We start from the raw sequence: 71404 nt of genomic DNA, 5'->3' as shown, positions 1-71404 counted from the left end.
TGGCGATAAATGAAGCAGCAAGACAGAGAGAGACTAGAGGATTTTCACAAATACAAAGGATTTTTATTTCGAAAATATTGCTAAGGCTTGGGATCTACGGCTCGTCCTAGGGTCAAGGGGGCTCTGATACCAACTTGTCACGACCGGAAATAACCCAACGGGCATTCCTTACGTGCGTGCATTAATCCTTGTCCCAGGAGGCAAGGTACACCAAAAGTTGATACAATTCAGAGTTTAACAAGCGGAAGCGTAAATAGATAACTTATTACATGGGCAACGAAGGCCCAGCACACACAGAGACAAACGAGAAACAGCGGAAGACTAGGGCGACGACCACAGGCGCTTGACGGCAGGCACGAGCTAGACACCGAAGCCTTCATCCTCCTGGAACTCCTCTTCTGGGGTTGGGAAAAATTGAGCAAGACTGAGTACAACCACCGTACTCAACAAGACACACCCACAAGTGCAGAATAAATGCAAGGGAGTACAAAGGAGTTATACCATAAAGGGTTTAGGGTTGCAGTAAACAGCATTTAAAGATATTTAGTTGCTCAGGGCTATTTTGTAAACACGATTCTAGAACTAAACAATATTATTTATCAAGGCCGTGAACCCACACGAACCTGCCTTAACCCAAGGCCTACGATGATTCAGACCGAACTGGCAACCCGACCCTGGGTCCCAGCTCGTCCCAAGCCAACCCAGGCCAACCATTCCACATTTTAGTTGTTAAGCAGGTTTTAAGAATTAAAACACTAACTTGGGTACATTGCTCGGCTTGCCCATAACCGAGGGCGCGGCTATTCGAATAGATTTTACTCTGATCAGAGGTGTACATCTTTACCCACAAGACACATCTTCCTCACGTGTAACCACGTGCCACATACCACCACGGTATACAGACGGAAGACGTGACATAGTTTCCAACCCATCCTAGCCATAGACAAGAGTACCGACCCAATCCCACCTACGGCCGGAACCCCCGGGACAGGCAGGCAGGACTGAGCCCCTAGCAGCAGGACACCGGCCCTGTGCCATGACATCTCGACTACCGGGCCGCAGCTCGTGTAGCCTTCATTTGCCCTGGAGAATGTCCATCGACCCCCGACTTCATCCACCTCCATCCGTGTACTTTTGTTTATAACTAGACTGAGCCACAAACTAAGCCTTACCCACTAGACATGTGGAAGTACGGTAGTGCTTTGCAACAGAGGCCCGAAGACCGGTCCTTATATGGCCGAGGTGCTACTATCAAAACCATGCACCCCGAGCCCAGCCTAAAACCATTTTTGGGGATTTTGAATAGAGGGGGCGGTGTGAATCCAATTCCACAATACTCCAACAATTCCACAGTGTCCAGGTGATATGAACATTCCCAAAGTCTAGAGTTGTAAAACCGCCTAATGTTACCTAATTAAAAGCGAAGCATCTACCTATAATCATACTAGTGGTACCATGAGTAGAGTGTCCACTAGTTCGGGTTTTGTTTAATCTAGGGTGAACAAAGAAATAATAACAATAACAATAATAAGGTCATAACAAAGGTAAATAGGTATGGCTAAATAAAACAGTGATAACGCGGGAATTTAAATAAAGCGATAATGCAATAATTTAAATCAACATAATTTTACAAACTGGGATTCAATATGTTCAAAGATGATGTGACTTGCCTTGCTCGCTTTCCCAAACGCCGGCTTCAACTTCCACGAAGAGCGGATCTTCCGAAGCTGCAGCGTCTACACGACCAACGGAAAAGAAAAGGCTTTTAATCTACTAAACTCCATATAACAAGCAGAAACAAAGCACAAAAATGGGTTCTTGACTTCTTAAGGAAAAATTAGAGACTTGAACGGTCCAATTCCGAGTTCAAATGGCCAAGATATGGCCATTTGAAGTTTATATGCTCTTTAAATGTATATTTGCGAATTTCTTCATTTAAATTTTAATTTTAAATCGGATTTATTGCGTCAGCCGAGGGGAGGGGCGCGCGGACCGGGTCCACGGGAGTGGGGCCCACGCGGCAGCCTCACGGTCCACGGTGGACCGGGTGCACGCGGCTTGCGCCGGCCGGCGCCGTGGGTCCCACACGTCAGCCGCACTCGAGGGCGCGGGCGGCTGACGGCCGGGCCCCACATGGCAGCCGCGGGGCGCGCCCGAAGGCGGCCTCGCCGGCACGGCCGACGGGAGGCGGCGCGCCCGCGCCCCGATGGTCGCCGGCGGCGACCTCCGGCGCGACGGAGCGGCGCCCGAGAGAGGGGAGGGAAGGGGGAAGCGAGATGGCGGTCCTCGGCTCACCCCGGGTCGACGGCGACGACGGGAACGGCGACCGAAGCGGAGAGAGGCGGCGGCGCGGCTCGGGTCGACGAGGACGGCGGCGTTCCGGCGGTCGGCGGGCGAAACGAAGGGGTGGACGAGGTCGACGAGGACGCGGCGAAGCCGAAGGAGGCGATGCCGAAGTGGGAGGAGGTCCGGGGCGACGACGGCGGCGAACCGAAGCTCGGCGGCGACGGCGGAGAGAGAGGACGACGGCGCGAGCTCGATTCCGACGGGTAGAGAAAGCGGCAAGGGTCGGAAACGGAGGAGGGAGGCACGGGGAGTGCTTAAATAGTGTTGGGAGTGAGAGAGGGCGGCCGGAGGGGAAGGAAACCGGCGCGGCGATCTCGGCTCCATCAATGACGCCGGCGAAGTTTGCGGGAGGATTTCCAAACGAATCCGAGAGAGAGAGAGAGGGAAAAGTGGGGGGAAAGAGGGAGGGAATCACGGGGAGTGATTTTCCCCTCTTTATTGTGCGCGGGGGCGGCGGGATGCGGCGGAATCCGCGGCGGCGGCGGCGCTAGGGCACGGGCGAGGCGGCGGGTGCGGCGCGAGGTAGGGGATGACGGGTGGGCCCCACCCATCAGCGAGGGTGGCGGGCGGGCCCGCCCGTCAGCGACGCGCGCGCGGGGGAAGGCCGATGGGCCGCAGGGGAGAGGAGAGAGAGGGAGGGAGCTGGGCCGAGCCGGCCCAAGAGAGGAAGCGGGGGGGAAAAGGACTTTTAGGGATTTTTCTTTTTATAAAACCACTTTAACTTTGTTTATTTCTTCTTAATTATTATTTGTGCTCTGAAAATTCCACTAAAATTTATTTACGCATTTTAGGCTTTTAGGAAATATACAAAAATCCTCCAAGCCTTATTTGACTTTTAGCTTTGCACATTTTAATTGTTGGAGGCTTTCACATGGATTTTACTTATTCTTTGCATAATTTCGAGGATGTATTTTAGAGTCGATTTGGGACGCGACAAGCGAGAGCCCTTTGCATAAGTTGACTAACATCAAGAAATTGTTGGCCATCTAGTTTTTCTCTAAAAGGAGCAATTAAACTATTAAAAGCAAGACCAGCCAAATCTCTGTCAGTTATATTCAAGCTATGTCACGTCCCAAAGCGACCCTAAAATATATCCTTTAAAATTATGCCTAGAATAATTAAAATCCTCGTGAAAGCCTCAAAAAAAATTAAAATGTGCAAAGTAAAAGTCAAATAAGGCTTAGAGTATTTTTGTATAATTCCTAAAAGCCTAAAATGTGTAAATAAATTTTAGTGGAATTTTCAGAGCACAAATAATAATTAAGAAGAAATAAACAAAGTTAAAAAGGCTTTATAAAAAGAAAAACCCTAAAGAGTCCCCTCCCCGTCTCTCTCCTCTCCCCGCGGCCCACTCGGCCTCTCCCCCCGCGCGCGCCGCTGACGGGCGGGCCCGCCCGCCACCCTCGTTGACGAGTGGGGCCCACCCATCATCCCCGTCCTCCCGCCGCCCCGCCCGCGCTAAGCGCCGCCGCCGCCGCCGAATCCGCCGCATCCCGCCGTCCCCGCGTGCAATTAAGTGGGGGGAATCATTCCCCGGGATCCCCTCCCCCTTTCCCCCCATTTTCCCTCTCTCTCTCTCGCATTCAAACGGCCGGATTTGCCCACGCAAATTTCGCCGGCGCCATTGATGGCAGCCGGACCTCCCGGCCGGTTTCCTTCCTCTCCCGGCCGCCCTCTCCCCCTTCCAACCCTATTTAAACCCTCCCCGCACCTCCTTCGCCCGTTTCCACCCTTTGCCGCGCCTTCTCCTCGCCGGAATCGAGCTCGCGTCGTTGCCCTCTCTCTCCTCCGTCGCCGACGACCTCCGGCCGGCCTTCTCCGCTCGCCAGGACCGTCTCCCGCCCCGGCGTCGCCTCCTCCGGCTTAGCCGCACCGCCGTCGACCCCGTCCACCCCCACGCCGAGCTCGCTGACCGCCGGAACGCCGCCGACCCCGTCGACCCGAGCCGCGCCGCCGCCTTCCTCCGCTCTGGCCGCCTTTTTCGTCGTCGCCGTCGACCTAGGGTGAGCCGTGGACCACCGCCTCTTTTCCCCCTTCCCTTCCCCTCTCTCGACCGCTGCTCCGCCGTGCCTATGGCCGCTGCCGGCGACCATAGGGGCGCGGGTGCCGCCTGCCGCCGACCGCGCCGTCGTGGCCGCCTTCGGGCGCGCCGAGTGGCCGCCGCGTGGGGCCCGGCCGTCAGCCGCCCGTGCCCTCGAGTGAGGCTGACGCGTGGGGCCCACGGCTCCGGCCGGTGTGAGCCCGGGTGCACCCAGTCCACCGTGGACCGTGAGGCTGCCGCGTGGGCCCCACCCCCGTGGACCCGGTCCGCGCGCGCTCTCCCCTCGGCTGACGCAATAAATCCTTTTTAAATTAAAATTTAAATGAAGAAATTCGCAAATATTCACTTAAAGAGCATATAAACTTCAAATGGCCATAACTTGGCCATTTGAACTCGGAATTGGACCGTTCAAGTCTCTAATTTTTCCTCAAGAAGTCAAGAACCCATTTTTGTACTTTGTTCCTGCTTGTTATATGGAGTTTATTAGAGTAAAATACTTTTTCCTTTTCTTTGGTCGTGTAGACGCTGTAGCTTCGGAAGATCCGCTCTACGTGGAGGTTGAAGCCGACGTTTGGAAAAGCGAGCAAGGCAAGTCACATCATCCTTGAGCATATTGAATCCCAGTTTATAAAATTATTTTGATTTAAATTAATGCATTATCGCTTTATTTAAATTCCCGCGTTATCACTGTTTTATTTAGCCATGCCTATTTACCTTTGTTATGACCTTATTATTACCTTGTTCACCCTAGGAAAATAAAACCCCAACTAGTGGGTACTCTATTTATGGTTCCACTAGTATGAACTTAGGTAGATGCTTCGCTGGTTAATTAGGCAACATTAGGTGGTTTTATAACTTTAGACTTTGGGAATTCTCATATCACTTAGACACTATGGAATGGTTGGATTATGGTGGAATTGGACACATACCTCCCCCTCTATTCAAAACCCCCAAAATGGTTTTAGGCTGGGCTCGAGGTGCGTGGTTGGGTTTTGTTTGTCGTACCTTGGGTACTATAAGGATTAAGCTCGTGCCTCTGTTGCAAAGCACTACCGTACTTCCACATGTCTAGTGGGTAAGGCTTAGTTTGTGGCTCAGTCTGGTTATAAACAAAAGTATACGGATGGAGATGGACGAAGTCGGGGGTCGATGGACATCTCTAGGGCAAATGAAGGCTACACGAGCTGCGGCCCGGTAGTCGAGATGTCATGGCACAGGGCTGGTGTCCTACTGCTATGGGCTCAGTCCTGCCTACCTGTCCTGGAGGTTCCGGCCGTAGGTGGGGTTGGGTCGGTACTCTTGTCTATGGCTAGGATGGGTTGGAAACTATGTCACGTCTTCCGTCCGTATACCGTGGTGGTATGTGGCACATGGTTACACGTGAAGAAGATGTGTCTTGTGGGTAAAGATGTACACCTCTGATCAGAGTATAACCTATTCGAATAGCCGCGCCCTCGGTTATGGGCATGCCTAGCAATGTACCCAAGTTAGTGTTTTAATTCTTAAAACCCGCTTAACAACTAAAATGTGAAATGGTTGGCCTGGGTTGGCTTGGGACGAGCTAGGACCCAGGGTCAGGTTGCCAGTTCGGTCCAAATCATCGTAGGCCTTGGGTTAAGGCAGGTTCGTGTGGGTTCATGGCCTTGATTAATAATATTGTATAGCTCTAGGATCGTAATTACGAAATAGCTTTGAGCAACTAAGTGTCTTTTAATGCTGTTCACTGCAAACCCTAACCACCCCTATATTATAACTCCCTTGTACTCCTTTGCATTTATTTTGCACTCGTGGGTGTGTCTTGTTGAGTACGGTGGTTGTACTCAGTCTTGCTCAATTTTTCCCAATCCCAGAAGAGGAGTTCCTGGATGATGAAGGCTTTGGTGTCTAGCTCGTGCCTGCCGTCAAGCGCCTGTGGTCGTCGCCCTAGTCTTCCATTGTTTTTCGTTTATCTTCATGTGTGCTGGGCCCTCGCCGCCCATGTAATAAATTAACTATTTACGCTTCCGCTTGTTAAACTCTGTATTGTATCAACTTTTGGTGTACCTTGCCTCCTGGGACAAGGAATAATACACGCATGTAAGGAACGCCCGTTGGGTTATTTCCGGTCGTGACAAGCTATAACATCGGTTTCTAACATCCCTAAATCTCTTAATATAATCAATGACAGGTTCATTATATTTTTACTTAACCGATGTTAAATCACATAACCTAAGCTCAGTTTCTCTAGTATAGAAATAATCATGAAATTTTTCTTCTAATTGAGCCCAAGTATGAATAGAATTTGCCGGTAAAGAAGTAAACAATGTAAAAGCATTACCGGACAAAGATAAAGAAAACAAACGCAATATAAAAGTTGCATCTAACTTATCTTTAAAAGCAATCATAGATGAATCTATTGTAGATGCTACTTGTTGTTGGATAGATTGTGTTACCTCATCATTGCTTACCAAATCGGGGGCGAGCTTAGGACGTGGCCCGGGCTTGATGATCACACCTTGACGAGTCCTGGTGCTTGCCCTCATCAACGTCTCCCGTGTGAGTTCATTGATGTACTCCTCCATAGCTTTGCGGTCTTCTCCTACGAAATCATCCAATGTGACCGGTATCATATTGGATGGCTCCACCTCCGTCTTGGATGGCGGCTTCATCATGGCGAAATCGAAGTTGAGTTGACGATGAACGGATCTCTTCCCCAGCGGAGTCGCCAAAAATCATGTTGGCAACTTTTTTGACAAGTTAACAAGCACGATCGCAGCACCTTAAGTCTTGCGGTGATCCTAGAGTCGCCAACCACCTCGATCTAGCAAAGAGCTAAATCTAGATGGGTTTTAATAACTAAACCGGCTAGCGGAGCCGATTTCTAGATAACTACCCGTCTCGTGGGCAAAACGGAAGGTTTTCAGGACAAACCTACAAAGAGATGTCGCACTCTGGCAGCGGCGGCGGACGGTTTACGACGCAAACCGACAAAGATGGATAAACTAAGAGAAAACTAAAAGCAATATGAAAAACGATTCGATTGATTTATTGTAGATTGGTTTTTTACAATGAATCGGCCATGTCCCTTATATAGGGGTTGGTCTTGTCCTCTACAGGCCCTCCTCCACGTCCAACTCGGGGTAGAAACTAAAGGAAACCCAAAACATGCCTTCCTGAGCAAGGAAACCTCGAAACCTGACGAAACACAGTCGGACTCGGACCTGCCGGTCAGACTGGCCACACTCCGCCGGTCTGACTGGCCCTCAACCGGCGGTCTGACCGCCCAACACACGGCAGTCAGACCGGCCCACTCGGAGGAAACCGGTAGACTTCTAAATTTTGGCAATCTTTCCTATTTTAATCATAGGTGTCAAATTTGGGTATAAACATGTGCATGGTTGGATCTGCCGGCGCTCCGCTCGCGTATAAACCCCGAACGCTTCAGGCCCCTGGATAGCTACATGCTCAAGGTGCAGCCTCCTCTTGCTGGTGGTGTCAGCCGCTTGAGAAGAGGGTTCGACGGCTCGCCGCCGCTGACGGGGCAGACGCACCCAACCTGTAAATACCGAATGGCTGGGTAAATTGGTCACCACCAGATTTATGCGAGATGTTGGTTGTAGCTTCCGATCGATTTGCATGGATTTAAGAATTTTGGGAATTATTTTTCCAGAAAAGAAAATCAAAACGGGAGTACCTACCCCCAGAACGATGCTATTGATGTACGGTGGACGATGCTGTTGTCGATGCTGTAAGCAGTGCTGTGATGTCTCCAGCGCCGCTTTTTGCCTTTACCATATGATTTCAGCGAGCCAATGGATTGGTCGTCACCTTCGGCTTTGCCGATCGGCTGAGCGCCTGCGCCGTGGACACCGATCGAGTCGCTGCAACGTGGCTGTGGACATAGATCTAATCGCCGCGCGCCATCGATGCCGATCAAGTTGCCGATGGATCACGACGCCGCTGGTGACCTGCATGCTGGCTTACTGGATTTTTCACATTTTTGTCCTTTTGAAAAACTTATTTCGCAAGTAGATCTCTAGAAAAACTTATCCCAAAAATGGTCCTTTTTGAGGCGCCAGAGTGGCTGGCGCCGTCGTTCAATAGGACGGCGCCAGCCTCTTTGGCGCCGTCCCACCGCCGACGTGGCGGGGCGATGCTGAGGTGGCTAGGGGGAGTGCGCCAGAGTGGCTGGCGCCCTCCCCCCCCCCCCCGAAATTTTTTATTTTTGTTTTATTTGTTTGATATTTTTTTCACGCTTAGGGACACACAAAAAACAGAATCACTATATACTGTTTAACTTATATATGTCATTTCATGTGATTATATTTTGAATTAGATTAAGTAATTTCATATAGTGGTAGAGTGCATTATGTTTAACATGCTGATCAAAGGGTTTTACTAAAGGAGTTATGGTCTAATTTTAGTGAAGGTGCAAAGTAGACTAAGTGGTATGCTAGATATTTTCAGACTTAGCTAAGTGGTAGTTCGAGTTTAAATTTTTTTTGTGGTTGGTTGTATCGTGATCCTGAGTGTGAAAAAACATCCGAAAGAATAAAATAAAAATAACACCGTTGCAACTCCATACAGAGAAACAGGAATGGAGGCGACGGCGCCAGCCATGCTGGCGCCCTCCTCCCTGGGGCGGCGCCAGCATGGCTGGCGCCCTCCTCCTGCCACGTCGGTTCGCGTACGCCACGGTGGCAGGAGGACGGCGCCAGAGAGGCTGGCGCCGTCCCGTTGGATGACGGCGCCAGCCACTCTGGTGCCCAAAAAGGACCATTTCTGGGATAAGTTTTTTCAAGGGTCTATTTGCGAAATAAGTTTTTCAAAAGAATCAAAATGTGAAAAATCCAGACAAATATACCTAATTCCGATGCAATTGAAGCATATGGAACTTGGAAACTTCCGCTAAAATTTGAAAGCATGATTGGATATTTTGCGAATTGAGTGTGGTGAAACCTGTCTGACTGAGTCTATTCGACTTAATATTAGTGCTTCACATTTAAAATTATTTTTCAGTAATCAGTGATAAGTGATTAACACAAATGTTTAAAACTAGCTGGTTTCTTATTCTAGAAAAATCTGTGATCATATAGATGCGATCAAGGTATCCGACACAAGCTTTTTATATACTCTAGAATTATTGTATTCAAATTAGTTTTAAAGTTAATACACTGTCTAAGAACATCAGTTCAAAAAACTAATCCTGTCTCGATCGATCGAACACATAATGTGAATAACAGCCTACTAGCTCCTAGCGCGTGCATCCAACTGGTGCTTCTTCTACCCACGACCAGACCATTTTCTCCCGATCATCCTGTGGCAACATATATACATACGTGTACAGTTATTGGATCACTAGGAGGATGAACCAACAACTTATTAGTAGGATCCATTCCCGTCTTAAGGTCTTGACAAACAAAGAAAAATTGTTATAGTACTCAACCTGCGAAACAGTTGAACCGAAACCCCGCCAAAATATAAGAATAGATTAAAATAAATTACACACGAAACCACGCCACCGGCGGTGACGGCAGCGACGAACCTCCTCACCGGAAACCGGCAGTGGCGACGACGACTATTAGATATGTGGTATCCATAACCCTGACAATATGTTATATATATATGTATATATGTATATATGTATATATGTATATATGTATATATATATATATATATATATATGTATATATGTACATGTATGTATATATATATATATATATGTATATGTACATGTATGTATATGTATGTATATATATATGTGTACACACATATATACATATATGTGTGTGTGTGTGTATATATATATATATATATATATATATATATATATATATATATATATATATATATATATATATATATATATATATATATATATATATATATATATATATATATATATATATATATATATATATATATATATATATATATATATATGGCTTGAATCCATGTCAAGCCAGCCGGCGGCGTGATTCCATCGACATAAGCGGCTTTTGCACCGTTGGGATATTCCCAGGTGAGTGATTCTGGTATGTCCATCCCGTTTTCTCTCGTTTTGTATTTCTTGCAGATTGATCAAGGATTCTCTCTTTCTGTTTATCGAAAAATTAGACCATAACTCCTTTAGTAGGGAGGAGGAGGGCGCCAGCCATGCTGGCGCCGCCCCAGGGAGGAGGGCGCCAGCCATGCTGGCGCCGCCGCCTCTATTCCTGTTTCTCTGTATGGAGTTGCAACGGTGTTATTTTTATTTTATTCTTTCGGATGTTTTTTCACACTCAGGATCACGATACAACCAACCACAAAAAAAATTTAAACTCGAACTACCACTTAGCTAAGTCTGAAAATATCTAGCATACCACTTAGTCTACTTTGCACCTTCACTAAAATTAGACCATAACTCCTTTAGTAAAACCCTTTGATCAGCATGTTAAACATAATGCACTCTACCACTATATGAAATTACTTAATCTAATTCAAAATATAACCACATGAAATGACATATATAAGTTAAATAGTACATAGAGATGCAATTTTTTTATTTTTATTTCATTTTTTGATATTTTTTTCACACTTAGGAGAACATAGGAACCAACCGTATAAAAAATAAACTCAAACGGACAAAATATGTGACATGTAGAATTTTCCAAAACTCTACCGAAACGGACAAAATATGCCATCTATTAAAATAGGCGTAACTTTCTCATACGGACTCGGAATCAGACAAATAATATATGCACGGACATCTACAGAAAATGTTACATCCGATTCTCCCCGCTTTGCCGGGTTCGGCGATATTAAAACCTCCAAATTCCGCTTGCAAGATTGTGTTTTCGAGGAGAGAAGTTTTTCGGTGGAGCTTTGGAAAATTCCACATGCCACATATTTCGTCCGTTTGAGTTTATTTTTTACGTGGTTGGTTCCTGTGAATTCCTAAGTGTGTAAAAAATATCAACAAAATAAAATAAAAATAAAAAAGTTGCACATCTCTCTCCTCTGCACTAGTTCGGAGAGAGGAGAGGAGAGGAAAAATTCTACATGTCACATATTACGTCCATTTGAGTTCAATTTTTCTATAGTTGGTTCTTGTGTGTCCCTAAGCATGAAAAAAATATCAAACAAATAAAACAAAAATAAAAAATTTCGGGGGGGGGGGGCGCCAGCCACTCTGGCGCACTCCCCCTAGCCACCTCAGCATCGCCCCGCCACGTCGGCGGTGGGACGGCGCCAAAGAGGCTGGCGCCGTCCTATTGAACGACGGCGCCAGCCACTCTGGCGCCTCAAAAAGGACCATTTTTGGGATAAGTTTTTCTAGAGATCTACTTGCGAAATAAGTTTTTCAAAAGGACCAAAATATGAAAAATCCAGTATATTTGTCGCATACTTAATTAGCCACGGTTATATATATAACGAAAGGATTTTTCAAACTATGTTATACTGATAAGTGAAGCGCTAGTTTTGCATGTGTGGGAGATGCTATATATACAGATACATGTCAATACATTAACTAAAGTAGATATAGAATACATAATCTGTAGTACTTAAACATAAGTTCTACGGCTCTATTGTATACTTTAATTTAGACGTGGTCAAAATTAAATTTACCTAAGCTATATGTTATCTGAAAAATCAATTTTTATCACGCGCATTTAGACAGGTGTGTACCCAACTAGAAATGGGTATTTTTCCAAAATATGCATTTCAGTGGGTATATGCACGTACTCAAATCTTGATTTCCTGGAACCATGAGGTCCCAATTCATCTTCCTTGCCTAATTTATTAGTTTGTACTCTACAATATATTATACCTAGTTTAATAGTATATATATATATATGTGTCTATATATATATATAGTGAATCTATTCTACACCCCCCTCCCATGGGCCAATCCCACCTCCCCACCCTTCCTAGGGCCCAAATCCCCTCTCCCATATCAGTCAAAGGCTGGTCAAAACCCCCTCCCGCCGGTCAGACCTCGGTCAAACCCGCCCATTGACTCCCTCCCCCGCCCACCACTTCGTTGTTCACGTCTCGCAGGAATTCCGCAGTAACATAACGGTCATTGTGCAGTAACATGACAACTTTCTTGCAGTAACAACATCGAAAAATAGTCATGATGGATACATTTTTTTATGAACATCATGGTGCAGACCGATTAGAAAAATTCTATATAACGTGGGAGATATTGCTCTCTAAAGATTGAGATTTACTTTTTTTAAGTTCTCGTCTCTTTAGAACGGCGTAGTAACGCGATGATCAATGTGCAGTAACACAACTACTTTCCGTAGTAACAACGTTATAAAAGCATTATTGTCTCGATCATCGTGTAGTAACAGGATTATTGTCTCGTTGTAACATTGTTTTAAAGAATTATGGTGAAAACAGTTCTAAAAAATAATATGTGATGTGAGAGATATTATTGTTTAAAGATTAGAATTCTAAAAGTTTACTTGTACTAAGCTTGCTACTATGTATCTTTGTATGGACAAAGAGAAGTATTTTTTAGCACTTGTGTTTTGCACAAGATTGAGATTTAAAAATTTAGCTATGCACAAGCAGTGGTACTGTAGTAGTACCTTTACTATCATATGTTCTCTATTACTGTAATTTCATCATGATGTTACTGCAAAACGTGCAGTAACGACCTATAAATTTCATAGTAACGACTTATACATTTCGCAGTAACGTACCATGTTAAGCACTTCTGCGATAATGCTAGTTCCAAATTAAAGTAAGAAGCTTCGATTTCTATAGTAAATATAACTGATTCGAACAAACATATAAAGCAAACAAACGATAACCTGTAATCACTTAGTGTCATAAGGTGAATTGGTTAGGGGAGTTTTCCGTGAACCATGAGATCATGGTTTCAAGTTTTAAATTCTCTTAATTTATTTTTCTTTTTTTTAGAAAAAAGAAACCGGATGGAGAGATTAGGAGGAGGAGCCGGGAAGAGGAGGGAGAGAAAAAAAAGAAAAAAAATGAGGAGGGAGATTGGGAGGAGTAGCCGGAAGAGAAGGGAGAAAAAAAAGAGTAGCACCGAGAGAGAGAAAAAAGGGGGAGGGAGGCGTGCGCGGGGTCACCAGGAGGGAGGGAGGCGCGCGCGGGGAGGAGGCAGGGAGGCCCGTGGGGAGGGAAGGAGGTGTGGGCTAGGCTGGACTGGTAGGGAGGGGGTGTAGAATAGTTATTCTAAGGGAGGGGTATATAATAGAGCTACTATATATATAGGCAACATATCCTATGTACACAGGCCCTCACGTGTACACACGTACACACCAACTAAAAAATGTCACCAAAAAATCTAGAAAAAATCATACACATACTTTCAATTGTATTACACCTAGGGTTAAAATCTTAACGTCAAATTCATTATATTTTAGCCGTAACAAAAAAAAACAAAAAATCTGACAGTTTTAAGGTTGCAATTTTGTCAGAATTTTATCTTTTTTGTTATTCTCTATGTAGAATGAATTTGAAGATGCGACTTTGCACGTAGATGTAATACTATTGAAAGTACATGTATGAATTTTCCTAGAATTGTTTGTGATAATTTTTAGTTGGTGTACACGGTGTATATACGCGAGGGCCTGTGTGCATAGGATACGCTCCCATATATATATATATATATGTCGACGGGGGATACCCTAGACCAGATATAGAGGGTATTGGGGTCCGTTGGAACGAGGATCTACGTAGTACGACATCAAGCAAACAGAAAGCAAGGATTATACTGGTTCAGGCCCCTTGATAGGTAATAGCCCTAATCCAGTTGGTATGGGATTATATAATGGAAATCACAAATTATAAAGGGAATAACAAAACTTGATGGTACCGACGAGACCGTAGTCAAATTGGTTCGACTAGATCTCCCGGCGACTTGGCTCCTGTGCGCTCCGACTTCGTAGGCTGTGGTGAATGTGTTCGCGGTGAGATTCGATGCCCTAGGTCCTGCCCAGGGGGTCCATTTTATACTAGGGGTCAGTTGATCTCCAAGTAGGACTCGGAGATATCGGACCTCTCACGATATGGTAAAGACCCGGTCTTGCCCGAGTAGGACTCCTTACATCCGTGGATTCTATTTCTATTACATGATAGATTTCCTAAACGTATACCAGAACTATCCGTATACGCATGGGTATACCATATCAGTACTCATCGTACGTCCAAGGATAGAGGGTATACCTTATCCGTAACCTTGACAGTAGCCCCTGACTTCTGCTTAAATGAACTCATGTAATCGATCGGAACTTCTGATGTCGGAATCGTTGTCATTCTCATCTGGTCGATCCCGGCATGAGAACCGTAGAGGCAAAGAGTCATCGACAACGTCGCATGAAGTTCAACAGTTATGAGTGAATTTAAATTGAAGTATGAAAACTACCGCGCGCAATGGACCCAGAATTTTCCGGCGGCAATCTCTCTCCTTTCCTCGGAATACGCACCGTCGGTAGTGCACTTATTTAAAGGGATTTTGGAAACCCATTTGAAGTCCGTTCACCAAAAAACTCTTCAGCCTTCTAGCGCCCTTCGTCTTCTCCGCTCTCCGCAAAGAAAACCCTAGCTTGCTTCTTCCCTCTTGTTCTCCGGCGATCCTCCGGCGGCGATGGATCTTGACAAGTCCACCTCAACCACCGCGTCCATGAAGAAGTTGCAGGACGACGGTGCCCTCCCTGGTCGCGGGACCATGTAGAGGGAGACAGGAGGTATTAAACCCGAACCCGTCTTGGGCCGCATGGTTGTGGTCGAAGATTACATTTCTTGCGGTTTTCTTCCTCTGCCTTCCGAGTTTCTTCTTATTGTCTTGAACTTCTATGGTCTTTCTTTGCTTCACTTGAACCCGAATTCCATCGCATTTCTTAGCATCTTTGCTCATCTTTGTGAGGCCTACATTGGGGTAGAGCCCTTCCTTGATCTCTTCCGCTTTTACTACAAGTTGCGTTGGATGGAACCCAACAGGGTATCCGGATGCGTTGGATTCCGACTTCGGGATCGCCTGAAGTCACGTTACATACCCTTCCAATGCCCCTCTTCTCGTAGCAAGTGGCAGGCGAGATGGTTTTATCTTCAGATAGAAAATTCAGACCCCGTCCTTGTTGTTCCTGAAGAACAGCCAGACAAAATCCCAGAGTGGACCGCCAAACCCGCCCTAACTCCCTCCCTCCAGTCTTTCATCGACATCATCGATGACCTCTGAAAACGGGGGTTGTCGGGGTACGAAGTCGCTGCCGACTTTGTAGGTAGGCGGATCCAACCGCTGCAGGCTCGCGCCCATCCGGCCTTTGATTACTCTGGGCCAGAAGACATGACCCGGGTTTCTCCTCGGGGTATTTTTTCTTGTATTTCAAACTTTACTCCGAGTGCGTCTGTTTCTCCTGACTTATCGAGTTCTTGTTCTCGATTTATAGGTCTGGACAGTGACACCGTGGGACGCCGCGTCGGCCAGGTGATGATTAGTGCCCCCTCAGAGGCGAGCGACATCCCGATCCCCCTTTGCGAGAGGGGCCCGGCCGAACGCACTGCTGCGATCAATGTGAGTGTACTCAATGACTCCTTTACATCTTTCTCCTCGAGATCGCGTCGTGATTTCACGTTATGTAGGCTCTCCCTCTGACGGACGTCATCGGACCGCTCGTGGATCATCAGGCGGCGGCGTCATTGAAGGAGGGCGTCGCCAAGGAGGCGTCCGATGTTGCTGCTGCTGCCGCTGCTACCACGAGTGGCAGCAACATTCCGAAGAAGGGGAGTAAATTCTCCTCTGTACTCGGGACCCATCGGAAAGCGCCAAACCCGGCGGTAAGCCTCTCTCTTGTTTTTTAACGCGTAGTCGGAATAACTTGACCTGACACCATCTCATCTTACTTAGGACTCAGACGCGTCTCCTCTGGCTCATCGAAGGCAAAGGCTTGTGACGATCGGCGAGAAGTAAGTAGACGTTTTTGAAGTCTTTTCATTCACGGAGTCTTGATCGCTTAGCTTTATGAAAGAGAGGAAAATCTTCGTAGGACGGCGCGGGCGAAGGCGACGCAAGGTGGGACCGATGCTGCCTCCAGCGCGTCCCCTGCGGCGACCTCGACAGATGTCGTGGTCGCTACTAAGGACCGGGAGGCGGCACCGAGTAACCCCATCATCAGCCTCATGCCTACTCGGGGCCCATCCACCGATGACCTCACCTGGGGGGAGCTCCAAGTGGAGATGGAGCATATCCTCCAGGCCGGCGCTCGCGGCGTAGGTCGTGAGATTGAGGAGGCCAGGGTGGTGGCGTCGTCGGCAAACCAGCGTGCCGACCAACTGGCTCGCGACCTGGCGGAGGCCCGCGAGAACCTCCTAAAGATGAGGGAGCTGGTGGTCGGCAACGAGAGGCAGCGGCAAGGACTTGAGCACCGGATGTCGGAGCTCGAGAACAACCTGTCAAGGATCCGAGGCTCGCTGCGGATATCGCACACCGGCCTGCACCAACTCGCCGGCGAGTGTGGTGTCACGACTACCATCCCGGCGAACCCTGACGAGTTCTCGCTGACGTCCTCACTCGCGGAACTGGCTACGGCGATGGAGGAGATCACCTCCAAGCATGCGGCCAGGATTGGGGAGGAGACGTCCAATAGGATCTACACCGGGGCGTGCCATGTCCTCGCATGCGTGAGGCTGGCACACCCTGATCTAGACCTTAAGAAGGCTTTGGATCAGGGGGCCGCCGATGACGCGCGCAAGGGTGTGGTGGAGGAAGTCGATGACTTGGGGGAGTCCGTCCTCCCCCTTTTTGAAGAGTAAGATATTTGTTTTCCCCTATACCCTTAATCCTCATGCTGTAAAACCTTTGTTGGATGCAAACTGCTCTTATCTGAACAGTCGTTTCCCTCGTTTTCTTAGCATGTGATTCCGAGTACTTTGTTGTCGTTGTAGAGATATCGATATTGAGGATGTCCAGCAGCGCGGGCAGCCTAATATGCCGGTGGTCGTTCCGGCGCTTGCACTCGAGCCGTTTGTGCCGCGGGAAGAGGTCAGTCAAAGCCCGTCCGCGGAGGCGAATATGGCGATGACGTCCCTAGGTTTGCGTCTTAGTCTCTTTCACTCCTTGTATTCGGATTGACTTAATTAGCTGTGTCCTCGAAAGAGAAGAGTAGCTTGACTTAGTCTTTTTCGTCCCAGGCAGATTTTGAGAACACGATGGCTGACCGAGTTTGTCGAATCCAATATTGGAGGACGAAGCTCGAGATGGCCAAACTCGAAAACACCATGATCGAGGTGAAGAAGGATCAGGCTGTGGAAACTCTTCGAGGTCGCGAGGTATGGTTCAACTCGTACCTCAAGAGCTGCTGTACGGCGATGGCGAGGGTCTGCAAGGAGCTCCGAGTTCCTCGCAGAGATCTCGAGGAGTCGGCAGCCGGATATATCTCATGGTTGAATGGGGCTTGTGCACAGCTCGAAGGGATCGGCAAACGTATCGACGAGGCCCTAAAGCAGGAGTGTCGTCGATCGAGCCAGTACACCAGAGGACATGTGCTGGCCTGCATCCGAGATCACCGCCCGCAGCAGCACCTCGAGTTCCTTCACGAAGGGTTCTCACGTTCTCGGAGGACTCCCACGGAGATTGATGGTCTTGAGCAGTCGATGGCGCCGCTTACCGAGAAGGTATTTCGGTCCGTGGATTGGCGTTGGCCGTCCTGGTAGTTTTTGTATCCTGTAAAAAATATCTCAAAGAAACATGTAATATATTTTGGAGTATCTATGACTTGCAAGAAACACTTGTGAAATAGAAAAGGAATCTATCTAACTAAGTTTTCTTACTCTGGGTATGTTGTGTATGAGCGTTTTCTCACTTTGCGACTTCGATCAGTCACTTGAGCCATACACTCTTCCTAGCCCCTAGCCTTGTCGTCGGAGAATTATTCTCAGAGGATAAGGCTCTTGGACTCTTGACTTGCCTTGGTTGAAAAAGCGCTGACCCTAGCCCCCAGCCGTGAAGTTGGAAAACTCAATTTCCGATTACACGGCTTGGTTAATACGCACGGCGAGAACTCTTACATGACCAGAACTTACATGGTCGTTTGTCTCTACATGATCCGACAAGGCCTTATCCGCTCTAGGCGTCCCCAGCCGAAGTTCCCTTAGGTTCCTCAGAGGCCTTGTCAGGATGGCGTAAAGGGACATGAGGATAGGTTTCAACTCTAGGTGTCGTCGTGGTAAGGGATCGCCGGGAAGGAACACTTAGACTGTAGTCTTTACCTGAAATCAATCTTTATTGAAATCGTAAGATGTCTTACAAGTATGGATACTATTGATTTATACATAAAATTTTCGTAATTGATCAATGTTCCATGAATTTGCTAACTCGCGACCATCGTTGTCTGCAATCTTGAATGCACCTGGCCGCAAGAATTGCGTGATCGTGTATGGTCCTTCCCACTTGGGTGAGAGCTTGTTACGCCCTGCTTGGCTTTGAACCCGTCGGAGGACGTAATCGTCGATCAAAAGTGTGCGTGCTCTGATGCGCTTCTCATGGTATCGGCGAAGGGCCTGCTGGTAGCTGGCTGCTCTGACAACAACTCTTTCTCGATGTTCCTCGAGTAGATTCACATCGTCACTTCGCTGCTTCTCCTGTTCCTCGTCAGAGTACTTCTGTACTCGTGTGCTCTGATGCCGTAGCTCCGTGGGGAGCATAGCCTATGAGCCATACACGAGGAAGAAGGGTGTCTCCTTATTGAACGTTGTCGGTGTGGTGCGCACGGCCCATAGATCAGAGGGGAGTTCTTCGACCCACTTCTTGTCGTGTGACATGAATCTGTCGTAGACTCGGGTCTTGATCCCTTGTAGTACTATGCTGTTTGCCCTTTTGACCTGTCCATTGCTCTGAGGGTGAGAAACCGAGGCAAAACAAATCTTGACTCCCAATCCAATGCAGTAATCCTGGAAGTCGGCATTGATGAACTGGGAGCCATTGTCTATTATGATGCGGTGAGGCAATCTGTATCTGCAGAATATCCTTTGATAAACTTGATGGCGTCGTCAGCCTTGATTTCCCCCGTGGGCATCGCTTCAATCCACTTGGTGAACTTGTCGATCGCCACGAAAAGGAACTTGTAGCCGCCCTGTCCTCGTGGGAATGGTCCGAGTATGTCGAGCCCCCAACACAAGAACGGCCATGTAAGAGGGATAGTCTGGAGCGCTTGTGCCGGTAGTCTTGTGTGTTTGCTATGAAATTGAAAGGCTTCACACCGCTGAACCATGTCGCAAGCGTCTTTACGCGCGGTTGGCCAGAAAAAACCTTGTCGGAAAGCTTTTCCTACCAACGTCCGACCGGCGGCGTGTGACCCGCACATCCCTTTATGTATGTTGAGGAGGAGATGTTTGCCGTCATCGAACGAGATGCATTTGAGAAGTACCCCTTTTGGCACCTTTTTGTACAGATCGTTGCCGATCATACAATAGATCTTGGCTTGTCGGGTTATTTTCTCGGCCTCTGCATCGTCCTCGGGCAACTCGTCGGTACTCAGGAACTTGATGAGCGGGGTCCGCCAGTCCTCTGTGGTCTCGATGTCGGCAATGACGTGTTCTGCCCCTATAGCCCCCGAGCTAATGTCGGGGACAACTGTGCTATCTTCGTCATTTGCTTTTTCACTGATGGCTTTGTCAAGACGTCCAGAAAAGTACCAGGTTCGAGTGGCTCTCGTCTAGACGCACGCCGTGCTAGGTCGTTTGGTTCAATGTTGTCCTTGCGATATACGTGCCGGACCTCGATCCCATCAAACCTTTTCTCTAGCTTCCTGACTTCTGCGAGGTACTTGGATAACTCGGGGCTAGAGCACTTGTAGTCTTTGTGCACCTGGTTCGCGACTAGTTCTGAATCCCCTTTCACGATTAATCGCTTGACTCCTAGTGCGGCTGCTGCTCTTATCCCGATGAGTAGTCCTTCGTACTCGGCTGTGTTGTTGGTCGCCCTGAAGTTGAGGTGAATTGCATGCTTGAACTGATCTCCCGAAGGTGATGTCAAGATGAACCCTGTCCCTGCTCCTTGGCTATTGAATGCGCCATCGAACGCCATTGTCCATGTCTCGCTGTCGGTCTGACTGTCTGACCTGTTGTCGAGCATAGTCCAGTCAGCTACGAAATCGGCGAGGACCTGGGACTTAATAGTTGTTCGTGGCACAAAGTGAACGTCAAATTGGCTTAGCTCGACTACCCATTTTGCAATGCAGCCGACGACGTCTCTGTTTCTCACGACTTCTCCGAGGGGGAAGGAGGAAACAACTGTGACTCTGTGGGCTTGGAAGTAGTGGCGTAGCTTTCTTGATGTCATGATTACTGCATAAAGCAGCTTTTGAATCTGTGAGTATCTTGTCTTTGCGTCGTGGAGAGCTTCGCTGACATAGTAAACTGGTCTTTGCACCTTCTCTCTCTTGACAACAATGACGGTACTCACAGAATATGGTGTGGCGACAATATAGAGGAATAATTCTTCATTAGGTTGGGGAGCAACAAGTACAGGGGGATTTGACAGGTAGCATTTGAGCGCGATGAACACGTCTTCGGCTTCCTGTGTCCACACAAATTTGTCTTGTTTCTTCAGCAGAGCGAAGAAAGGTTGTCCTCGCTCTCCCATCCTAGCGACGAATCTGCTCAGTGCCGCCATGCATCCAGTTAGCTTCTGGACTTCCTTGAGTCTTGTGGGCGACTTTATGTTCTCGATTGCCTTGATCTTCTCGGGATTTGCTTCGATCCCTCTTCCGGAGACGAGGAATCCGAGGAGCTTGCCCGATGGTCCTCCGAACATGCACTTCTCCGGGTTGAGCATGAGGCGATATTGTCAGAGGTTGTCGAACGTTTCCTGGAGGTCATCAATCAATGAGTCGCTTGTCTTTGTCTTCACAACAATGTCGTCAACGTAGGCCTCGACATTGTGTCCAAGTTGGTCATTAAGTGCCCCTTGGACCGTGCGCTGGAAGGTATTTCCCGCGGTTATCAGCCCAAACGGCATTTTGATGTAGCAGAATACACCGAATGGCATGATGAATGTTGTCTTCTCCTCGTCCTCTTTTACCATGCTGATCTGGTGGTAGCCGGAGTAAGCGTCAAGAAAGCTTAACAACTCACATCCGGCTATTGAGTCCACCAATTGGTGTATTCGAGGAAGAGGAAAATGATCCTTAGGACACTCCTTGTTAAGATCGGTGAAATCGACACACATCCTCCACTTCTCGTTGGCCTTACGCACCATGATTGGATTGGCTAGCCACTCTGGGTGGAGGACTTCTCGGATGAAACCAGCTTTGAGAAGCTTGTCGAGCTCTTCTCATATGGCTCATTTCCGATCTGATGCGAATCTCCGCAGTTTTTCCTTTACTAGCTTGGCATCGGGGTCGCACCATGAGTTTGTGCTCAATCACCTCCCTGGGGACCCCCGGCATGTCGGACAGCTGCCAAGCAAACACGTCTGCATTGTCGCGGAGGAAGGTGATGAGCGCGAGTTCCTATTTCTCATCCAGTGACGCCCCGATCTTAACAGTCTTATCGGGGTTGGCACTGGAGAGCAGAACGATCTTGATTGCGCTGTCTGGCTTCGACGTCTTGTTGGTTTTGTTCACTTTCTTGGGTGGCTCAGCTATGGCGGGCGGGTTGGGAGCATGCTCGACCATGTCGAGGCTCCATTTGTCGCACTGCACCGCCAGCTTCGCGTTTTCCTGAATAGTGATTGTTCTCTTCGGCCCAGGCATCTTGAGCACTTGATACGCATAGTGAGATGCGGCCATGAACTTCGCGAGTGCAGTCCTCCCGATGATGGCATTATATGTTGTGTCAAACTCAGCGACATCAAAGGTGATCTGCTCCGTTCGGAAGTTGTTTGCTTGGCCAAAAGTCACAGGTAGCGTAATCTTGCCCAGTGGCTTGGACGATGAGTGAGGAGTAATTCCGTGGAAGGGTTGATCAGTGGGCGTCAACTCACTTCGTGGGGTCCCCATCGCGTCCAAGGTGCTGGTGAAGAGTAGGTTAATGGAGTTGCCTCCGTCGATGAGAACCCGTGCGGAATAAATGTGCTTAGGGACGTCCTAGGGTTGCCCTAGGGCGCACACCCCTTGGGCTAAGCCCACGACACAATTACAAGGCCCAAAACTCAAAATCAGATTCGGACTAGATGAGATATGTGTCTTGTTTTGCTGATTGTCGGCAGCTCGGTAGGAATTTTGACATGGGACCAAAACCATATGAAAGTAGACTTCATAATCTTTCCAACAAGTGCTCATGGGCCTCTAAATTCCTTCTAGATCAGCGGCTAGATCCGTTTGAAGTTGATGCTATCAGGAGGCCCGAATCCGAATCCAAAACGTGTACAACTTGATCTCTTGTCTTCTATGGGCTAAAAGTGACATGGTGAGATGAAAGAAGACTTGGAGAAGGTCTTGGTTTGGTCCCCAATCAATTTCTTCAATCATCCATGCATTCCTTACGCTCAGTCTCTTTTCTTTCACCCAAGCAAGTACCTCTGCAAACGAAAACACACAAAACTCATTGTGTTGCAACATTTGTTCAAACATATAACAAGTAAATCTAATATAGAACATATGCACCTTTGGTTGATTAATACATAAAGTAGCCATGGTTATATCCAAGCTAGTTGTGTCCTCATCATCCTCTCCTTCTTGATTGGAAACCATCCTCGGTTTCACCTTGTCATGGAGCGTATTACACTTATCTTTGTCTATCACAACATCCTGCGCGGAACATTTCTTGATGGCCATATGATTGGATCCTAGAATCTTTGTAGTCGAAAAACCACAACACTCCCCTTCTTGCAAACCAACCTGTAACTCATTTAAACAACTAGAGGAACTAGATAGAGAATTACTTATATGCATGCGGTCCTCTAGATAATACATTTCATCATGAAAAGGAGGTATAGTCAAATTCGAACAAATATATACTCGATGCACATTATATTCTCCTTTACTATCATAATTGCCAATAATATGAAAAATCACATCAGAAGGACATGGCAATTCAAATCTAGCAAATAATTTCTTCTTTAGACAGTTGAGTGGACAAATATCATCAAATTGAATATAACCCCAAGTATTTAAAGAAGATAGCAATTTAAGCTCTTCATTCTCACTAGCAATGTGAATAACATGTTTAAACTGAACACATGGTGGCTCTACTATAGAACTAACATGTTCATTCACTAGTTGTGGCATGGATATAAGTGAAGCATCGCACAACACTTCTTTATCACAAGAAACATCAAGGAAATTGTTTTGTGACAAAGGTATTTCAACAATTGTTTCCACCGTGGGTTGCTCTAATGTAGCATAAGTAGTGGACATAGTTGGCACCTCATAAATATGCATACCTTAAGTAGCTGTAGCACCATTATCATTACCTTTTTTCTCATCTTCAGAAATTATAGGTGCTTGGTTAATTAAACATTCTTCAAGCATGCATGGAGCTAAAGATAGGTCTTTTTCCTCTTCGTCTTTCTTCTCTTTCCCATTACCTTGTTTATTCTCAGATGCCTGCAAAATATTAGTATCCAAAACAATAGGCACAACATTACGTTCATTTTGTAATAACTTAGACTTAGTTGAAGGCATCATAATAGTATCTTTCCTGGTATCTCTGAAAATCTCATCGATTCTATTTTTCGTCCTTTCAATACTATCTTTGAAAATTTCCTCGATTCCATTCTTCATCCTTTCAAGATTATCTTCGAAAATTTCAGTAAAACTCATAGGTACCAATTTCATTTTCCGACCATTATGTTTAAATGTGTATGTATTAGCAACAAAATTATGCGATCCATTATTATCATATACCCATGGTTGACCTAACAACAAAGAACATGCTTGCATAGGGACAAGATCAAAATTGGCAGTATCATGGTAATTTCCAATCGAAAAGTTTATTCTCACAATTCTATTTACCTTGAACTTACCACAAGAGTTGAACCATTTGATGTAATATGGATGAGGATGCGGTTGTGTAGGCAACTCAAGTTTCTCAACCAAATCTGAACTCACCAAGTTATTGCAACTCTCACTATCGATTATAGTACGACATGCTCTATCCTTAACCACAAACTTTGTTTCAAATAATTCATGGTACTGCCATTGCTCCGCTTTCTCCATTTGAGAACTTAGCAAGGTAAATCTAATATAGAACATATGCACTTTTGGTTGATTAATACATAAAGTAGCCATGGTTATATCCGAGTTAGTTGTGTCCTCATCACTTCTCCAACGCCAGTTGCTTCGTGAGTGCCTTTTTGAAGACGAAACAAGTCTCGAGAGAGTGCTTGTCCGACTCGTGTATCGGGCACCATATTTGCTTCGTGTCGTCACCTTGTGGGTCTAGGTGCTTGGGTGGGTCAGCATATTCTGCTGTGAGGACCTCTGTTTGAGCTTTCCTTTTCCTACTCCTGCGACTCTTCCTCTTGCTTGCCTCAGGTGCATCCTTGGCTGGTTTCTTCTCTCCCCCTGTCTTCGGCTTGTCGTTCTTGCGTCTCAGGGCGTCGTCCGCGTGAGTGCATTGATCGACAATCTCGAATAACTTACGAGCAGTCGTGATCCATCTTGTCGCCAACTCCTGGGTAGTGTAGCGATCTCGAACATCAGACTTGAAAGCGCGGATTACGGAAGCATCGGTGATCTCGGGGATCGTATTTCTGCACTCATTAAAGCGCCGAATATAGTCCCTCAATGATTCGCCCGGATTCTGCTTCAACGCGTGTAGGTCGTCTTCGATCGCGTGGCGCTTGTATGTTCCTTGGAAGTTAGCAACGAACTGCTGCCACAGATCTGTCCATGAAGAAATCAAGTAGGGTGGGAGGTGAACCAGCCATGAACGTGTAGATCCCTTCAACGCCGCCGGCAAATAATTTGCCAATGCGTTGTCGTCTACTCCGGCAGCATAGAGTACTGTGGAATAGACCTGAAGAAACTCCTCAGGGTCGGTGCTTCTGTCGTATTTCTCTATTGTTCCTAGTCGAAATTTCTCAGGCCATCTAACCTCTCGCAGAAAACGAGTGAAAGCTCTGCACCCGCCGCTAGGGGCGGTGGGTTGTCGGTGATCATGTGCTCGTCGTGGATGCCTGTTCGATGATGAAGATGATGAAGATGACGAGGATGATGACGAGTCACTCGGCTTCGGAGTGCGATTACGAGGATGACGCTCAGGTTCTTGAGAACCTTGTCATCGCCCACCGTTGTTGTCCCGGCGCTGATCTCCATCGTCGTCGTCATTACGGCGTCGTCCTCGACTGGTATCGCCCGGCATCTGTTGCTCGCGATTAGTGCGTTCGCGACGGTTGTGGCGATCATCACGGTCTCGGTTCTCGCTCGGATGCCTTCCTTGCTCTTCGTTCTCGCGATGTCGCGAAGAGACGCGATGTCGGGAACGATTTTCGTTATCTTGAGTACGTCGCGCTTCTCGGCGGCCATTCAGATGGTCGCGGAGATCACTAGTGCCGCGAGGCAGAGGGGTGGCTTGACGAGGTGGCGTCCGCTGTTCAGGCTGTTCCCCATTAGCGCCGCCTGTCGGCGGTTGTTCTGGTGGTGCCCTGGCAGCGGCTTCCTCGAACGCGTTACTGAGGTTGGCCACTGATTCCCGTAGTCGTTTCATCCACTGATCAAGATCAGCGTTCAAGACGGGATCATAAGGGGTTTCCCTCAGTATTGCATTGATGGTTCTGATATGTTGGGCCTGCGTAGCCAATTGATCCTCCGCTTCCGTGTTGCCGCCTGTAGATGTGCTGGTCCCATCAATAGCGTACACGTTGCGTGCTGTACTTGTTGATGATGAGGCCTGGTCTTCGAGCAGATGTAGGAAGACGGCTCGTGGGGGTCGATATCGATTACCCCGACGAATCGATCTGAAATAGTCGCCACTCCTCGCTCCTTGTCCGCATCTCTAGGGGAGATTTGTGACTGCTAGACCTTAGGAGGCGACGTCCTCATGGCACTGAGAAGGACCTTGTAGCTCGAGAGGTCGTGAGTCTTTGCCTTGTGAATGGGACAATAGACATCACGAGTGGGGGAAGTACGTTGAATTCCACGTTATTTGCAGGCACGGATTTCAGCTTGTACGTCGGGAAAAACCGAGCAAGCTTGCAAGGTGTGCCTTTTGGTCTTGTGGATAGGACACCAGGTCCTTGTCGCCTCGGAAGTTATCCTTGTCGGCTCGTGCTTCTCGTCGGGGAGACAAGATTTGGCCGTGTTAGGATCCTTCTCGGGCTCAAATGTTGTCGATGTTCCGTTCTCCGCTTCTGCAGGAGGATCTTTCGACGTGGAGTCGACCGGGGTCGTAACCACGCCATTCTCGCTCCTGGTAATTGCTGGGCCATTCGAGATCGGCATCGTGGTGTAGACCGGGAAGACGATTTCGCCGACTTGAGTCCACACCAGCATCGTTGAAGTTGAGGCTCCTTGGTTGATGCCGGGGTCGACGCTGTCGTCGAAGAGGCTTGAAGTCATAGTAGTAGAACCTTGAGCACCAAGTCGCCCTACCTGGCGCGCCACTGTCAACGGAGGATACCCGTAGACCTGGGGTCCGTTGGAACGAGGATCTACGTAGTACGGCATCAAGCAAACAGAAAGCAATGATTATACTGGTTCAGGCCCCTTGATAGGTAATAGCCCTAATCCAGTTGGTATGGGATTATATGATGGAAATCACATAATACAAAGGGAATAACAGAACTCGATGGTACCGACGAGAGAGTAGTCGAGTTGGTTCGACTAGATCTCCCGGCGACTTGGCTCCTATGCGCTCCGGCTTCGTAGCTGTGGTGGATGTGTTTGCGGTGAGATTCGATGCCCTAGGTCCTGCCCAGGGGGTCCCTTTTATACCGCGGGTTAGTTGATCTCCAAGTAGAACTCGGAGATATCGGACCTCTCACGATATGGTAAAGACCCGGTCTTGCCCGAGTAGGACTCCTTACATCCGTGGATTCTGTTTCTATCACGTGATAGATTTCCTTAACATATACTGGAACTATCCGTATACGCGTGGGTATACCGTATCAATACTCATCGTACGTCTAAGGATAGAGGGTATACCTTATCCGTAACCCTGACAATATATATATATATATATATGTATATATATATGTATATATATATGTATATATATATATATATACATATATATATATATATATGTATATATATATATATATATATATATATATATATATATATACATGTATGTATATATATATATATATATATATATATATATATATAGACACACACACCCCTAATAAAAAATACGTAAGGTTTCCGGATTTTTTTTCCGTCCGTCATCCTGTTCAAACGTTGCTAAAATCATTTTTAATCGGCTCAATAGTCGAGTCGGACCATTTTCAATCTACTTCAAAATCACGATTGATATAGAATATGTATTAATTGATTGAATTATTGAACACAACTAGCAGCTTGCCAACTTGGTTAGCGGAGTGAAACTTTGCTTTGGCCAGCTGGGTTCGATTCCCACCACCCTAACTTTTTACATTTATAGGTGGTTTCACTTACGTGGCATCCTAGTCAGGAAAAAATATATATATACGTGAGGTATATATGGGTGGTTTCACTGACGTGGCATATAGTCAGGAAAAAAAATATATACGTGAAGCCGATATGTCAGCTGCACATTTCTTCCCCTTCTCCTCTTTTCTCTTCTCTCTTCTCTTCTTCTTTCTTCTTCTTCAGTGAGGGATCTAAGCCGGCCGAATTTATAGGTGGTTTCACTTACGTGGCATCCTAGTCAGGAAAAAATATATATATACGTGAGGTATATATGGGTGGTTTCACTGACGTGGCATATAGTCAGGAAAAAAAATATATACGTGAAGCCGATATGTCAGCTGCACATTTCTTCCCCTTCTCCTCTTTTCTCTTCTCTCTTCTCTTCTTCTTTCTTCTTCTTCAGTGAGGGATCTAAGCCGGCGGCCGGTGGGCGGAGCGGCTGCGGGCCCACGGCAGACGAGCGCACCGGGGCGGCGAGGAGAACGGCGGAGAAGGCGGGTGAGGCGGGCGGCGACCTTGCTCCCGTTCGCGTACGTGGAGTTCTTCCGACCTTGCTCCCGTCCAGCGGTGCGTCCAGGGCGCGCCCGGCGCCGTGGAGTTCCTCCTGTCCGTCGTCAAGGAGCAGCACGCCACCACCGTGGACAAGACGACGTCCACACCGCTGGTTCGTTCTTTCCAGGAAGAGACGACGTGTGGCGTGCAGGATTTGGCAAAGGTGAGCTCGCCGGAGGAGGCGGCTCTGAGCATCCTGCATGCTTAAGCTCTCCTCCTTCGCCTGCTTCCGCATCCTCCTTCGCCTGCTTCTGCGCCGACCCCGCTGCCGATGACCTCATCACGCCATTCCCATACGCGTCCCACCCGCCGCCCTCGTCTCCTCCGCCATTGCCACTGCTGGAGCTTGAGCTGGTCGTAGTAGAGCGCGCTCAGCGCCTCAGCACCACCTAACCACAAAACTGTTAGTGGTGTGCATGCATAGCTTAGTTAGCTGATTAGTTAGAGCTAGTCAATACATGAATGTGTTGCATGAGTTGTGTGGCAGTTAGCTTCGTGCATGCGGCCAGCTAGTGGCTGCCAAATTAAGTTGATCGCGTGCTGCGTGCCCGTACGATGTGACCGAAGTTTGTTTTCTTAGCTATAAAAGTCATGTAATCTCGGCTTCCGGCTTCCGACTCCGGCCGTTCATGCCGCCCGAAGATGATGTGGCGCACGTTGTCGACGTTCTGGACGCGCTCACCGGCGCCGTCGAGCGCGATGGTCAGCAGGTCACCCGCGGTGGCCTGCTCGAGCACCGCCGCCACGCGCGCGGGGCTCCAGGTCGCGGCACGTATTGGGAGCCAGCAAGAGATGACGCCGGCGAAACCACCCGCCACTCCACCTGCCACCGCCAACCGCTGCCGCTCGCTGCCCGCCGCCGGCCTCCCTCACCCAAGAAGTCAAGAGAGAAGAGAGAAGAGAGAAAAGAGAACAGAAGAGGAAGAACAGAGAAGAAAAAAAATAGGCAAAATTTGCTAACAGTACATTCAAAAAACGTGTAATTAGCTAGAAGACATCGCAATAACGCGTTTTTGCTGTAGGGACTGCAAAAAATTGGTAATTAGCTGCTGGACACCCGCGGAATTATTTTATTATATCTAAAAAAATTAGAGAGAGAAACAGCTGTGTAAGTACGGTTCTACTCCCTTTGTCCTATAATATAAGGGATTTTGAGTTTTTGCTTGCATTGTTTGACCACTCGTCTTATTAAAAAAAATTAAAATTATTATTTTTTTGACTTACTTTATTATCCAAAATACTTTAAGTACAACTTTTCGTTTTTTATATTTGCACAAATTTTTTAAATAAGACAAGTGGTCAGACAATATAAATACAAACTCAAAATCTCTTATATTATGAGACGAGGGAGTACCTTTTGATTTTTTTTCTTTTTCTTTTTTGTTTCTTCCTTATCCTTTTCTCCCTCTCTCATTCTTTCTCTCTCTCTCTCTCTGTTCTCAACCGCTGCCTTCAACCTTGCTCGCCGCCGCTTCGCCTATCGTCGTGGCGCTCGCTCACCTGCCGTCACCGGTGCTACTACTCCATGGCTTCATGTCCTGCAAGCGAAGGAGGAGGAGCAACCACTGGTGTTATTGTTTCACGACGACCACCGGCGTGAAAGCGGCGCCGAACGAGCAGTCTGTGGCAGCCTACGAGTGCAGCGTGCTCATGACCGTCGCGCCCTCGAGGAGGTCTTGGACCGCCTTGGTGTAGTACGCGCGCAGCCGCCGCAGCGAGCGGCGGTACAGCGCCACTAGCCACCGCACCCGCAGCCGCCGGAACGCACTGAACAGCCGCCTCCGCCCGCCGGCGCCGACGCCACGCCTCGCACGGTCACATGGCGGCGCAGCGGCAACTTGCGGAGGGAGGGAGCGGTGGTGGCGGCGGCACAGCTGCTGCACGCGGAGAAAGGAAACGACAGCGGCGGCGGTTGCTTCTTCCGGAAAATGGGAGCTGCGACGATGGTTCCTATGCGCGGAGAAAGGGAGCGGCGACGACGGCGCAGAGGGTGCACGTGGTCCGGTGCGCGGTAACGACAGCGCAAAGGGAGCGGCGATGGCTGCGCTCGAGAAAGCGGCGATGGCAGCGGCGACTGCTGCTGCCCTCGGAGGAAACGACACGACTCTGCTGCTGCGCTCGAGAGAGCCTCCTCTCTCTTGCTCTTTGCTTGGCGATGAGAATATGTGATTAGTGAAGACTAACTAATTTGAGGCAAGGGTAAACTGGTATTTAATGCTTGTTTCTCTCTCATATTCCTCCAAATATAATAAAATAATCTTGTTGGTGCCCATCAGCTAATTACCAGTTTTTTACAATGCCCTACAACAAATAAACATTCTTGCGGTATCTTCTAACTAATTACACGTTTTTTAGATGTCCTGTAGCAAATTTTGCCAAAAAAAATATGCAGGGCTGACATGTGGGCCCCACGTATTTTTTTAATTATTTTTGCTGACTAGGATGCCACGTCAGCGAAACCACCCATATATACTGCCTAGGGAGCTTGAGTGAACGGTTTTGTATAGTTTAGGGGTGGAGATTTCTGGTTTTGTGGTTAAGGGACCTCAGAAAATCTCGCTGTTAAGTTGAGGGACCTCCGGTAAACTTATTCCTATGCCTAACCTTTTTCACTGAGTATGGGCTGGCCTCTCATATGCTGCACTACCGTTGCACTGAGTATGGGCCGGCCTCTCATATGCCTAACCTTTTGCACTGAGTACGGGCCGGCCTCTCATATGCTGCACTACCGTTTAAAAAAATTGAACACTAATTATTACTCAGAATAAGTCTATTTTGCCTCTCACATCTCAAATTCTATTTAATCCCAATTTTTTTCTCTCTGCCACTAGCACGGACCATGCACTGAAAAATCAAACGTTTAACACCGCTTTCTTCAACAGATATTTTATGATTCAGAAATCTTATAATGAATCAATTTTAATTTGAAAATTAAACATCTTTTTTTTTCGTCATCAACAAAACACGACATATTAGAGTCCGCAGTACCTAATTAAAAAAATAAGTAAAGCTTCCGGTTAATCATTCGTCCGTCGTTAAGCATGGGCCCACACAATATTTTGTCGCTAATCCACAATCCGTAAGCGTGATGGAGATCTCTTACACCCACAAATAAAAGAGAAAAGAAAAAACAGAAAGCTAGCAAGCAGCCCAACCAAAGCAGTATAAGGCCGGCCCAGCAGTCTCAACCCAACAGCCAGCCCACATAACAGAGGAGCACCAGCCAGCACAGTACTGCACGGTACTGTAGCAACCGAGACTGTAGCATCGTGGTACTGTAACACGAATAACTTCCCCACAGCTTGAGAAGCACTCAAGCACCTGCTTAAATATGAGGCTTGCACGTCGTTATAAACACTGAATTATAAAGTTTGGACTCACGTGTACCAGAGATCAGATAAAAATAGATGCTATTTTACTATTTAAAAATAAAATAAAAAACAACGTAATCACCAACAAAATGATTTACTTTTTAAAATATAAAAAACAATCGCATGCTTTTTTTTTCAAGAAAAACACGTAATCACCAACAAAATTAATTGTGTTTGCATCAAGATTGTTTTCCGCGTCAATTTCTCATTCGCCGTAGGACACCTAACCACGTCACTTTTTTTTTCTATTTATCGTACGATTTCCTTCTGTTTTTTTTTAGTGAAAACGATTCTGCTACTGGAGTGCAGTGAGCTTGATCTGATAGCTAGCTAAAAATATTTCTTCTACTATGGGTACTCTTTATGATATAAAAAAGTGTTTATCAATATCAATGACAAAAAAATAACCGTACATTGCAACTGACTCATGATAAAAATAAATACTTTTTATGGTTTCAAATTTTAGTATTCACTATAAAAATCCCCGTGCATTGCAATGGATGAGAGTTATTTTAATCTTATTATTGTTATACTGTTTAATTAATGTGAAATTCACTATTTAAATTTGCTTAGATATATATATTTTTAGAAAGTCATAAGCTGCAATTAGGAGTCCGATCATCTCAAGCTAGCATGCGAGTTTTTTTAAAGAGATTTCTTATACGACTCCTTCTATGTTTCCAAAAACGAACAAACTTAAAAACTAACTCAAATACGAAAATGTATTTCCAAAAGTAAACGAAGTTAAAAACCGACTCATACACGGATGACGTACTAAAGTACCGGCAAAAAAATTTATTTTTTTATATTATAGAGATTTTATAGTGGTATTAATTGATTTCTTATAATAATCCATGTAAGTGGATTTAGAGCATTCTTGCACCGGGAATATTCGATTTGACTATGAGGAGCTCAATTAACCTTGGTGGCTTTACACTCCTCCCACACACCCATTACTACTTTTTCTTTTTTTTGCTTCACCCAATGCAACGCATGGGCATTTTGCTTGTGTGTGTGTGTATAATGCAGATTCGCACTCGGGTTCATATGTACCTACAATCTACACTGTTGATGTGTTCCAAGATTCCTGCTGCAAAATGTAGCTAACCTTAACGAAATGAATGCTTACTATAGGGAGAAAAGATAATTAGGATTAGGTTGGTTCACTATATGTATAACATGTATGTTGCATTTTTTACCAAATAAATTTTTCAATAATAATCATATATAACATTTATATATCTAGTGCATTGTATTTTTCTAACCCTTATTTTGTTTATAACATGATATTTAGTCAAAATGAGAAAACAATATATCTACTATATCACCAAATTGTCATCTTGCAAAAATGATATTTCCAAAATGATATATATCCTACCATCAAAAACTACATAAACAAGATAATTTATATAAACAAGGTAAACTACATAAACAAGTTTTGCATAAGAAATACAAAAATTATATAAACAAGGTATTTTACACTTGTAAAAAATATAGTATAACATGTATGTTACATTTTGTTAGCACCTAATATACTAGCCTTGTGGGTACATGTGAACTTGCGTGCAAAAAATCCAACTCTTATATATATATATATGATAAAAGTAACTTAGTATATAATTAAAGTGATTTACAAGCATAAATATTTTTTTCATCATAATATAATCATGTAAGATCTTGATGTACAGATATAATTGCAACGAAACGATGTAATCGGGTCGTAGATCAGATAAGTAATTTAAGAGAAAAAATTATTTGAAATTTAGATGGGTAATGAGGATGCAAGTGGCAGGTGCTACTACTTTTAGTAAGAAGGGTAACAAGTTGATTACACACTGCACTATTTTTGGTAAAAAGCATGGTCGCTGGTTAGCACAACCGAGTGCATGCGCTCCCTGTAGTCGCATCCATAAGAAAAATAATCAAAAAAAAAAAGGAAAAGTACTAGAACGTGAGGATTTTATCAGCCAGGCCTCCGACATTGTTGCTACCCACCAAAAATGGCCACCATCGCCCCGCTTCTAGTGTGGCCCTTCCCTCTCCCGCGTTCATCTCACTACCGCTAGTTCCATCCCCTTCTCCACTTCTCCGAGGCGATTCCCCTTCTCCAATCCATTCATTCCACCCTCTTCCGATCCCCAACCGCCGCTGGTCCGTATCCATTCCACTCTCCTCCGACCCCTACCGCTGCCGGAGTGCTAGGTGCGTCAGGATCTAATCCCTCTTTGTGTGCTTCGTTTCCTACGGCAATTTTGAATTGTTTATACAAAATTTTGGGGCGCATGATTTGACAGTGAGACCGTGATGGATCGATCTTGAGGCGCTGAACGTACTGCTTGCCAAAATTTCTCGGTTTTGCGTCGTGGTGCGGGTGTGTGAGGAGCGTTTTGCATTTTAATTTTAGGGTATGAATATTGACTTGTCAGTGCATAATTATATGAAATCATGGAATAGCATTTTGTAGAAAAAAAGAAAATGTGAGTCCTAGGCACTGTTGGCATGATTGATAGAAAACTGTGTACATTTTTTATGATGCAAGGTCAGGATCATGTGATGAGTATTAAAATCAGGTTATGGATTTTCTTTTCACATTATATTATCTGTGCATTCTTATGTAATAGCTTTCTTGTTTATTTGACATTTATAGTTATCCGGTTTGATTTCCCTATCTATCTATTGTGATAAAAAGGATACATGGCAGGGTACCTTCCCTGGCCCTTTTCGTCATACTTGTTTGGCTTCTTGTCTCATATGCTCTTTTTGTCTTGCTATATGCGATATGATATGATCATCGGACCATGGCTATCTAACAGTTCTAGATGCTGAAGGATGTTGGTTCCATGGCCCACAAATCCCAATTAGTTTTTTAAGGATGTTAGTTTAATGTGCATGTGTTTGTATTCTATGATTACAATAGGCTTATCCTTACTAGGAAAATCCTGACACTTGTACTGTTATTGGTTATTTTAAGAGCACGATAACATTATTCAGGTATTCATCTGTTACTATTGTTCCAGTATATTATGGGCATCACATGTCTTGACTGGTTATATCTGTGGCCCATATTTATCATTCTGATGATTTAACATTTACTCATGTATTCCTCTATCAGGGCATCACACGATGAGTGTTGCAACTGAAGCATGCCCTTCACCAAAGCTACACACAAGACTAAGGCTGTGGGAGTTTGCAGACCGTTACGTATTTGAACCAGTTGACGGTCTTGCTGATTTGTTCCTGTCAGTTGATCGGACAAATGGATCAATGAGTCTAGTGGAAGAGTTGCCACCTCGTGGTCCCTCTACAAATCCTAAAGTTAGAATAGTTTTTGGTGTGATTGGAGTGCTCAAACTTGCAGTTCGGTCGTACTTTCTTGTGATCACTGGCCGTGATTGTGTTGGATCCTACTTGGGGCATGCAATTTTCAAATTGACGGGACTAAAAGTTCTGCCATGCAATAACTCGTTAAATACTTCTTCTGCTGAGCAGGTTTGGAAGTGATTATTTGGGCCTTATTTACAATTTCTTTCCATCCATATTCCATTAGTCATTCCATAAAGCTCTTGCAGAAGAAAATGGAATCAGAATTTTCGGAACTTCTGGATGCAGCAGAGAGGACTATAGGCCTGTACTTCTCCTATGATGTCAACTTAACACTAACGTGGGTACCTCAATGAATATTATGCCTTTTTTTTTCTTGCAAACATTTGCCTGAAGTGTATAGAGGGGGTTCCATCTTTCTTTTTTTTTTGTTATCTTCCTCTTCTTTCGTTTTAAGTTGGTTAAGCATTTATCTCTGCCCCTTATATGTTGTAGTTCACAGAGGCTGCATGATCTAGGAGATCAGTTTAAGTCACTTCCACTTTGGAGACAGGTTTGTTGCCTAGCTCCTTACATAATTCCGTGGTTTGCTTGTGCATGAAATTCCTGATCTTTTTTATCCTTTCTTATATAATCTGCAAGCTTCTATAGCTTGTCCTCAACATCTTCACATGATTTATACCGCTTTCCTTATTATGGAACCTAATTGTATATTTGGTTATTACTTATTAGATCAGTGGATTACACTTGTGATGTAGAAAGATGGAATTGAAGTTAAAATTTTCTAAATGCAATGTGTTTCATTTGGCCGATATTTGTTTTTTAGATAATGGAAGCTTTATTAAGACTCAGTTAAATACACCAAGATGATACATTCCAACTGAGTCCACCCCCGGCCTCTGCATAGAATGCACACAACCAAAAAACTGGACCTAAGAACACTTCCCCATCACAAAACATAGAAACTAGTGGCTATCAATCCGTAGACTAGATCGCCACCCATGCTCCTGGGTAAAAAACTCCTGTGCCACCTAATCCAAACGTTGCGATACCACCGCAATAGTATCCCGAAGTCCCTGTTTGTGGAGGATGGCCCAGGAGCGTAGCCACCGGGTGACTAAAGTAGTAACCTGCAAAGGAGAAGACACCACCTTGTTATCAAAAATTACCTCGTTTCTGCTTAGCCATATGGACCAACAAAGAGATGCTGCACCCATCAAAAGCAGATTTCTCATGTCTTTAGGAACACAAGTAAGCCAACGCCCAAACAAGTGAGTAATATTTTGAGGAGGTTGTATGTTCGAAGCCATATGAACAACAGACCATACCAAGCGAGAAACACGACATTGAAAAAACAAATGTTGAATGGTCTCTTCCTTGTGACAAAAGCCATGTTGAATGGCCGATATTTGTAGTTGCAGCTAAAAATTTTTGATGCTCAATTTGTGGTTAATATTTTTTCATGAGAAGTCACGTGTGACAAAATTGTAACGATGTGATTTTCCATTTAAGAAACTCAATTTATAATACCACACACTCCTAGTTAGCATATTCCTTCCTGAGAAAATAGCTATCATACAAATCCAAGCGAAATGAACCAAATGCATGAAAGCTATATCGGAACATGTCACACAATAGATTCTTACTTAATTTGTAAATTATAGTTTCTAGTTTTAAATAGACTGTCAAATGGAAGATTCTCAGTTCAATGAACAGGTCCAAGAAGCAAGCAGAAGTCCATAGCGTACCTAGAATAAAATATTCATGTGCTTCAGTTTAAAAATATTTTCTAGATGTACAATATAGTATGTTTGCTTTTATTTCCTTGTCCTGATTTCTTAAGAAGGATGTGGTGGGAGAAATTAGCAAAAGCTGATGTTACATTTTGATTTTTCCGTGATGACATTTGCACCGTATTTTAGAATATTGCTAACACTGTGCCCATTGGTAATGATTCTACTAGCATCCTGCAAAATCTTCAAGCTTATCCTTTGGATTCTTTTAAGGTTCATTGACCTTTTTTTTCTTGAATATGCAAGAGAAATACGTATCATTTCATTAAGACAGGAAAAAAAAACGAGGAGGGAAGAAAAACCCTCCCTCACCCTACAAACAAACAGGACCTGAGGTTACATATGAAAAGGAACAAAAACAACCTTACCCAAACGGGGTTAGCGACCTACTAGGGAAATATGTGAGCTTAGAAGCTCCGGCCATACACCATAGGTCATACTCATTTGCCACCGTTTGGATGACAGACATTACATTAGGATTGACGCCGTTAAACAAACAGTCGTTCCTATGCTTCCAGATTTCCCAAGCCACCAAAATGATAACTGTATTGAGCCCTTTTTTTTTGGAGTTTTGATCAATGCCTCTTACACTGCCTTAGGCCACCAACAGCATAAGCAAGTAGAATTTTGACTTGGAGAAATGGAAATCAGCCCCAACCTTTGGAGAATTAGTGACCACACTTGTTGGGAAAAGACACAAGTAACTAGGATGTGATTAATGGATTCCTCAGCCTGGTCAGAAAGCATACAAGTAGCAGGATGTGGCAGTCCACGCTTGGCAAGGCGATTAGCCGTCCAGCAATGGTTATTAATTGGAAGACATAGAAAAACTTGCACCACAAGGGCGCCTAGCTCTCCCAAAGTCTTCTGCATAGTGAGAATCTGATTGTGCCAACAAAGGACTCATATGCTGGTTTGCACGTGTACGATTCCGACTTTGTGAACTTCCAACGTTACCATCCTGCAAGACCGCATTGGCCACTCAGTACCAAACTTGCAAGTATTCTATAATGACCTGGACAGTGAAATGTTCATTGACTTATTTTACGCTTTCTTATTAAATGTTATAACTCTGTGAGGGACAGTGAGAAAGGTGGTGCAAAAAAAGGAAAGAACACACAGATGGAGCCCATGTCATGATTAAGACATCTTGTTTTTCATAAAGACAATCGGAAATAGAAATGAACGCTAGCTACGACATACAAATGAAAGACAAACATGTCATAGCATGGTTAGCAATCACAGTGAATATCTTTTAAAACTTTGTTTGATGGTATTCACTGAAAAAACTGTTCCGTAAACAAAATGAAAAATTGAGTTGTAACAACATATGCAAATAATTTTTCAATCCACCGCTTATTTTTATTACCTTTTTACAATTAAGTCATTGACCACACTTTTAGTAATACTAAGGACTGTTTTGGTTTGATACCAAGACCCCTTCCAATATTTTGGCCACTTGAATAGTAGTTGTGATGCATTTGGGTTGGAGCCATATTTTTGGCAATGCCCATGTCCAAATTGGCAGCAGTCGAAAGCTGTCTTAACCTACAAAGAATTGGCTCATAATTGGCATCAAACCAAACCAAATCAATACAATCCTATGGACCCTACCAAATAATTGGTAGTACTGAAACTTGCCTAGGTTTCAGCACTACCAAAACAGTGTAGGGTAGTAATCCAAAACAACTTTAATCAACTAATAGAGTTTGATGGTAGTGGTAAAAGTGATAGGAGCATGATTTTTTTTCTACTACTTTGAAGACACAGTTGCCTCCTCCACCCTATGCATGTAGTGCGAGAAAATCCCATAAACCCCTCAACACCTTATTTGCCACTATATACTTCCCATTTCTTGAACGTCATTTGAGTGCAAATTTTATTTCTCTTGTGCCATTTTCATACATAACCAGTTAAGTGAGTGCAAAAGCAGGAGCATAATAAGGAATTGAAGGAACGCTCAGTGGCATAGGAGGAATTTTCTGCAGAAAATGAAATGGTTTAATAAACTACATGAGTACACTTTGGACATGTTAATAAGTCTTTTGATGCTTTACTGGTTACTTTTGCACCAGATTAATTAATTATACCTTTTGCAGGCAGAACCAAGATTTCTTTGGAACGGTTACTTGTTGGAGCCTCTAATTGAGAACAAAGTAAGATTAGTGTTGTTATTAACTGTGGATCGTGTGACCAATATTTACAATTAATTTTGATTTCCCTTTTGTCCCTCAACAGCTGCACCAATACTTACTACCAGTCATTCAAGGAAGTATCCTTCACCTCATCGTAACATCTCAACTTATTACCTGAGATGTTAGATGACTTATGATAGTTTATATTTAGGTTACCTTTCTGTTAAGGTCATATGTCAATTTGAACTTCTGCAACTTAACTAAATATCAGGTTTTCAGAGTATCCATGCAGAAGTTGGGTCAGAGAAGGTAAATGTGACCCTGATTGCACGTCGGTGTACACGTAGGATAGGTAAGAGTTACGAACCATCAAAAGCTTATTCGCCATTTTCTTTTCATTAAATGTTACCGTAGTTAGAACCTAAGGTAAATTTGTATTCATTTGCTATTTTACTATTTTTGGAAACTGAATGTCAATGATCGTTTAGGAATTTACGAGCTGTTCTTTGTTGAAGGTACCCGGATGTGGAGGCGAGGAGCTGATCCAGAGGGTTATGCTGCAAATTTTGTTGAATCAGAGCAGATAATGCAATCGAAAGAATTTACAGCATCATATGTGCAAGTAAGTTTCTTCACTCAATTGAATGACACATAGGGGAGCTAGTGTCCCCGTTTGAGGAATTGACATGATGCAATGTCCCATTTCTTTTTTTGAAAAAATAATGATTTGCATACACATAAAGTTATGTTAACCTTCATATTTTGTTTCCAATTTATCTTTGGAATCAACAATCGAAAAGGAAAAAAGAGTCAATCATGCACAGCTCATGTACGCTAAAAGATTTCTTGTCTTCCTATTTGTATCTTGATACTAGCGGTGAATATGACACTAAAAGTTTGCAGGTTTTCCCAACTTTTTTCTAGCACCTTTCATATTTATTTTGGCTTACAGTTTATTTTTATATTCTGTGATAACTTTGTTACATTGATGTGTATTGCAGGTTCGAGGTTCTATGCCTTTTTTGTGGGAACAAATTGTTGATTTGACATATAAACCTAGTTTTGATGTTGTCAGAGTAGAGGAGGCGGTGAGTGCTCTCATCATACGATTTTTTTTCCTTTTTATCGTTGTTGCTCTACTAATTTCTCGTTGTTGCTCCACTAATTTCTACCCCTTCAGTTCATGTACATATTATGAAGATCTAACTTAAGTATTTGCAATGTAGCCATTGCTTATACTTTTCTTGTCATAAATTTTCTTGGATTTGATTTCTGCAGCCTCGTGTACTTGAACGGCATTTTCATGATTTACAAAAGAAATATGGAGCTGTCGTGGCTGTTGATCTTGTCAATACAGTAAGTATTGAATTCTTGGACCCAAACCAGTCTCTTCATTCTGTTTGTCATGTATAACAGTCATGTTGGGATTCCCTACCATTGGTGTGCAAGTTGACTGGCCTCAAGGCAGCTTGTCAGACTTTACACAGTCTTCAGAAGTCTAATTGTTGGCATATTTAGATAAAACTGGTCTTAATTATGCATATCTCTGGATAAGTCATTTTGTTGTTTCATTAGATGTTAGTGGTTTTAGATAACTTCATCTATGAAAGTCCTGCCGCATGATTGAAGAAAGAAATACCAGTTTCACCTATCCCTTGCCATCTGGAACCACATCATAGATCCTTAGCCATTCCACAGGGTCCAGGGCCTCATCTTGATACTTCACACAGTTGCAACATCAAACCCACCCCCCTACAAATCATCTAGGCTGTGTCATATGGTTGTCTTGATTGCAGGACCAGAATGAGAGTTCTTCATTTTTTTCCTCGAAAAAGCAAGAGAAATGTGTTTCATTTCATTAAGGGGAAGAAAAATAAAGAACAAAAATACAAAGTAGGAGAACCAGAGTACTCTCACCGAAAAAACACACCCACACACCCCAGCCAATACTGGCAAGCGCTAGCTGCCTAGGTTTGCTGCTCCATTAAGAAACTTTTGGAGGGCAAATGCCCCTGCTAAACACCAAAGGTTACCCTCATTCTCTACCACCTGCAAGACCGCCGCAATTCTAGGATTGGCGCCATTGAAAACACAGTCATTTGTAGCTTGGCTCCACTACCTCAAAAAACAAATAGTTGAAGGTTGAGGCACTGCATCAGATATCCCTTGCTTCAAGAATAGTGCCGTCCACACTTGGCAAGAAAAGACACAAGAAATCAAAATGTGTTTGACGGATTCTTCACTTTAATCACAAAGGGGACATGCCGCGGGGTACTGCAATCCGCGCTTAGCAAGTTGGTTGGCTGTCTAACATCTATTATTGACGGCCAACCAGATGAAGAACTTACAGCGAAGAGGAGCCCAACTCTTCCAAATGTGATTCCAAGGAGCAAACTTGATCGATCCCAGGAAATAAGCTTCATAGGTAGATTTGCAAGAATACATCCCATCAGCCGTTAGCTTCCAAACATGTTGATCTTGTACACCTTGTAGCAGAACCACCTCTTATACCAAAACCCAAATGGTCATGTACTCGTAAAGAACCTGAATAGATAGCTCCCCATGTATGTCAGCCACCGATCTGTTGTTCTCCAAAGCCTGCGCCGCAGTACGTTGCTTCCTTGCCTCTTAGAGATCAAGGCAAAGAGATTAGGGGCCAGTTTTGCTATTGTTTTCCCTTGCAGCTACCTATCGCTCCAAAATTTGGTATTTTCTTCATTCGCAATTATAGTTTTGACAGCCACATTGAAAAGAGAATGGACGTTCTGAGGCACATGAAAAGATAAACTAGCCCAAGGTCTAGCAAAATCAGTTTTTTGAAGCCATAACCACCTCATGCATAATGCTCATCCCATCTTTTCTAGGTTAAGGATACCAAGGCCTCCATAGGACAAAGGCCGACACACACGATCCAAAGAGATCAAACAATTTTCTCCATTAGTGTTTTCTCTTCCCTTCCATAAGAAGCCGCGATGCCTTTTATCTATAGCCTTGACCACCCACTTAGAGATCCAACGCCATCATTGCATAAAAGCCGAGAGGACCACCATTACTGTTATAAGCCAGCACGCCCTATTCATTAAAGAGGCTTTCCAACATGGTAAATTATCTGCCACTTTGTCCACAAGGGGCAACAATTCTGTCTTGGTTGGTTTACATATTCTAAGAGGAAGTCCGAGATAAGAGCAAGGGAAGCTCATCACTTTACAAGACAACTCATTAGAAATCACTTCCAGATCATCTTCCAAGCAGTGAATAGGAATGCAAGAGCTCTTCATCATATTGGTTCTTAGTCCAGAAATCTGACCAAAAACTCCAAAATCTGCTTGATAAGAGATAGGTCCCCACTTGTAGGACACAAGAACATGACCACATCAGCCGCATACAGAGAAACCCGGTGTGTTGTTTGCGTGACAGCAAGAGGCTCCAGGAGATATCCATGATCCGCAGACTGCCACAACTGAGTTCAGTATGTCCATAACCAAGATAAAAAAAAGAAAAAGAAAAAAGAGTTCTTCACTTTGACGAATAGTGTCCCATGTTCATTCCATAAATTGCATTTTTATCTCCGATTTTGTATATTCTGTTCCTTGAAATAGAATTAACTAGTTCATTTCAGCTTATATTACATAACGATAATTGTTTGCTCTAGAATTAGTTAAATGTTTAGGAGTTTTGCCTCTTCTTATTTTTAACATGCTAGTAATATGCGGTGGTGGTACTAGTTTGTTCTACTCCTGTGTGATATTTTTCACCTATCATATACCTTGTTAATATATTCAGCATGGTGGCGAAGGTCGCCTGTATGAAAGATATGCAAAATCAATTGAGCCTATCTTGAGTGAAGATATAAGGTAAGTTTTGCTCCACTCTAGAGTTATTCTATTGTGGTTTACTGTTTATAATTGCATTAAACCTAATTATTGCAGATTTGTGCATTTTGACTTCCATCAAATCTGTGGTCATATTCACTTTGAACGCCTTTCTCAACTGTATGATCAAATTGAGGATTATCTTAAGAAGCATAGGTATGTTGCTAGAAGATACAAAGTACTACATGTTTTATCATTTATAATTTTTGTATAATACCTCTTCACATGACATTGGTACATTGACAGTCTCTAAAGCACATGTTTGATCATCGCCTTCTCAAATTATATATTTATCAAAATAATTAGAAATATAATTGCATGAAAATGAAATATATTAATAACATTTTACATATCAAATCTTAATATCTTTGCATTTATTATAAGATTGTGGGGTTGATTTTACACATTCAAAAAATGCCATTTGATTTGGTAGAGTATATGTTAGCATGAGTTTTCTTCTACAGAATTTTTCTCTGTTTAACATTTCTGCAAGTGTGAGTATCTGCATTTTCTATTTGAAAAATCAGTGCATTTCATGTAGAGAATAATGTAGCTGATTTACTATTCAGTTCCTTCTTTTGCCAAACTACTATAGCATATATGCAGTAATGTGCTTTCGTTTAATAACCCTTGTTTCGTTTAATATTTCTTTCATTATAACTTATAATTATTGGTAGTAGGGACTAGCATACATGCATTGAAAAGCGTACACATATTTTGCTATATGCTTCCTAGTTTTGGCCCTGTTCCTGTCAAAGGGAAAGCAAATTTATCGTACATTAGTCAAACTATTTTGCTTCTTTTTCTATGTTCTTATGTTGCCATCTCTACATGGCGAGAAAAAAAAAACATTTCACATCTACCTTTCCCACACAACAAGAAAACAAATGGCAAAATGGTAGCTGCATCTGACACTTTTGGTCACATATGTTATATAAAACCTCCTAGCTGAAATTTGGTGAGGAATTTGGATTAAAACCCAAGGAATGTCCCAAAAGAATCCCTTTCATCCAAACTCATATTATTTCTTTGTTCTCATAGTCTTTTTAATTGTATGGCATAGGTACTTCCTTTTAAATAGTAAAGGTGAGAAAATGGAAGAGCAGACCGGAACCGTTAGAACAAATTGTGTCGATTGTCTGGATCGTACTAATGTAACTCAGGTACATACTTCCAAGGACAGCTTTTTCATGATATTTTGAAATGTAATTCTAGATACTAACAAAATAATTGCTGATGTGGTAACTATCGCTTTAATTTTTTTTTGAAAGAATGGGATGTACTTTAGTACAGTATTGTAATCTAAGTGCAGTTTTCAAAAGATACAGAACATCACATAATCGCTCCTAGGTTCTTCTAGATAGTGTTTAGTTTGGACGAGGCCCTCACCCTGAATTTGGTTGGTAGGACGAAGTGGAATGAGCCGGGACGAGTTCATCCAACATGATAGAATATTCGACCAAGATGCAAAACGGTGTTGTACCAGAAATTTTGCTAGATGAGCTCTTCCCACCTCGCACGTGATAGCTTTTGCTATGTCTGGTCGCTGCGTGGATATCAGCCGGTGAGAGAAAAGCGATGGTGCATGCATGACTCTGGTCTATGAGGAGACGTTGAAGCTAGTGAAGAGGATGCCGCACGCTGCGCCAGATGGGGAGAGGCCGTAGTGCCCTGTCCTAGAGTTGGACAAGGAGGCCGACGTCATTGCGTGTGCCAGAGGTGGAGGCAGCTAGAACAATGGAGCAGTCTGGGGAGGCGAAATCATCCAACTGCCTTAAAGGTGATATGATAGACTTCTGACCGCGTGGGGGAAGGGCGCAAGGCATCATTCATCCAACCAACACAGAAAATAGAGAGGAGGCGATCCTAGAAGAAGCACTCTGCCATGGATGAGATTTTTCGATGTGGCTGCCTTGAATGAGATTGATGTGTTTGCCATGTAGAGAAGTAGAGGAAAAATGCGGGGAGAATGGAAAGTTGAAAATAGAACATAATTCTCACCTCCTAAAGAGAAGGTTTTCTTAACCAATCCTGTTCCAATTTAATTTCTTCAATCAAACAATGGGATTGATGGGGTTATATGCATTGGCTCATGGAGGTCATAAAACTTGGTTATGTACCTAGGGGTGGTTCTAGACATTAGTTATGCACTGCCATGGTGTCAAACCTTCACGGGGTGAATTTAATACTAGGCCCAATAATAGTGGCTCTTGTAGCCCGGACTGTGGTTTTGGTGCGATTAGTCCCACATATAGAGTTTAGGTAGGTACAAACTGAGGGATTTCTGACCATAGTATCTTCGTTTAACACTTCTACACAACGTGAGGAGTTTAGTCGATATGGACTTTGGTTGGTAGTAGAGCATAAACCTTCGTTACACAAGAATGTGCGAGCAGATCACCACATTCTAGATTGATCTTGTCATTGGACATTCAAAAAATAAATGATATGTTGTTTCATCCTTGTCATTGGATAACTTCAGTTTGGATCCATTTGAGAGAAGGGTTGTTGGCAGTACTAGGTCACCCACATTCCTTGTAAATGTATAGCCATGCACCATGTCCAGACAATAGGTTAAATAGTCCACATTGAAGTCTAAACATAGAGTAACTAGACATGCATAATATAAACATAAAGTGTGAATAGACGAGGTACCAACAGATAACAAATAGTAAACTAGAAAGAAATAATAAGATCACATCAGAATTTTACCGGATTGAAGGGATAGGAGTTTTATTCCATCGGGGAGAAAAAATCATCGAAGTGGTACAAATTTGGAGTGTTAGCATTCCGGCCTATAGTATTTTTCTGGTCTCTGAGATTTCTTTCCTTGTCAACTATCTTTTCCTAGCTGTTTCCACCCTCTCGAGAAGAGGGGCGAGTGAAGTGAGAGTGGAGCCCCCTATTTATATTAGAAGTGCCTTGGGCATATGGGTTTCATCTCCACCAGGCATGGAGGAATGAAGTGGCATGAGGCATTTCTCCCACACTGCATGGAGCATACAAGGAGGTGGAGTAGCAGCTAAGGCATCTTGTGGGGCTAGCCAACTTATGTCGGTGTGGGATCGACTGGGCTACGGAGTGGACCGGCTGGGCTGTAAGCTTGGGCTGGCCAGGCTGCATGCTTGGTTTGGGACCGGCCGGACTGCATCCCTTGGTTGGCTAGGCTGGTTGGGCCGTTGCATACGTTGCCTGGCATTGTTCTTGCATTTTTTTTGAACTTCCTGATTTTGCTTGAATATGTTGATGCACTTATTACCGGCTTACCGCCAAAAACTTGTTGACACACCAAAACTCGTGGATACATTAAGGTTAGTGCCAAAATAAATACAGCATTTATCAATACCTCATTTATTCATAAGTATTTAAGGAGTACAAAATATCACTTTTAGCATTTTACGGGCGTCAACAATGCTCCATGTGGAACTAATCTCACCAAACCACACCATGGGTTACATCACTAGCAAGTAGCAACTACTGGGCTAGAATATTACATTCAAAGTATTTGTAGTTGTGTGGGGATCCTTATGTCTTTCTCGAGCAATTACTTTGTTTCTTTGGCCTTCTCCATTTTTTTAATGTGTATGTAACTACAATAGTCTCCTTAATACACAAAACAGAGCATGATCGGGAGAAAAATATTGGAAAGCCAACTGCAAAAAATCAGTGTTCTTGGTGACAACAATACAATCAGCGATTATCCGGCATTTGATGCAGATTACAAAGTTTGTAAGTGTTGCATATGATATTCACTAAACATGTTTGTTAGTATGTCCCCCACATTTGTCTCACAATGTTGCTGGTCCTAAACAATTGCTGACTTCTTTTTCAGTGTGGGCCAACCATGGCGATGCAATAAGCACTCAGTACTCTGGAACTCCTGCCTTGAAGGGAGACTTTGTGCGGTAATTTGTGTTTTCAAGTTTTTGTGAATTCTCTTATTTAGCCCCTTTTCCTTTGCACAATTTGGACCTACTAATTTCAGAAAAAGAAGTAATGATTTGATTGCAACCATAAGCACGTTTAAGCTGAGTTGCTAATGTTTCCTTATGAAGCAAAGGTTTTGTAACTTGTAAGATCCTTTAACACCTAGCCTGCTAAACATTTTCTCTAGTTTCATGTTGTGAATCTCCTCAATAGTTAAACCTTTATAATGGCAACTTTTAAACTGATTTATTTCTTGCTCGCTGTGAAAAGTTATCTTCTCGTCACCATCAGAAAAATTACTTGTTGGATTATGTTTAGTTGCTTACTTCCCAGTATCAGGACTGAGCTGACACCTAAGATGTTGACACAGTTCTAATGCATGAGAGTGCAGTATTATAATTAAATTACTGACAAACTACATGATCACATAAGGTGCAAAATAATACTATCGTTCTGCCAATGGCATTGCCACATGTTTTCACTTTTTCCTCTATTAATCCGCTGTCTATGATCTATTTCTTCTTTTGGTTGTTGGATCTTTAGAAACAAATAATGATTAATTAGTTATTTGTTGTTCTTAACCTAACTATATCTTATTTATTTATTAGGTACGGAAAGCGAACTACACAGGGAATTTTAAATGATCTGTGGAATGCAATGGCTAGATATTACCTGAACAACTTTGCAGATGGTACTAAACAGGTATGTTGCTTACTTGGTCTCACCATTGATGGGCTGGAGTGAGTTGGATTTTGCTATTTTAGGTTTGCTATTTTATCCAAGACATCATGGACGAGTGAAGAAAAGATCCCTTACGTTGGTAATGATGGATCAAGGCATAGTGATAACTCATTATTTGTTTATTGTCTTGTATAGGATGCCATGGATCTTCTTCAAGGACATCACATATCCTCAGTTAGTCGGGATATGCCAACTCCAACCAAAGGACTTATAGAGAATCACGCGGTTGGTTATTTTCTTTCTATTACTTGAGATTTTTTTTTACAGATGAATAATCCTTAAGTTGCATACCGTGAATTGCATTTATTGTTCTTACTCTTGGTTCTGAATTCTCATGCTTAAAAGGATTGCAATTTACAATGAATTTCTATGCATAATTTTGATGTTTCCATCTACTTACTAGGATAAGTTGACAGCGGTGATGCTATGATCCATACCAAGGTTTTGAATACCAGTCTTTCTGGAAAACCACTATATCCATTTTTTTTAATTCACAAACCATTTACCAGCCGTAACCGACCATGAACCAGTTTTTGATGGAAAATTTTGTATTAAAACTTATGGCATGGATAATGCGTGCTTTTTTTTAATGACTTAGTATTTATCACACTTAATGCTGCAAAAAATATACAGCTCATAATGTTCTGACCGGAAATACCAGTAACTGGTTTGGAGCTCCTGGCCGGTAACCAGCAGTGTAATTACCTGCGAAGATTTCCACCCCTGATGTATTCCCTCAATTTAGTTCTTTCGTGTTGATAGAGTTACATGGGCATTTGAATGTCGTTATGCATATCTTAGTGGAGATATTTGTTGAATAGTCCCACATTGGTTGTGGAAGGACCTAAGATATAAGTGGGGGAGCCCCTCACCTCAATGGCTAGCTTTTGGGGTGGGAAAGGCCCTTTACGGTCTTACAATTGGTATCAGAGCCTGGCTAGGTTAACATCTCTGGCCCGATGGACACAGTATGTGAAGGTTTGATGGACCGTGGGTGCCTGCGGGGCCCGTATACCTAATGGACCGTGGGCCTGTTCTGTGGGGTCTATACACGGTGAAAGGCTGAGGGACTTAAGATATAAGTGGGGGAGCCCCTCACCTCAATGGCTAGCTTTTGGGGTGGGAAAGGCCCTTTACGATCCTACAATATTTTTCCATATTTAAATTAGGATATTTTAGTGGAGAACTTACTTGAGTTTTCATTTGCAGTCCTTCCGCCTTGCTTTTGCTCTGCTTTTGGCTGCCGTGATATTCTTGATAATGTCACTGAGAAGAGGTACTATTTCATCCTACCGAAATGGCAATGATTTAAGTTAATTTATGCAGATTAGAGGCACTCAACTGTTGTAAACTTGACGAGTTGTTTGCAGCCAACATATTACTATGTGGAAACAAATACATAACCAAGTCACTAGGCCAAATTCACTCCAACAAGTTTAATTTGATCCTTCTTCATGCTTTGTCATACTAACTTGATTCATTTCCTTGCAGCACGTAATGATGTTTTCCATTTGGTGCTGTCACTACTATGGTCTGGTTTTTGCTTTGGCATCACGCGTTATGTCAAAGCTAACGGACGGAAGTTCACGAACCGTCCTCGCTTTCACCTATCGCGCCATTGATGCGAACAAAAGGGATTATATACACACTCATGGTCGACTCACCTTTCTGGGCATGCATGTGTGCTCTCAGTTTTGTATCAAGTTTAACTTTCCCTCTTTGTAAGATTTTGCACATGTTCTGACCATCACGGCTTTATATTTTCTTGTTGAATGGGAACATCAGGAATTGATTTGTTCTATTGCATTTATTTATTTATTTATTTATTTATATAAACGTTTTGCAGAAAATGTTGCAAAGATGTATATGATGATCAAAATTGCAAATGGTTTAGGGTTTCATATATTTTGGGCATCACGGCTTCTATTCAATCCACACGTAGAAACAAGACTGCAGTTGTCTAGCATTGTGTATGTTAAGGGTATATATGAGATAGTTTGTATGAAAAGTATTAAAGTAACTTTCTATCACTAGTGTATATAATTGATATGCCATTTAGGATTAAACTCCAGGAAAAGTTAAATTCCCAATTTCTCCTCCCTGTATATTGATATTGTACCGGAGCAAGAGCAAGGGAGTAAAATCCTAAAAATCCTAGCTAGCCGCCGCCGGCTCAACGTCTAGCAACCCTCAGTTCAGATCCAGCTCCAATTGTCCACCATGGCTCGTTGTCACCCACGTCCGTCCGCTGCTGCTTGCCATCCCCCACTGCATGAAATTTAGTGTATGACGCAAGACACAAAAGGCTCAAAAGCTAAGTTACTTTGAAATAAAAGATAATCATAAGTTTGTTCATATCCATTCCTTGGCCATAAGGCATCTCAATTTATAGTACATTCAGTATCTACCCTTGGTTCCACACGAGAGCTAGCTTAAAAGCAGAGGAAAACAGAGAAGCGACAAAATGAAATGTAAACAGTGGTTCCTGACAACGAGCAAGCTCCCAGATGCAAAACTAATATGCCTCGTCTATTACCAGTCGTCCGATCTTCATAATCCGCTCCTGAATTGTTTCCTTATCCTCTTCTCTTCAATTGGCTTAAGCATCCTCAGAGATTCATAAATTCAGAACATATTCAGTCCATTTCTCATCTCCAGATTCCGACATTACCTTCCCCTCGAGACAATCCTTGTCCTCAAGGATTGAAAGGTAGAAACATACTTCGGATCACAGTGGTATCTTCCCAGGGTGGTTCAGCCGGTGATAAATTTACCAAAGATTCAACCATTGAGTCACAGCTTCTCCCCTTCTAGCACCATCCTCCTTTGCAATACAACAACTGGTTCAGTTTTGATCCAGCCGTCTGGTCTAACAGATAGCAGATTGGCCATTGGAACTGCATGAGCTCCCAAGTGTTTTTTCAGTTGGCTGACATGAAAAATAGGATGTATATTGGAGCCCTTTGAAGTTGGAGTCTCTAAGCAGCCTGTCCAATCTTCCTAGTAATTGTGAAAGGGCCATAAAATTTTAATCTCAGCTTAAGAGAGCCCCTGATACCAAATGATGTACGCCTGTAGGGCTGCAATTTTAGGTAGGCAAAATTTGGTATAAAACATTTAAAAAAATTGCAATTAGCTATGGGACATCACAAAGACATCAATTTGCCAAGGACACTCTAAAAGTGTGGTAATTTTCTGTAGTATAGTGGACGCATTAAAATATAGTATCCACCAATTTGATGAGAGAGAAACCATATAAAATGACAAATTTCCCTTTATCTTCTCCCTTCTCTCGGTCTTCTTCTGACTCTCACTCGCAGTGAGCTCCACCGGCTTGCCCATGGTAGATAGTTGCTCAGCATGGTCATGCAACATGTCGAGGCCACCGCTACCGGACGCCGAACACCATAGGCGACCGCGGAGGCGGCGCAGCTGCCGGAGCCACTTGCACTCGCACCACCGTGGTGGCCGTGCCCCGGCCAGACGACCACGTGAGGGATGCCAGTGCCGTCGTGTTCTCCATCAGGTACCGCCTCGCCCTCAAGCACCGCCTCCCACCGCAGTTGACGATGCGACGGGTTTCCTCCACTGGATTAGGGAACACACCTTGGACAATGCTGATGGCTGGCTCACCGAGGCTGCTGACTTCGGCCGCGTGTTCGTCACCGGTGACTCGGACGGCAGCACCATAGCGCACCACCTCACCATGCACGCCGGCTTGGCGATGCCCAATCTCACTGGCGCCTGTGGCATGATGTGCAACCGCGCCATCGACTGCACCGAGCGGTTGTTCACAATGGACAAGCCAATGGAGCTCACTGCGAGTGAGCGTCGGAAGAAGACTATGAGAAGGGAGAAGAAGATAAGGGCAAAACTGCCATTTTATGTGATTTATCTCTCATCAGTTGGGTGGATATTATATATTACACCAAATTTGCTCCAAGACACTCAAATGCGTAATTAGCTGTGGGACACCACAAAGAAATTTTCTTGAGGACACTCTAAAAATATCGTAATTTGATGCAAGACACTAGACTCATTAAAATATATTAAACCCACCCAATTGAATGGGTGTACCTATATAATGCTTTGAATAGGGTCATCTCGATAGTTGTATGATATGTGGTATATTACCACTCAGCCAACGCCGACCATAAATACCAATGTTGGGGCTCTTGGAAGGTCATATTTCTCATATAGGACTCAAAGACATTGATTCACTCTTTCTGTCTAACAATTTGTTTCATGGAGGTGACCTGTATTGAATCTCGAAAAAAATTTTGGAAATACACTCTTTTTTTAATAATTTGTGTTTATATATCTACATTGGAGAGTTTAGCAGAAATATATCTAATCCGCGGTTCGGAAACACGGGACCGCAAAGCAAGTGCGGCGTGGACATGCAGGAACGGCGGCTGCTTCGGTGCCGCGCAGCGGAAACGCGGAATAGGCCCGATCCTGCAGAGCAGAAGAGCGGGACCGTATCGTTCCCGCGGCCCTATCCTGTGGCAACGTGGCGGAGAGTGGGACCGATTTGCTCCCACGGAACCGTGGTGCGCTACCGACGCGGTTCTGCATCCCGGATATGCGGCACCGATCTGGTCCCGTCGTGAGGCACCGCTCCCTTTCCCGCATAACCATCATGCGGGACCGTGAATCAATCTCTACGCAATTGGCCGGCAGGTCGTCGGTCCCGCGGCATAGTAGTGCGGGAACGCACCAGCACGAGCGGCATTGCGTTCTGGATTAGAGGTCACAACCGTAAAAAAAAGCAACTTACTTTGTTGATGTGATTAGGCTTTTTTTTTTACTCTTCTGCTTCCGGATTAATCTCCAACAACTAATAAGAAAATATTATACTGGCTAATGAACCTCCGTTGGTAACTTAATTTGTTGATGTGATTAACCCTGTTTGATTCAGCTTAAAATTATTATAATCTGGATTATTATGAGTAAGCCGAAACAAACCAGTAGATTATTATAATCTATAAGCCAGATTAGTATAATCTAATAATCTCCTATGGAGGAGCTTTTTCTAGATTATTGAGTGGCTAAAGACCCACTACCCTTAGATGTCTCTAGTAATCTAGAGAAACAAACAACTCGCAACTTATTCTATATCAGCTTATTATAATCCAGCTTAGAGTAATCTGATTTAATAATCTGGATTACAATAATCTTAAGTTGAAACAAACAGAGCCTAAGCTTAGTTTAATATTTTGTTTCCGGATTTATCTCCAACAAGCAATGAAAAAAAATTTGTGAGCTAATTAACGATGCCGGCCAAAGCGGCGCTGCTCTTCCGAGGTGCGGAGCAGCGGGACCGGAAAGATGGCGCGCATTCGGGACGCTGAACCGCGTCGGTGGCGCACCACGGTTCCGCGGGAGCGAGGCTATCCCGCACGACGCCGCTCTCTACCACGCTGCCGCAGGACAGGGCCGCCGGAGCAATGTGGTTCCGCTCTTCTGCTCCACGGGACCGAGGCTATTCCGCGTTTTCACTCCGCGGCACCGAAGCATCCGCCGTTCCCGCATGTCCATGTCGCGCTTGCTTTGTGGTCCCGCGTTTCCAATCTGCAAATTAGGTATATTTGTGCTAAACCCTCCCATACAGGTATATAAACACAAATTTTTAAAAAGAAGAATATTTTTCCAAATTTTTTTCGTTGAATCTCAGCTGCATATTCATTGATTTGAAATACTTCCTGAAATATACAGCTAGTGAATATCTTGTCACCATCAATTATGATACCCATTGGCATCCCATGTAGTTTGTGGATGTTATATATCCATATAAAGATATCCACCACCTGCTCCACTGAATAATGATGAAACAAGGCCAAAAAGTGAGCATACTTAGTCAATCTGTTAACCACCACCGATATCACATCCTTTCCTCTGGATTTTGGTAGCCTATAATGAAATTCATGGTAATGTGTGACCAAGCCATGTCAACTATATCAAAAGGATTGAGGAGTCCTGGAATATGAACTTGTGTTCTTCTTTAGTCGCTTGGCATACGATATTCCCTAACCATTTTGTCAGCATCCCTCTTGAGACCAGGCTAGTAAAAAAACATTTTGATTCTATGGCAAGTGGCCCTCATTCCATAATGGCCCCAAAGGAGGAGTGGTATGCCCTTAGTAGTTGGTTTAAGATGTTTTACCTGCATATATCCTTCCTTTATACTTCAGCAGTCCACCTTCCATTTTATAGTTCCTATCAGTATCGAGCTCACACCACCATTCCTACAGCTCGAGTGCGTGCTCGTCCAAAGAGGATGTGCCGAGTGAAGGACATGCAGAATCTTATGGCCAAGTGTCAATGCATGAGGATCAAGGCTTGACGTTTTGTCCCGACTCCGAGCTGTACTTGTAAAAAGATCAGTTGATGCAGGCCTACAACCTTCTCAGGGATCAAGTGTTCGCTCATACGCGAGCATACGACCCGGAGCTGCTTGCTAAAATAGGTATGAATGTTGATTCTGCTACTGTGTGGAAAGCAATATGTTGGGATGATTTCGCGCTAGTAGATGACTCTGGTTCACGTTTTCTTACCGTACGATTTCTCTGTATGTTGCGATACGTGTGGGAAGGTATTACGTTCCGATTCTTCGGGACGGAATACTATCTCACACGAAAGGATCTTAGTACTCATATGGGATTCAACATAAGATGTTTTGTTGATTTGGAGTCAGTGACTCCAGATTTCAATAGAAACAACTTCTGGCAACATATTACATGAGACTTTCTATGTAGAAGCGTGGATATTGGATTTGTTAATTAGCTCGGTTCGTAAGACATCAAAGAAGAAAAGGTTCTCTTCATGTCTAGTGAGTTTGATTTTTCTATTTGGTAACAATGCGTGTTATCTGGCCATGGATTAGAACAAGTCAAATTTAAAACAGTAGATGTAGTTGAACATGATTTTTGAGGAGTCTATGATGTAACAGGTAGAAAGAAATTCAATTTCACTTAGCAAGACGATTGTGGTGATATAAGAGAGGGTGGAACACTGTTGCAGGTGCAATCAAGAGGAAGAAGTTACAGGGATAGCGGGAGTCTCTTGTTGTGGTGATCCTGGTGAAGGCTTGTCGGGCCAACTCAGCATGAGCGGTGGAAGAACCAACTCAAGTTCTGGCACACGGAGGTTCGAGCAAATAACAAATTCATGTTGGCGTGGCATATTCGCTAAGGAGGAGTTTGTTAGAGTTCGCATAGTGAGAGGGAGCGGCTGCCAACGGCGTTCGATCGATAGTTGTTATAACTCTAATACGCTGTAAATGCTGGATGGGAAGAAGCACTCCAGGGATGTAGGCTTCGGTTAAATCTCGTTAACAAATATCGTACTTCAATGCGATCATCGTGTTTGAATTACCTATGACGTTTCTTTCGTGTTTGGTTTTCGATAGTGATTTCGGACCAGTTTTATAACAAATGGAATTAATATTATTGCATCATTGAATCCTAAAGTAAATTAGAATTTAGGCCATATTTTATTACCCAAATTTAGTTTTGGAGCATATTCACTTTGGTCTGCACTAGCACGAGTCATGTGGCAAATGAATTACATCTTCTCATTACTACACTAACATGGGATACCCTTCTCTATCAACTCATCAATTTTGCTATCACATCACTCGTCCTACTACTTAATTATATGAGAATGCCCTAATACAACGATTGGAAGTTTGGAAATCAAGAACTGCTCATAGGGATGCTTTCACAGCAATGGGAAGCTAGAATCGAGAAAAAAAAAACTCTTTACAGGACGTAACGTGACCATATCTGTGTTTAGCATACAGCATTTGACATGTTAATTAACTTGTTGATGTGTCAGAAATGCTGTTGAAGTAGCAGCAAATGCAGGATTACTCCCAGGAAGAGATCAGTCAGTTTGGTCATTCTCTTCTGCACACCAAGATCAAATTAGCTTGCACGTGCGGCGCCGTCTTTTCCCAGATATGGACAATAACCTCCAAGGTGTTTTATGTTCAGTTAGCCTAACAGGTCTGCGAGGAAACTTCTGATCTCTGGTCCCCATCAGATATTGCCTGGACTTGTGCAGCGTACTGCAGATTCCAGAGAACCTCTTCGATCGAAGGCCTGGCTGAAGATTCAACTGATAAACATTTGACAGTAATGGAAATCACCATCGACAAAGAATCTTGCGAAGAGGTGCTCAGCACAACCGGATCAAGAACTTGCTCGCGCTCTTCCTGTTTTGATATTGACAGAACCTGCAGATACAGGTAAAATTTTGATTGTTCTGGTATGATCAGAGCATATGAGTCATGTAGGGTTTTAGAGAGCTAAGGATCCTATCAGTTGAAGTTTTATCATGCCAAATTAATCCGGATATTAAAATTTGTAGTTCTTACTCTGCAAGCAACATTGCTCCTAATATTTGTGCATGTAATGCTCTTTGTTGGGCTAATGCAGGGAAGCAGAAGTGCTTGAAACATACATTTCATACTCAGAACTTATTAGTGTGTGGTGTCATAATTCAGCTTATGATATCATGGATTGCAGAGCACAATGAGGACGAAAGTTATACGGTCATACCCAACCAACAAAATATCTGTATTGAGTTGATAGATAGCTTAATACAACATGAAATTAGCCCAGTCCAGACAGCGCTCGAGCTATGTATCACCGTGATATTGATCGAAGTATCATTATTATAACTATCATCTGGATATTTGATTAATTATCTTTACGCAAAAGACAAAATGGAACATACCAGCTCACTTAGCACAGAGAGATCTTTCCTATGACGTTTTGGCCCCATAAGTACTTCAAGTAAAATACCTCCAAAAGAAAGCACATCATCCTCCAAATTTTCCCTAAAAACATAAATTATATTAGACTTTCAGCATGTCTGATCATTTATTAGTTGTATGCAACTTTGTGTAAGAAATACTTTGCTACAAGTTCTGCAGGTACTTACAATTCTCCACCATTGTCTTCTACACATCTCTGCCCTTCTCCTGCTGCCTGTAAAGTGTAAACCAATAGGAATAAGGGCATTAAAATAAAGAATGGTCTATAATTGAGACTCCTTTAAATACAGGGGAAGAGGAGTAGGATCATTCTATGATATGGCAAACCAACCTCATGTTTGTATATCTCCTCCGTAATTATGGATAGCCCATAGTCACTCAGTTTTGCCACAAGGTGTTCATCAAGTAAAATACTAGAAGGCTTTAACCGGTTATATAAGGAACCAGGAATTATTCCAGTATGTAAGAAATGCACAGCCTTAGCAATGTTCATCAGCACTTGGAGCCTCTCACACCAGTTCAGAGTCTTCTCTGGACTAGAGCCTACCACAGCAAAGGCATTCACGAACCACAAGTTACAAATTCGATTGCTATCACTTCGTACGACTTTAATTCCTCATTTTATTTTTAGTTCCTTACCAGAAAGATATGAAGGAAACGTTCCACTAGGTACATATTCATAGACAAGGAAAACCCTTTTCACACTTGATTCATCAACTTCGCCATCAATACAGTGCCCCAAGAGGCAAACCAAATTTGGGTGACGAAGCTTCGCCAGTAGATCTAATCGAAGTTTTAGATTCCTTATTGAGTATCGTTGGTGCAATGCCAAACATCTTATGGCAATCAGGGTTCCATTCTCTAGTTTTCCCTTGTACAGCTGAAAACAAAGGAAAGGAGTAAGGAAAATGCCACATTAAAATAGTATGAGGAAAAATTGTCAGAAACTATCTAGCTTGCAGAGCTAATAAAATGGAGTAATTATAATACTGTTAACAGGTTAAAAGCAGTACAATTATTATCTCATGTATACGGTAAATTCCTAACTAAATCGGAGTATCAGACAGATGTTGAAGATGGCAACAGACCTTTCCAATTGACCCCTCGCCTAAAAATGCCGACCTCTCAAAGCTTTTTGTTGCTTCCTTGAGCTCTTCCAAAGAAAATGCTCGATACATGGGCATTATTTGTGTCCCTAATTTTACAGCTTGAGATATGTACCCTGCAATGAAGTGAGGGAGAGGAGAATTTCAATAGGAGGAAATACAATTATCTCTTGTTTATTATTCAGGGAAATAAATTTTGGAGTTCATTCCAATACCATCATCTACCATTAGGATAGTCTACATGTATGATGTATCTATCTGTGACTATGACAAACAATCGGCTGGATGGATCTCAAAACATGGGATGCAGTGATGCACACATGATCCACATCTAGCACATCATTCCATATATCATAAGAAACTAGGCATTTACTAGCAAAATTTCTTCAGAAGAAGACTTACTTGCATTTACTAGCAGTTCAGTTGACATTCCTGATGTCGAATTATCTTGCATTTGCTTTTGAAGTAACTGTTGTTCTGCTAAAACTCTCTGACAGCTTCTTCTGTTTGAAGCCATTAATATAAGAGAAAGCACAAGCACAATAAACACCACCCCAACAACAGTGACCACAAGTCCAACATCCTTGTTTGATCCTCTCCCCTTGTGAGGTTGTTGACAATACTTAGTTTCATGCTGGTGTTCAGGGTCGTCACTGAAGCAATTACCATCAAACTTAACTACCCTGTTATTGACATTAACATTAAGACAGACAGGCAGGTCACCTGTGAGTTGGTTTGTAGACAAATCCACAAAGCCAAGGGTACTGCTGCATGTTAAACTAGTAGAAAATGATCCACTGAGCATATTCGCAGCTAGGTTGAGATAGCTGATGCTTGGAAGAGCGAAGAGCTTTTCAGGAGGCTTCCCCACGAGAAAGTTGAATGAGAGATCGAGGTGCTGAAGTCGGTTCAACTGACCAAACTGCTCAGGGATTTCGCCCTTGAGTGAGTTTTTGCTGAGTAGGATTGTTACCAATGCTGTAGGCAGCTCTGGGAGCTCCCCATCCAACTCATTGTCCCTCAAGTCCAGCATCTCAAGCTTATTCAAGCTGCCTAATTGTGGAACCTCGCCAGCGATGCTGTTGCCAGCAAGAGCAAGCTCACTAAGCATGGTAGCTTTACCAATTGATGCTGGTATGGGCCCCTTCAACCGGTTACGCTGCAAGCGAAGAACCGTGAGGTTCGAGTACAAGTTGAACCAGTCCGGCATGGTACCATTGAAGAAGTTCCCATCCAATGTCAAGGTGTGCAACTTTGGCATGGCTGACAGCTTCGGAGGAATCGATCCATAAAGGAAATTGGAGCTCAAATCAAGCACTTGAAGAGATGACAGCCGGTGAATCTTGTCAGGAAGAGGACCCCATAGCCCCAAGGATACTAGGATAACAACGTGCAAGGCAGGTAACCTTGCCAATGTAGTAACAAACGAATCGAGAACAAAGGCTTCAGAGAGGGTGATATTGGAGACAGGATAGCCACTGAACTTTGGTGGCTTGGTGATCCTGTCACCGATAATCTTAAGCTCTGTAATGGCGTTCCCCTCGCATGCCACGGTGACCACCGAAGTAGGCTGGGTGTAGCAGGGGTCACTGTTTGGGTTATTCCATACATCCAGCTGCCTTGGGTACTCCAGCTGCTTCCTTAGCTGCTGCAGCACCTCACCCTGCGAGGACTGCTCGCTTCTTGGGAATAACATCAAACAGGTTGCGATCATGAAAGCCGCAGTAAAATGCCACGCCATTGGAGGCTCAGCTTAGCGCTCACAACTGTAAGAAGTGCCAATGGTTGTGTTGTCTTTCTAAATTTTATCACTTCCCGGACAAAAGATTCAAAATTCCAGCCAAGATTGGAGTACCAATGAAGGAGAAAAACAGCTGTAGGCTAGCCAGTGGAAGAGGATCCCTAAGAAGATGCTCCCATCGCTCTCAAATTACAGCTTCCTGCAAAGGAAAAAGATTAAATTTACAGCCCAAATCAATGAAGAAACTAAGGAGAAGCAAGATGTGAATGCCACGGGACTGAATCATACTTATTTCCAAAAACCAAAAAAAAAAAAACAATTTGGAGACCGGATGCAAGAACATCGCGAACAAGTTTTACTCCAGATTGAACAGAAAAAACAAGGCAGTAGTTGTCATTTGTTCAAATTAAAAAATATGGAAGCTGCAGCCTTAAAAATCTGTACGGTCCCGACATAGAAAATGACATTCTGGACAGACTATTGACAGACCATTAAGAGCATATGTACAGTAAACCGAACAGATGAGGCTCATGAGAAAGGCATATTGGTGAACATTTTGACACAAACAAACGGCTTTATACAAAATCGAGGCCGGAAAAAAGAATGCTGAAGAGGCAAGAAACAAATCCGAGCTTTGAAGGAAAAACTGGAAAGGAAATGCAGTGAAACTTGAAGGGGAAACGAAGTCATAGCAAGCAAACAACTGAACTTTAAGCAATTCGAAGTTTCCAGCTACTGGAAACAGCTGGAAATTGGCAGAAGAACAAGAAAGAGAGAATGGCTACCGCTCGGGGGAGAGAGAGAAACAGGCCAAAGAAAATCTGAAACTGCAGAATCTTCAGTTCAAATATCTCTCTCACACACACACATACACAGAGTACAAGAAGATAACAAGAACCAAGCAAGCAGAGCATCAATGCCATCTAGAGTTAGAACGAAATACAAGAAATTTCTAAAATCAATACAGGCTCAGAGAAGCGCGAGAGGCAGCGAACTCACCACCATGTCCGCATATCCACCCAAATGCATCCAAGAACCCGCAGCCCATCAGCATGCCATCACCGCTTCTTCTTCCTCGCCACACAGCCGCCAAGAATTAACGAGGGGAGAGGCGGAGCAGGTGAGAGTAGACTGTGCAGCAGCAGGAGACAGCGCTCCAATGCCACATGGGATCTCTCGCTCACTCCACCCAGCAGCAAGAGCAAGAGCAAGCAGCAGCAGCAGCGGCCCTGCACGCCATTAATGGCCCCTGAACGGTGGCCGGTGGGCAAAGTTAAGCAGCTGCTACCACGGTAGTGGTACTACTCTCCTTCTACTAGTACGTCAACAGTTGCACACTATTGTCACTCTGTTCAGAGGCCCCAATGATTTGCTTCGTTTAGAATCAGCTGCTGTCAAATTTTGAATTTTAAAAAGGAATTTATATAAATTTAATTTTCAATATTGATATTTAAATCATAACATACATATAAAATATTTACTTATAAATTATGCGTACTATTGCTAAAAGATGGAGACCAGAGATCACAGTTTCCTCCCCCCTCTCTCTACTGGTGATTATAATTAGCAGTAAAACAAAGTTATTAGAGCAGGTATAATAGCAGACTATTAGTCAGCTATAAATATATTTTAATTAGATAAAAGATGAGAGAGAAGAGAAATGGGCTAGAGATCTGTAGCCAGCTGCAGCACGGATTTCAAAACACAGTGTGTATAATAGGTGGGACCATATATTAATAGTATAGTAAACAACTATTATATCAATTAGCTATTAGATTAGCTATAGATAAATTGAAGCCAGTAATAGGCTATAATATTAAACTTGCTCTTAAACTACCGTAACAGCCGCAGAACACGAGCAGACATTGCAGCAGTGGGGACTGGGGAGTAGTTGGGCTTTGGTTTTTGTCAAGAGGCACGGTAGCCAAGGCAAAGCGCTAGCGATAGTAGCTTTAAGTTTAACCGCGGGGAGAGAGAGCAGAGCAGTGAGTGAGGCCGTGGAGTAGATGGGAGCAGGTTTCCTTTACTGCCGCGCGGTTACCATAGTTATCGGGTTTATCATAGAGTACGGTAATATAAATACCATAATAACCTCCTGAAATTTAAATAAATTTAAAAAATAATTTGAATTTTTGATAAATTTTACACGGTAACCCTGGCCTCGACGGTTTGGGAAACCCTGGATGGGAGTACTTCCTCCATCTATAGAAAATCAATAATATGATAAAATACTTTCTAACACAATAAATGTAATTGTTTAAATGAGTCTTTATCTAGATTGGTTTCTATTAGACCCATAAAAGGTTAATAACATGATGGAATACTTCGTACAATAATAAATCCTAATAAGTTTTTATGTAGATTGAATTTTTTATAGAACGGAGTAGAAGAGAGTAGAGGAGATCACAGGTTGGGGGTTGGATCCCATGCGGGCGGGCGAGTTTGGGATTTTCCGCGCGGATCTGTCCTGCTTGTCGCTCGCTATCAGATGGGCTGATGGGGTGGTGGTCGCATCATGCATGGTCCAGATTTTGGACAATTTGGCAATATGAGAGGAATCTAATTTATTTGTCCTTGCGTTCTCTTGATAAGGATGAAAAATATTTTGTTTGTTGTTTGATTTGAAATGCTTTTAGAATGATTAATACTCCTACAGTATGTTTTAAAACTTTTGAAGTTTTCTTTTTCCTTTTGAACTATTGCTTGCACACTCGCGCGTCATGTAAGTGGGTTCGTATAATATTTACGCTAAATTTAATGGCGGAATCTGGTGAAGAGTAGGCACATGCTTTTATCGTGAGTTTGCTGGCATGTTTGTGTAGAAATGCCATATTAGTAGTTGCTACGTAGTACAATTTATAGTGTTGCATCATTTTTTTTCTACACCTAATCTCGTATACAGCTCCTTTGAAGCACAAGATTGTAAAAACAAAAAACACAAGAATAAAGTGTCATACTCATTAAATTTCTATAGAAATTAAGAACACAAGAAAGTTGAAAACTTCGTTTAAAAGATACACATGACATAGCAACAAGAAAACATAAGAACATAAGGTAGGACAAATCTAAAGCATCAACTTTATATCCACGAATATTCATATATACAGGTGTTTATTTCATTAAAAACATTTATCAATCATGAAATAAGATCTCCTGACCAAATGATTTTTTTTCTCTGAGGCTGAATTCTAAACAGATTATTTTCTCACCTATTTTCTCGTTTATCATAAGCATATTTCTCATACTGCTAAACAATGTATTTTTAAATGTATTTTTAAAAATATATGTATATAGAAGTTCATTTTTTAAAAAAGGAAAAGTCTGAATTACCCCTGAACTATTGGGTAAGTACGAATTACCTTCTAAACACGAAAACTAGACAATTTTCACCGTCAAGTATTAATACTAGATGCAGAACCCTTTTAACTCAATACGGAGTGGTTTTAGCTCTATATGTGGTAGTTGGTTTTAGCTCTATATGTGGTAATCTAGTCAGCACTTTTTTTTTATAAAAATGGTGGGACCCTCATGTCATATTCTCTCCCTCTCACCCCCTCTCTCTTCACCCTTCCCTCCTAGTCTGTCCATCGGCAGGGGACGACACTACACAACAGCAGGGCGGATGAGCTAGAGCGGCGAAGGCAGCTGGGGGCGACTAGCGGGGGAGGCGGGTCCTCCTCAGCCTCCGCCGGCATGCGCCTCCTCTACGACCGCATAACTTCTCCTCGGCCTCCGCCGGCGCACTCCGGCACATGGTGGGAGACGGAGGCACACTCCGACGACAGTTGTGACGCGTGAAGAGGATGTTGCGGGCAGTAGCTCTCTTAGCCATCACATGCGCACTCCGGCGGAGGTCGTCGTCTCCATACTTTCCGTCGCATCTCGGTCATCGTCGGCCACTTGCAAACCAAGAGTCGGAGGGAGAAAGCAACTTGACAAGGTGGTGACGATGGCGATAGAGGCGGAAAGCTAGGAGTAGGCATCCGACTTCGCCACCTTGCCGGTTCCATGCCACTCAACGTCGTCGTCGCCGCTATTGAGAACTGTCGCACCCAAAGTTGGGGCAGCGGATCCACCCCTCCTAGGGCCGAGGGCACCAGATCTACCACCGCCGAGACCTGCCGCACCTGAGGCTGGGAACGGCAGATTCGTCCCGGGGCTAGGAACAATAGATCCGCCGCTTTGTGAGCTGGTTGCCGTCGCCGAGACCAACCGCACCTGAGGCCATCCCAGAGCTAGCTCGACCTCCGCTGCGCCCCTGGTGCCGTCGAGGCGACGACGAACCAAGGCCGTGGACAATGCCACCTCCATTGCAGCTATTGCAGAGAGAGAGAGAGCACATGAGAGGATGGCTTGAGGGAGAGATGACAAGTGTGTCCATGGATTTCTCTTATATTTTTTTTACTAACTGGATTGCCACGTTGGCGTTACGTGTGCAATTTCAAGTTAAAACTATCCAAAACAGTGCTCAGAGGGGTTTTTATCTGATATTACTAGTTGAGAGTGAAAGATATTTAGTTTTCAAGTTTAGGGTAATTCTTAGTCACCTAATAATTCAGGGTAATTCAGGCTTTTCCCTTGAAAAAATAAATGTTTTCAGACTTATAATAGTACGTAATAATTTATTAGTACTCTGCTGATTCGCATGGCGCTAATAAGCTGAGCCAAACAGCTAATTCGAACGAAACTACGGCCTTTTGAACGGAGAGGAGAATAATCCAACTCATCTTCGAGCGTTATTAAAAAGAAAAAAGAAAAGGAGTTCCAGTAGGAGTGTCCGATTCGGGCATCCCGATAAGCTCAAGCGACCTTGGGGGAAGAAACAAGTACCAGCTTCTTTTCTGCTTTCAAAGACGGTGTTGTGTTGTTGATCACGTATGCCTCGAATCCAGTCATCTCTAAACAAAATAACTATTTAATTTATTTATATTATTTTATCGAGTCAAGGTGCTTCTTCCCTGTTAGTCTGTTGCGTGCGTTTTTAAGGGTTTGTTTGATCGTTGTTTTACTTGACTTCCTTCGTCCTGAATAAGGCACATCTTAACACTATCAATTTAGATGAGGTCCATATAAATTAGTAGTACTATGACATATTTTATCTGATACTATATTGCTACTATATATTTTTATGGAGAGTATCGACAGTTGATACCGCGACTACAGTATTTGATGGTTTGGGGATCGTTGGTACCAGGGTATGTGCGAGATTGAGGTAAAAGAGATGGAGACAAGGATTTTTATACAGGTTCGAGCTCCTTATCTGACAGGTAATAGCCCTACATCCTGTTGGCCGAAGTCGGTGTTGCTCTTTATTCATCTGGATCACACAAATACAATATTTGGGATAACCTATCTAATTGTCGTCGATTTGGCAGCTAGATAACCATCTCGTAGTCGACGACAGGGTAGTCTTCCTTCTGAAATACGAACTCATCGAGCTCAGAGATGGCACTTGATCCCTCTTGCCGGCTTCCGTAGGCACGGGATGTGGTATGTCTAGGCTTATCTCTGATGTTGATATCCGGCGACTTGTCTTGGCGTATATTGGCTTATGTATTGTGCGTCTATGGTAGGTGTGTCTTGTGGCTTTGTGGTGTATCCCCTCTCCTCCTAGGGGTCTTGTATTTATACCCATAGATGCCCCATTATCCAAGTAAAACTAGGGAGATAAATATGGATACAATCCGAGTAGTCCTTGTCGTTTCCATATAGAACTCTATTTATACTTCCTTATCCGGAACTCCTTCTATATACGAGGTTTGTTTCCGTATAAGACATGGTATGTGGTGGACCCTGCCGAGTTTAGTCAACTATTATTAGGTATGTGGTATCCATAACCATGACAGTAACCCCCGACTTCATTGCAAATGAACGAGTTAAGGTTCTCAATCGAAGACTTTGGAACAACTATTGTCGTGATCGCTTGACCGTTCTCGGTGTGATCAGAAATAAGGCTAGCTAGATTCCTCTTATCGGCCTTTGTAGGCACTATATTAGGTTTGTCTAGGTTAATCTCCGATGTCGACCGAGAAGATACAGAGCATGCGACTAAGTTTCTTGTCTTGCTGTAATCGAGAATTTGGATTGAAGTCAAGAAATTCCATCTCGGTGGGTAGACCATCGCTTCATTCCATATTCCTTGTCGAGCCCAATCAACCGTTCTCGAGTAATCGAGTAGGCATAGAATCTACGATAGAGCCTTGAAATCTGACTTGATTATTTTGATGTCTAATTTTCCTGAAATCAATACTCAGAACATTTGCCATACTCGCTTAGTCAATCCCGGTGTAGAACCGTAGAGACACGGAGTCTTCGACAATATTGAATAGAACTTTCCTAAAATCAATACTCAAAATAGAATATTAAATAGAAATAGCCCTCGAGCGAACACTCAAGGGTAACATGATATAATATGTATAGAAAAATCGAAAATAAATTGAATCTGCATGTGACGATAAAAGAGTACTCTCGCTAGAGTCACCCTTAGCAATCGGAGTTTGGTACCATTCCTAGCCCCTAGTTGTTTTTATGAAAAAGCCATTTTCCACAGAGACAACTTAAATCTTATAACAAACCATGCTGAAGCTGACAAATCCTAGCCCCCAGCTGTGAAGTTGGAAAAATCAATTTCCGATTACACGGCCTTGTTAATACGCGTCCATTGAGCACTCTTACATGACCAGGTTTGACATGGTCGTTCGGCTCTCATAATCCAACAAGACCTTATCTACTCTGGGCGTCCCTAGCCAAAATTCCCTTAGGTTTCTCGGAGGCTTGTCAGAATAGTGTAAAGGGACGATAGGACCGACTTCGAAGACGAGGAGATATAAGAAAAGAGGATCATCGGACAAATATTGCACATATAAACACTTACAGAAGTTGATGTAGATGATGAGACGACCACCACACTGGGCAAAGGCCAGGTGTATAGTTGTACTCAACAAATCACAAAAGTAGTGGGAGAATCGCTACACCGTTGGTCGAAGACCAGTTGTAGTCATAACTCGACCACTTGAAGTGGAGGTATGAGAGATCGCTATGACCTACTGGTTCGAGAACCAGGAGTAGGAGTCTCTCAACCGTTTGAAATTGAGGTGCGAGGACCGCTACACTGCTAATTGAGGACCAGTTGTAATCGTAACTCGACCTTTGGAAGACATGGTACGAGGACCACTACGCTACTGGTGGAAGACCAGTCATAGTCGCACCTCGACCATTAGAAGTCATGGTACGAGGATCGCTACGTTGCTAGTAGAGAACCAGTTGTAGTAGTACCTCGACCACTTGAAGGGAATCCAGAGTAATAGATGGATGACATTCTCGTGACCTGCGAGAACTGCCTCCTGATGACGACGAAGGCAATGAGGAATTACCGTAGTCGGAGGTTCCGTTCCTGGACCTACTACCTCATCCTCGAGCCCTCTAGAAGTATGGGGATCTCAAGTTTTGTCGTCGTCGTGTGATGTCGTGATGTCGTTAACCTTGTCCGTTGTCGTTCCGATGTCATTAGTCCTGGACGTTGTCGTCCTGGTGACAACGGCGATCTAGTCGGTCTTGGTTGTCGCTATCACGGCAATGTTGATTGTCGCGTTAGATGTCGAGAGATTGTTGTAACCAACTGGTCAACAATCTACTGGTCACCTGAAGATCGCTAAGATCTACTGGTCGAGGACCAGGTGTAGGCGTATCTCGATCACCTGAAGATGAATTTTTAGGTGGTGAGAGATCACTACGATGTACTGGTCGAGGACCAGGTGTAGGCGTATCTCGATCACCTGAAGATGAAACTTCTCTTGTTATCCACGACCCCCCTTTATCAATATTTGCCGTACTCACTTGGTCGATCCTGGTGTAAGACCGTAGAGGCATGGAGTCTTGGACAACGATAGATGGAGTTCAACGGTCCACAAGTGAATTTAAATTGATAGGCGATGAGATGTCGCTACAACTGTCTGGTCGATAACTAGGATTAGGCATCTCTTAATCACCTATAGGGGCGCTAGAGTTGGTTATTACATGTGCATCTCATGTGGCCAGCATGACTCACATACCCAACTTATAGCATATCCGGATGTCTGTTCGCAATCATGTCGGATGATCAAGCCGACAACGTTCGCGGGGGAATTATCTGTTAACAATATTTTCTCAAATAGTCTAGCCGTAGCCAACGCTATATATGAGATAAGTCGTCGGTCTTTGTTGGTAGGTTGGGTGCGACAACTCAGCATTTTTCGAGAACGTTCTCGATAATGCGGTGTACTCGACCACATCGTACTCGAGTGCTCAATTGTTCCTGAAAAATATTTTCTAGAAGACAATATAGTAGACAATATCGAGTATTTACTCAAAAAACTGCATGAATCTTCTAGAGTTATAGTATTATCAGGATATAACAAGCAAATTAAATATCGGGCATTATGTAAACCGTAAACAAGCATGATTTATACTTGAAAAAAGTAGGGCGAGCCCCAGTATTAAACCGTGGTTGGCTTAATATTGGAAACACTCGCACAATAAATATTGTATAAAAAACACGGTCTAGGTAAACATAATAAATTATTGATCTGATAATATTGTATATATATCTGAAAAATAGGTACGGTAAATTGTATATAAAATATTGCGTATCTTTGTAGATATATGCTGGATATATCTACGAATTTAGTAGATTAATTTTTAAAAAAAATCAATCTCACTAATTACCTTGTGTGCACGTGTCCGAGTAGTATAGACATGTCTTAACGAAGCAATTTTCACATGCACTGTGTGGATGCATGTTGGCTGGTCCACGCATGCATGCATGCTCTTGGTTTGTATCCTCATGTCCGTCGGCGTACTCGGTCGATGATAGTGGATGTCATGTCCAGCTTGGACTCAGCGGGCCAATGCCTTGCACCAGCTAGCAGCGCGACGTTTGATCTCGGTACGAATCGGGCCAACGTGTCCGAGGACACCCTGTTAGGAATAAGACCGACACATATTGGATCAATCTCTCATGTCGTCGATACTGTTGGTTTTCCGCTGTGACGAAATCTTAAATATTGGTCGATCTCGACGGATCGAATATTTGGCGATGGTCCCGATCTCGTCGGGGGACATACTCCGGTCGGGTTAGATTTCCCTACAGCCGAAGTCGTCGAGTAATTTGTCATTGGAGAATCCATCTCTTGAACCCATGTCGTTGAAACCTTGAAGCACCAAAAATTCCCCTACCTGGCGCACCGCTGTCAACGGTTGGTACCGCGACTACGTTATTTGATGGTATGGAGATCGTTGGTACTAGGGTATGTGCGAGATTGAGGTAAAAGAGATAGAGACAAGGATTTTTATACATGTTCGGGCCCCTTATCTGACAAGTAATAGCCCTACATCCTGTTAGCCGAAGCCGGTGTTGCTCTTTATTCATCTGGATCACACAAATACAGTATTTGGGATAACCTATCTAGTTGTCGTCGATTTGGCGGCTAGATAACCATCTCGTAGTCGACGACAGGGTAGTCTTCCTCCTGAAGTACGAACACGTCGAGATCAGAGATGGCACTTGATCCCTCTTGTCGGCTTCCGTAGGCACCGGATGGGATATGTCTAGGCTTATCTCTGATGTTGATATGCGACGACTTGTCTTGGCGTATATTGGCTTGTGTATTGTGCGCCTATGGTGGGTGTGTCTTGTGGCTTTATGATGTATCTCCTCTCCTCCTTAGAGGGCTTGTATTTATACCCATAGATGCCTCCTTGTCCAAGTAAAACTAGGGAGATAAATATGGATACAATCCGAGTAGTCCTTATCGTTTCTATATAGAACTCTATTTATCCTTTCTTATCCGGAACTCCTTATATATACGGGATTTGTTTTCGTATAAGATATCGTATGTGGTGGGCCCTGCCAAGTTTAGTCAACTACTATTAGGTATGTGATATCCATGACCATGACAGAGAGTGTATTAAACTTTTATAACAAACATATGACATGACATAATTTATGTGGCTAAAAAATCTTTGACCACTAGTAAACTAAAGGATCAAGATGGATATCCCGCGTGTTGCCGCGAGAAAATTGTGTGATAAAATAGTATACACAAGTTGTAAGATTTTCTTTCTTACTTACTACTACCTTCGTTTCAGGTTATAAGACTTTCTAGCATTGTCCATATTCATATAGATGTTCATAAATCTAGGCGCACATATATGTTTAGATTCATTAACATACATACATATATATATATATGTTTATATATATATATATATATATATATATATATATATATATATATATATATATATTATAGCGCTATGGGCGCTGCCTAACTAGGTGGAGCGACACAGCGCCACCACCCTGGTGCAACCTCCCTCCTCCCAGTCCACAGTATGTAGTTAAAATTTAACTTACCCCTGCGCCTCCTCCCCCACGCTTATAATCCGAGTAAACTTTTAACTTAATGTTACCCAATTTTCAGCATATATATGTATGTTGTTTTCTCACCTTGTAACCAATCACATATCCGATCCTATTTTTTCTTACTCTCTCCGGGTATTTCGGATCTGAGCGCGTGGCTGGCCATGGCAGCAATTCGGTGACGGCGGTCGGTGACCAGCACGCGCACCGACGAGGTTGCCCAGTGGTTCTGTCCGTGCTAGAGGGTGACGGGCGGTGCTCGCCCTCTGTGTGGCTTAGGCCACCGGTCGACGGGCGGCGGGTGAGGAGACGACGAACTACTCCAACAGCTCTTCAAACGATGAGCAGCCGTCTGCAGCGTGGAGGAGGGCGGATCAGGAGGACGCGCTCCTTGATCTGTGGTGGTGGTCCTGAAGCAGGGCACTGGATCAATCGTCAGGGAGGACCTTGGTGTTAGGTCGCCTTCTTCTTGCTCACCGTGCGTAGGCTGCGTTCAAGCCAGAAGAGGAGGAAAATGTTGCGCCAATGGACGTCAGCCCCGGTGACCAGCTTACAGGCGGACTAGGCCGCTGTCGATGAGGATGGTGAGGAGGCCGATGAAGGTGCTGGTGAGCTTTGGCTGCGCCGGATTTGCAGGCCAAACTCCTCCCCGGTGTGGGATCCAGCGCCTTGTCCTATCCCGACAGGAACGGCGAAGGAGTAGGTGACGGGGAGATGGTGGACGTCGCGCGGCGGTGCTCTAGGCCACAGCGGCGTAGTCTGGCTGGCAGATGAACCCGAGTCCAACCCCGACCATGCTTTGTGCGGGGCTAAACTGGAGCCCTGTCGCCTTGCTCCTGCTTCGATGCCAACAGCTGCTGGTGGCTGGGATGGGATTGGAGCTGCTAGTCTATCTGTCTCGAGTAGTCGCCGCCAACTGCTGCAGCACGTCAGCACCTCATGCCATCAACATCTCTGCTGTGTCTCCTCTCCTCCCTTGGATGGAGATGTTATTTTTTCCTCCTGTTGTTTCTGTAGTTTTTTACGCACAGAAGATTTTGTGTGATTGATAATTTCATATGCATGATTGAATGTAATACTCCCTAATTTTGATTGTATGTGTTAATATGTCCCGTAAAAATGATAATGGTTCTCATATGTTAATGCCTGAAAAAAATTCTCTTTCTCTTCTCCATACGAACAGATTGAGTAAAAGAATTACCAAAATATATGTGATAAAAATATTACTATGAACGCCAATGATGTAAGAAATATGCTGGAGTAAAAATTTCACTAACCTTGGTCTTGATGAGTATTATCCAGCCCCGAACTTGTGGGAGTAAAAATTTTACTGCCAGTCTAAAGAGGGTTTGATTTCGCTTCTTTTACTAGTTATTATGGGGATTTGGGAGTAAAAATTTTAATATCGGTCGAAAGAGTGTGATCTTGATGAGTATCTGAACTTGTGGGGAGTAAAAATTTTACTGCCCGTCCAAAGAGGGTTTTACTGATTATTGGGATTTGGGGAGTTAAAATTTTACTGTCGGTCTAAAGAGTGTTTGATTTCGCTAAGGAATTTTTTTACTGATTATGGAGACTCTAGGAGTAAAAATTTTATTGCCCATAGAAAGAGGGTTTGATTTTGTTAAGGAATTTTTTTACTGATTATGGGAACCTGATTTCTCTCAAGAATATTTTTACTCACCGTGTGAACTGATGGAGTGAGAAAAGGGGCTTGAGGAGGGCACGTGGAGACCGGGTGGCAGTTGTGCAGGAAAAAAACGGAAAACACTCTTGGTGGGAGGAAAA

The 71404-nt window shown here is 43.8% G+C and overlaps 4 protein-coding genes across 7 annotated transcripts; 1 reads left to right on the top strand and 3 right to left on the bottom strand.

The window, feature by feature from the left end:
* Window positions 1-19311: 19311 nt before the first annotated feature.
* Window positions 19312-21158, bottom strand: LOC136354160 (uncharacterized). Its single transcript, XM_066305841.1, has 4 exons — window positions 21057-21158; window positions 20095-20900; window positions 19762-19984; window positions 19312-19455 (listed from the first exon to the last, which is right to left on the bottom strand). The coding sequence occupies exons 1-4, from the start codon at window positions 21156-21158 to the stop codon at window positions 19312-19314; spliced, it is 1275 nt and encodes a 424-aa protein (XP_066161938.1).
* A 676-nt stretch (window positions 21159-21834) lies between these two features.
* LOC136354159 (uncharacterized) lies at window positions 21835-22323 on the bottom strand. The gene has a single exon (XM_066305840.1). It carries the CDS (start codon window positions 22321-22323, stop codon window positions 21835-21837), a length of 489 nt encoding a protein of 162 aa, XP_066161937.1.
* An 11468-nt stretch (window positions 22324-33791) lies between these two features.
* LOC4350352 (phosphoinositide phosphatase SAC7) lies at window positions 33792-49392 on the top strand. Of its 4 annotated transcripts, none has more exons than XM_066305519.1 (20): window positions 33792-34004; window positions 34915-35291; window positions 35372-35463; window positions 35619-35676; window positions 38850-38915; window positions 39016-39072; window positions 39155-39188; window positions 39323-39403; window positions 39567-39673; window positions 40053-40139; window positions 40330-40407; window positions 42835-42905; window positions 42981-43079; window positions 43987-44086; window positions 46544-46652; window positions 46756-46828; window positions 47459-47552; window positions 47727-47816; window positions 48801-48867; window positions 49083-49392. In XM_066305519.1, the coding sequence occupies exons 5-20, from the start codon at window positions 38913-38915 to the stop codon at window positions 49211-49213; spliced, it is 1281 nt and encodes a 426-aa protein (XP_066161616.1). In that variant the 5' UTR covers window positions 33792-34004; window positions 34915-35291; window positions 35372-35463; window positions 35619-35676; window positions 38850-38912; the 3' UTR covers window positions 49214-49392. The 4 variants fall into 4 exon arrangements, with proteins under 4 accessions (XP_066161616.1, XP_066161615.1, XP_015615366.1 ...); XM_066305518.1 differs by lacking the exon at window positions 38850-38915 and adding an exon at window positions 34097-34173; XM_015759880.3 differs by lacking the exon at window positions 38850-38915 and adding an exon at window positions 34097-34207.
* A 5671-nt stretch (window positions 49393-55063) lies between these two features.
* Window positions 55064-60464, bottom strand: LOC4350351 (probable inactive leucine-rich repeat receptor-like protein kinase At3g03770). The gene is made up of 8 exons (XM_015760201.3): window positions 60220-60464; window positions 57882-59419; window positions 57462-57595; window positions 57013-57253; window positions 56705-56916; window positions 56541-56587; window positions 56334-56436; window positions 55064-55830 (listed from the first exon to the last, which is right to left on the bottom strand). Exons 2-8 carry the CDS (start codon window positions 59218-59220, stop codon window positions 55594-55596), a joined length of 2313 nt encoding a protein of 770 aa, XP_015615687.1. The 5' UTR covers window positions 59221-59419; window positions 60220-60464; the 3' UTR covers window positions 55064-55593.
* Between the last annotated feature and the right edge of the window lie 10940 nt (window positions 60465-71404).

The sequence above is a fragment of the Oryza sativa genome, chromosome 11 (genome assembly GCF_034140825.1).
Source record: "Oryza sativa Japonica Group chromosome 11, ASM3414082v1".
Classification (NCBI taxonomy): Eukaryota; Viridiplantae; Streptophyta; class Magnoliopsida; order Poales; family Poaceae; genus Oryza; species Oryza sativa.
Note: the sequence above shows the minus strand (reverse complement) of the source record. Positions and strands in the feature narration are given on the sequence as shown.

Coding starts and splice junctions, on each gene's coding strand:
- LOC4350352 (XM_015759879.3), top strand. CDS start 34,926: ATGAGTGTTGCAACTGAAGCATGCCCTTCACCAAAGCTACACACAAGA. Junction 39,404..39,566: donor TCGGTGTACACGTAGGATAG/GTAAGAGTTACG, acceptor TCTTTGTTGAAG/GTACCCGGATGTGGAGGCGA. Junction 42,906..42,980: donor ATCTTGAGTGAAGATATAAG/GTAAGTTTTGCT, acceptor TAATTATTGCAG/ATTTGTGCATTTTGACTTCC.
- LOC136354160 (XM_066305841.1), bottom strand. CDS start 21,158: ATGCTCAACCCGGAGAAGTGCATGTTCGGAGGACCATCGGGCAAGCTC. Junction 19,985..20,094: donor TTTGATGGGATCGAGGTCCG/GCACGTATATCG, acceptor CAAAGCCATCAG/TGAAAAAGCAAATGACGAAG. Junction 19,456..19,761: donor GCAACGATCTGTACAAAAAG/GTGCCAAAAGGG, acceptor CCACGAGGACAG/GGCGGCTACAAGTTCCTTTT.
- LOC4350351 (XM_015760201.3), bottom strand. CDS start 59,220: ATGGCGTGGCATTTTACTGCGGCTTTCATGATCGCAACCTGTTTGATG. Junction 56,437..56,540: donor GAAGACAATGGTGGAGAATT/GTAAGTACCTGC, acceptor TTATGTTTTTAG/GGAAAATTTGGAGGATGATG. Junction 55,831..56,333: donor TCTCTGTGCTAAGTGAGCTG/GTATGTTCCATT, acceptor CTGTATCTGCAG/GTTCTGTCAATATCAAAACA.
- LOC136354159 (XM_066305840.1), bottom strand. CDS start 22,323: ATGGGGACCCCACGAAGTGAGTTGACGCCCACTGATCAACCCTTCCAC.